Source organism: Salvelinus namaycush, chromosome 8 (genome assembly GCF_016432855.1).
Source record: "Salvelinus namaycush isolate Seneca chromosome 8, SaNama_1.0, whole genome shotgun sequence".
Taxonomy (NCBI): Eukaryota; Metazoa; Chordata; class Actinopteri; order Salmoniformes; family Salmonidae; genus Salvelinus; species Salvelinus namaycush.
This window is the reverse complement of record NC_052314.1, coordinates 21,534,883-21,604,519: the sequence shown is the minus strand read 5'-3', so window position 1 is coordinate 21,604,519 and position 69,637 is coordinate 21,534,883. Positions and strand designations below refer to the sequence as shown.

Below are 69,637 nucleotides of genomic sequence, written 5' to 3'. Positions count from 1 at the left end.
GGAGGTGGGGTGCTGAAGTTCAGACAAGAACAGGCCCTGGGGGCTGCGTGAGGCTGGGCCTGGGGATGGGGAGTGTCAGCACTACGACGGGAGAGGACAGCGGAGACTTCATGTAGAGCAAAAATTGGGGTCAGACAGGTTGAAGGAACCAGCCATGTCGCTTTTACGCGCCAGTGATCTGGCCTATGGAGCGTGCAAATCATCAACAAAGACCTTTAAGCTTTGCAACCCCCATCCCGCTCTAAAAAACAAATTCATGACAAATAAATAATTACCTGGACCCCAAATTAACCCAACCTTGTCCGATCTGCTGCTGAGACTATTGTAGCCACCAGAATTGAAATCTTAACCTTTCTAGTAGCATGGACCTTTATCACAGCATAGAGGGCCTCAGAGAGGGAGCTTCTCACAGTGCTGGATGGGAAATTGTTCAATCTCACAGATGTGTCCTTCCTTTCCTTCCCCTGTGTATGGTAACCCAGGTCTTAAAGACTCATTATATTGGATGAGCAAGCTGTGAATGTTCCCCGCCAGAGCAGTTGGAATATTTCCTGTCGTTTAATGATTTAGCACCACCTGTAATCTCACACAAAATGGAGAGAAATTATGTTTCTTGCTGAGAATTCACTGTGGCATTTGCTTTGTTCTTATATTGGGAAGATTCCATAGAGGTTTCTTTGGACTGGTGTCCCTCTGAGTCTAAAGTCTCTGTGTTTGTCTGTTATGGCTCTTCATGGATGGGTATGGGCAACATTATGAGGAGATGAGCACTCATCCAGATGAAGGTACAGTACCAGTCTCTTGCTCAAAGACTTTGTTGTGGAACTGTTTTCTATAGATAAATTAAAAGGTTTTTTCTTAAAAAGTGATGTGGTACTTTAAGTATGTGTATTATCTCTGAAGCAGGACAGAGCATGCACATTTGGTTTACCCTTGTGTCGAGGTTATTCTATTTTGTCTTTTAGGTTATTGTGTGGGTTTTCAGGTTATTCTATTTTCTCCATCAAACATATTTTGTTTATGTTATGTTGTATACACACTGTAATGTCAGAGCATCATTAATAGAGAGACCAGCAAGTGTGAAGGTTGAGAGAATCTGGGACCTTATTCAAAACCCAGCTTGACGCTTTGACTGAGAGAGCGAGTACTCTGTGACTTTCAAATCTTCCCACTTTTTGGTATTTTATAAAACTTTACGCAATGCCTTCCATTTCCTCAAAGTAAGATGGTGAGGGCTGATTGGACGATGAACTCCAGCACTAGCTGTGTCATGTGACCAGACATGCCAGTGGTGAGAGGCATCTACGCGTTGCCCTTTTTACTTTGACAAGTTAACAAGTCCAGCGCTGGACTTTAATCCACTGAAGAGAGACTGCTCCATGTTCCGGGTGTGTGCCATTTCCCCCTGTCCTTTAGGCTCTAGACGGCTCCTGAAATACCCATTATCCCTGGGTCTCACAGTAAAAGTCTCACTCAAGCACGGCCATGTTGTCAAACCCTTAGTTTGATATTTCTGCCTCACTTAAGTTGTGCTGGCTTCCGTACACATAAATTGATACAGCACTAGGAGCACAATGTGGAACCGGACAGCTCGGTGGTTCCTCCTGGCTTCAACATCAATCACCAGCCCACTGGTTCCCTGCCTGAAGACCGCACGGCCTGACAGCTAACTGCAGTCTAGGAGATCATTCTGACAACAGTATGACATTGGTACGCACAAAGCATGGGAACTAGATTCACATTTGAATACCAAACTTGCCAATTGAACATTTCAGTATTCACTGATTGTTAGACATAATTGATGGACAGTGACAAGTATGCAAATGATGGATATCAGGCAAATATGCTCCCACAGTTGCAATTTTTTTTCCATTGTTGTCTTCCTTTCTCTCTTTCCCCCCCCATTAAATCACACAGTATCGGCTTACTTTTATCCTCAAACAAATTCAATTATTCATCAAAACCCTATTAGTTGTCTTACATGACAGTACACATGGAGACTTGAGACTTGTGACGCAGGTTCATTAAATTGTATTTCCATCACCATCCCTAGTGGCTTTTAGACAGACAGATTAAATAGCCAGCTAGAGCTTTATGGCGTGAGATGGACATCATTGTGTACGTACTTACCAATCTAGCCACTGGCCAATTATGCTGCCTGCCTACCCTCTGCTCCTCTTAAGCAGCGGACACTGGACAGACCCCAGACCTGCAGCACTCAGGGCTATTCCATATCACGGCTGTCATTCCCGATTAGGAATCTGCTGAAGATGGGCCCCTATCTGGTGTGTGTGTGTGTGTGTGCTTCCGTGTGTGTGTGTGTGTGTGTGTGTGTGTGTGCTTCCATGTGTGTGTTTTTGCATGCGTGTGTGTGCTTCCATGTGTGTGTGTTTGCATGCGTGTGCATGACCCTGCACATGTGTGCATGTCTTTGGTACTGCATGGATGCCTGTGTTTTGTGTCTGGATGTCTGTAAGGGGGAGCCATAAGTCTATAGGGGGAACAGGTGTTGGATGTCAAATGAATGAAGCTTTACACATTAGCTACAAAGTTTACTACCTGGTTGTGTCCTCTTGTTGGAGATGGATGTTTTGTTGCTTTTGTCCTATATGAAAATGACACAAGGTCTTTGAGCATAGTTGAGCTGCGGGGGGAAAAATATGCTCCCTTTGTCCACCGCTGTTTACTGTTTTAATTAGCATTGTTAATTGGCTCTTTGTGACACCCTGGTGACAGGCCTGTCACTTGAAGGTATTGATGGTGCTGATGTCCCTAATTTGTTTTCTTGTTAGGAATGGTCTGCTGTGGACGCTGATGTCTTGTTCCTTGTCATTGGGGAATCATTGTACGTCTGTCTGTTTCTTTAGACTGGGCGCATGACACTGAAAGCAGATAAACAGCCTGGTAAACAAATCATCTGTCGTAGCTAATGTGTAGTGTCCATTTCCCTGTTGTCTCGTCACCTCATCAGCCCCATGTTGGCTCGTCCTTGAGTCACAACATAGGCCTTTATCGATCCTACAAGGATGGATAGAAGAGATATTAAACCTCCTCACGATCCAATGAGAGAGAGAGAGGCTGCTTCCTTCCAACGCTGCAGCAGCATCCTCTCTGCTCCACTGTAGATCCAGCACAACTCTCCCCTTCTCATTGACCTGACATTCCAATGTACTAAAAGGTGAGTTCCCATCACCTTAACCAGCAAGCTACACACACACAGAATTCGTCTATGAGATCGACTGTAGTCTACTTCCCCTGTTCTGTTTTCCATCTGATAACGCGATGAAGCACTCACCTAAATTACCACCCAATTTCTTGCCTTGTTTCCTAAGGACATCCTGTATTCTCTGGCCTGTCCTCTCTGTGAATTACAGTACAATGGACTGCTAATGAGTTCAGAGCCAGCTGTCTAGTGTCCAGTCTTTTTTCCTTATGTCCTGCGTTTATCTCCAGGGAGGGAGATTTAGTATAGAAATTAGCCTAAGAGGAAGATATTGTCCATCTTGGCAGGGAAAGTCCTTCAGGGAAGGCATATTATTTTAGCCAGTGGACCTACTTATATTGGGCAGCCTTGTTTTCTATGGAGACAAGGAATTGGAAGAATCTTTGATAGTAAAAGAGAAATTCTGAATTGTGTCTTCATTCTGAAAGGGAAAATGTACTGTCTATGTGTTCTAAGTGGAATATGTCTTTTTGTGTCAGTGAAAGACTTACATATTGTCAACTGCATATATTTTTTTCTTTATGCACTGTTGTAAGAAGGGATGCCAAACTTCCACACCCCTTGATTATGCAGCACCTTTTCTTCCTGCCTGGTGTGTAGAGTTAATATTTTGGAAATTTCCGCCCTCCTCCGTGGGCGGCCCTCAAACTGTGCTTTGGCACAGTCCCACTTCCTGCCGCTAGCAGCCCATCCCGACCGCTCTAGTTGCCTTTGACAACGGGCCAGCAGCCAATCAGGGTGCTGGAGTGTCCCGCATGTAGCTGTGATGCAGATGAAGTCCTCTCCTTCCGAAATGTCCGTCCATCACCAACTTCCTGTGATAGATGTGAGATGTGACATCACAAGCTGAGAGGCCATCTGCACTCCACGGGATCCTGGGCCATTTCTGTCGTTGCTCAGAGTATGCGTTTGCGCTGGCGCCGTTTCTGTTGACCAAGGGGTAACACAAAACTTTCCCGAGGTCAAAATGAAGATGTCAAGGATACATGACAGATGGTGGTCTCCCAGTGGCTGGTGAGCATGACCTCTTAGGATAACCTCCTGTAGAGCAGGTTAAAATAGATATGTATATACTGAACAAAAATATAAACGGAACATGTTAAGTGTTGGTCCCATGTTTAATTAGCTGAAATAAAAGATCCCAAAAATGTTCCATACGCACAGAAAGCCTATTACTCTCACATTTTGTTCACAAATGTGTTTACATCCGGGTTAGTGAGCATTTCTCCTTTGCCAAGATAATCTATCCACCTGACAGGTGTGGCATATCAAGGAGCTGATTAAACAGCATGATCATTACACAGGTGCACCTTGTGCTGCGGACAATAAAGCGCCCCTCTAAAATGTGCAGTTTTGTCACACAACACAATGCTACAGATGTCTCAAGTTTTGAGGGAGCGTGCAATTGGCATGCTGACTGCAGGAATGTACACCAGAGCTGTTGCCAGATAATTTAATGTTAATTTCTCTACCCATAAGCCACCTCCAACATCATTTTAGAGAACTTGTGTGCTCGTCGTACTCACCAGGGTCCTGACCTGACTGCAGTTCGGCGTCGTAACCGACTTCAGTGGGCAAATGCTCACCTTCGATGTCCACTGCCACGCTGGAGAAGTGTTCTCTTCACGGATGAATCCCGGTTTCAACTGACAGACGGCGTTTATGGCGTTGTGTGGGCGTGCGGTTTGCTGATGTCAATGTTGTGAACAGAGTGCCCAATGGTGGCGGTTCGGGTGTGGGCAGCCATAAGCTTTGGACAAATGGTGGTCACAACAGATACTGACTGGTTTTCTGATCCACGCCCCTACTTTTTTTTGGAGCGAAGCTCCCCATCCATCCTTACAGAGCTTGAGAGGATCTGCAGAGAAGAATGGGAGAAACTCGCCAAATACAGGTGTGCCAAGCATTTAGCGTCCTACCCAAGAAGAATCAATGCTGTTATCGCTGCCAAAGGTGCTTCAACAAAGTATTGGTCCAAATACTCATGTAAATATGATATGTCAGATTTTTATTTTTAATACATTTGCAAAAATGTCTAAACCTGTTTTTGCTTTGTCATTATTGGATATTGTCTATAGATTGATTAGGGGAAAAATTATTAAATCCATTTCACAATAAGGCTGTAACGTAACCACATTTTGAAAAAGTCAAAGAGTCTGAATACTTTCTGAATTAACTGCAAGAGTGGCTTTGGGACAAGTGTCTGAATGTCCTTGAGTGGCCCAGCCCGGACTTGAACCCGATCGAACATCTTTGGAGAGACCTGAAAATAGCTGTGCAGCAACGCTCCCCATTTCAACCTGACAGAGCATGAGAGGATCTGCAGAGAAGAATGGGAGAAACTCCCCAAATACAGGTGTGTCAAGCTTGTAGCGTCATACCCAAGAAGACTCAAGGCTGTAATCGCTGCCAAAGGTATTTCAACAAAGTACTGAGTAAAGGGTCTAAAGACTTATGTAAATGTGATATTTCAGTTTTTTGCACAAATTTCAAAAAACTGTTTTTGCTTTTCATTATTGGGTATTGTGTCAAAAATCATGTCAACCCCTATTATTTCACACACAATGAGTCCATGTAGCTTTTTATGTGATTTATTAAGACAAATTTTACTCCTGAACTAATTTAGGATTGCCTAAACAAAGTGGCTGAATACTTATGCAATGACTATATATTTTTCAAGACATTTTAATCTTCCACTTTGACATTACTCAATATTTTGTGTAGATTGTTGACCAAAATATGACAATTGAATCCATTTTAATCCCACTTTGTAAAACAATAAAATGTTAAGAAAGCCAAAGGTTCTGAACACTTTTGCGACTCTATTTTTATAGCCAACGGTTTACTCACAGTTAGTCAGCAACTCTACTAACTTTTTGGGTGTGTGCCAGCTCATGCTTTTCACCGAAGATATCAACTATCTCAGTAGGGTACATGTCAAATTATTAAGGGAATACCAGATACATGCACAAATATTCCCATAATATAGGTCAAGTTTAAAACATTCTCACACTTCTTTTAAACGTATCAGATTACTCAAACTCCTTTCTAAAAGTAAGAAGAAAAATTACAATAAAAAAGCTTATTCAGATTCAGAAGAGTTCTATGCCGAATCGTTCTTACCCTCCAAAGAATCCTTCTTGCCTTCCAAACAATCACCAAAGAACCCTTTCTTCCAAAAACGGTTCTTAGGATGAAAACGGTTCTTGGTAGAACCCTATCCCTCTGCAAAGAACCCTTTTGGAACCTAAAATTGTGTGTGTGTGTGTGTGTGTGTGTGTGTGTGTGTGGTGTGTGTGTGTGTGTGTGTGTGTGTGTGTGTGTGTGTGTGTGTGTGTGTGTGTGTGTGTGTGTGTGTGTGTGTGTGTGTGTGTGTGTGTGTGTGTGTGTGTGTGTGTGTGCGCAGGTGCATATGTGTTCACTTACAAGAAAGGCATGGACCTCCACCCAGAGACTCCATTCAGCCCAAGGATGGATTTTTGTTATGAGTTAACTGCTTTGGGTAATAGAATTTCACCTATAGGGCCTACGATGTATGTTTAATGGGTAAATTCTGACCATTGACAGAAATTGAAAAAAAGACAAACGACTGAATCACTTTCTTTCTTTCTTTTTTCACGGGCACTTGTTTCAATCACAGAGGTGTGACAGACAAGTCAAATCTGAACATCAACAAGGAAATGACAAGAAGAGGTGAACGATTATGTCTCTGTGTGACATTTCATCATTTGTCTGTCTGGTAAAGAACACATTCGTAATAACAAAGCACCTGAACTGGGGAACCGCCGTGTTCATCTCTGATAGTCTATAGATTTATTGTAGTTTTTTCATGAGCTCTGGCCCTATGAATTATAATTGTACATGAGGAAATGTTTCTCTTATTGTTTTCCGTATTGGCATAATATTGTTTATGTCTGTACGGCTGATTCATCCAGATTGACCACAGTGTTTGTTTACTGTTTTTTCCTCAATCTAAATCATCTTGTTATTATTTGTGTTTGCTGTCTAATCCAGCCCAGCGTCATGGCAACTGCACGCAGAATGTCCACACAGTTTTATGATGGAGTGTCTCAAGTTATTGATGTCCTCCATAATGTGGTTGGCGAAGACGGCTAGACTTATTAATTTAAATAAAGCCTAGGTGGTAAGTAATTGCCGCTATGTGATGCCTTCCCCCTTCGTGTTTTTGGCTGACCAGACTGAAATGCAGTTGATTTACCCTCACTTAGTGTGGAACACAGTGTGTTGTATACTGGTCATTTATGTACCACATTTCTCTACTGGTTATTGCTTAGTTATTTACTGCAAATGGTTCTATTCGTTCTGTGAGGGAGAAACTAGGGCTTTATTTTTTTTGAATTAATAGTAGAGTGTCGGAGGCAGGATTTAGAGGTTTTGTAACTCCCGTAAAGGCCTCCCAGCCAGGGAGAAATGGCCTTATTGTTGACTAAACTAAAGACCAACAGCGCCATATGTTCATGTTATAGAAAATAACCTTAACACGGTCCCCTCAGACATGAATTTGGGAAGAAATGTTGCCCGCACTTTCCTCGACTACTCCAGGCACAACAACTTCATCGATGACAACAAACCGCAAACCACAAATCACATCAACAGGTAATGTTTTTAATGACACATTTCTATAACTTGTCAGTTTACATCCTTTTTGTTTAAATTGATAATATTCACTATTGTTTGTGTTTTTGTGTACTCAGTACATAGGTATTGTCCCAGGGTCGACAGGGGAATGGAATTGGGAACTAGAAGACCTTGGGGGTGAGAGAGGAGCAGAGAGGAAGAACCTGGGACTTAAAGATTAGACTACTAGACACCAGGAAGCGCCACAACATACTGGAAACACCAGTCCCGTCTGACTACTGTATAGGGGCTCCGGACTCACAGGCCTATACTACATCCACACAGCCCTCATGAAAATTAGATGCACCAGCCTGAGATAAAGGACTCCTTTTCACAAAGGATCACGTTTGGATAGCATGTTAATTGAAGGACATTTACCCATGGGACTTCGTTAGAGCAAGTTTCTCTGACTTTGTATGAAATGTATGGGACCGATCAAGCTAACACATATACATCTCATGCTCCATTTGAGGACTTCATATGTCATTCTTACATATTACCACAGTGTGCTTTTTCCATTTTAGGTGTTGCTTTTTATTCAAATGTATTTATGTATGTCATTGTAAATAAGTGCATGTGTTTTCTCTTGTATGTAACTTATTGTGTGTTTATCTTGCCTCTCTCTATCATACATGATTTGGAATGGGAGGGGTAACTCATTTTTGTTTAGTCACTACCTTATCAGTATCTAAGTATTGTGTTGATAAAAACTATAAAATATAACACACATTTGTAAGTTTGTCAAATTAATGTTCAGTCACTGTTAGTGTATTAGTTTACACAGGTGTTTGTGATTAAAAGAAACAGACTTGGGTTCAATTTCATGTAAACTGAAGTAATTTCATGGATAATACAATTAAATGAATGCATTTTAAATCCCTATAGAAAGTGGTGGTCATCTCAAGTATGAATTTAATGCGTCAAATTCACTGATACCCATTCACTTCCCTTTCTTACTGCAATATAAACATCTATTTAACCTATCTGTTCAGAGCACTGAGTGCTTTTTCACTGCATTTTGTAAAACACCATCCATGGGATTTGCTCAATACAAAGGCATAAGTAGAAGAGCGAGAGAGAATGATATATTAGTCAAGTGAAGCGTGAAGAACATGTATTTTTTCAGACCAGTCATTTGGAAGAAGTGAGGCAATCACTCAGCATAACAGCATAAACAAATTACTTTTACATGGTTGACGAGAAGATGGAGAGGCTGAATGAGAATGACGAAAGACATTTGTATTTTGATGCTTTTACTGTCAGACTTTGCCCTGGCCAACACTGTAGCGCATGTTAGCACATCGTTCTCTCTTTCACACACACAGACACAGACACACACAGACATACACAGGAAAATGCTTCATTCTATTCAAAGAGCATAGTCCCCACTGTGCTGCTATCATTTTAAGCTGTATCTAGATTCTAGAGCCATTATTCTCTGTCGCTTGCTCCACTAGACTGGGCATATTCCTTTCTAATTATTTGTAAACAGCTATGCATGCATAATTGTTAATACATTTTCTCTTCAATAGTCAAAAATATATATTTAATATTAGCCTTCCTTACATTTGTAATGATATGGTTAGCCTCTTACCAAATCCCAGAGGCTCTTGTTAATCTAAGAAGATGGTTAATTGCACATCAAACAATATGTCTGTTTAAAGCCCTGCTTTGGTAAGTCCTGTATAAAAAAAGCCACAAAACCAGGAGAGGTTGGTGTGTATAATTACTCATCAAAGGATGATCATAAATGTAAGACTAAAGTGGGGTCAAGGAATGGAGGTTTCCTTTTCAAAATAACTCCAAATACTTCTGTCCAAGCATTACAAAAATAATATACATGCGTGATGGGATATAAAATCCTCTTATTTTATCGTTCTGCGGGCCTTGGTGTATTGTTTGTCAGCACATCGTAAATTAGAAAATTCTATTGATTCTCAATCTGCCCAATAAATGGTGTTTTGTTGCATCCACTGAGCACAGTCTATGGAATGCAGATTTGATTGAGTTCCAGTTATCTTTTCCCTCAAGAGTCAAATGACCACCAAGATCACTGCTTCCTGTTAGTAAAATGGGTGGTTGACGCCTCAAAATAAGCTTTCCTCCTCCAAAATGTCTCAGAAAGCCCTGAAATGCACGGTGCAAATGGAAATCCAAGCTGTAGGTAGTTTTAAGTTTCGAGTTTTAATGTCACATGCACAAGTACAGTGAAATGCCTTTCTTGCTAGCTCTAAACCCATCAATGCAGTAATCAATAACAATGTAATACTACAAATAACACAAGGTAAAATGAAAACACAAGAGAAATAAAAATAAGAACACAAGAAAATAAGTAAGCATACTATATAAGTCCAACCTGATATGTTATTTATTCTCAATACGTTTTTACTTCATCCATAATGCCAATAATAACCCACTCAATAATATTTGACACTCAGCTACCTAGTTAACGTTAGCTAGCAAATGTTAGCTTGCTATCTATCTTCCAACCATCAATATACACAATTACACACTCTGTGAACAAAAGTAAACTCCCAAGCAAAATAGTTAGCTTGCCAGCCCATTGGGTTTGTTTCATGGACTGTAAAAAAAAAAAAATGGACAAAGCCGTTGATGACGTCACCCCATTTATTCCTATGAGAATGCTCAGTGACACATTTGAAGATCAGGAAGTGTCATTTCAGCATGTCACCATCTTGCTACATGGAGGAGTTTTTAAAGACATCCTATGCGCAGTTTGAACTACTCTAGGAAGTGACGTTGCAGGCTAGCTCAGTGCTGCCTCCTCTCATTGAGTCTATCAAATTGAAGGCTGACTAAGGTACTGCAGGATTCCTTTAGCAACTAAATTATCATTTTAACTTTGTCAGTGTGTGATTTTAAAGTAATCGGTTCAAGGAAGAACATCTTGTGAACTATAAGCAATTATTGGTACCATGATTGCGTTTGTTATTTTTTTAATATCCACAAATGCTGACCACGAAGATTTCCCCATTCACTATAATGGGGGATCCTGTTATCTGGAAACAATGCCTGCAGTACCGCGGTTCTCTTCTGGTTTGTCTCTAACTAGCTAATACATAGTAATGCCGTCTTTTTGTAGGCACTAATTCCGCCATGGTACGTTGAGCAAAGCCTATGAGGAAAATGAATGGCGGTTTTTAGTGGGGTTTTGGATAAATGCTGAAAATAAGGTCTGTGGTAAACACAGGCTGAGGAGATCTTATACATTTTGTTCTATGAGATAATCTTCATCAGCTAACATCACTATTTGTGCATTTTGAAGAGTTTATGCAATAATAAAAAACACATAAATTAAATAATTCATAAAGGTCATGTTATCTGACTGCTATTATGTAAAAGGTCTCCGAAGACGTAAAAGGTCTCATATTCTTTCCCCATTCATTTTTCCCATAGGGATGGCTGAACGAACCAGAGGTAACTTCTTTCTGGCTTTTAGAACTACAAGCTTGCAAGCTCTGTAACTCCTACCAAAGCAACTTATTGCACAAAGTAAGCAATAGCTATGTAGCTAACATTAGCCTTGTAACGTTAGCTATCTACAGTTGATTTGTTTGATTACAGATTACTTGTCCAGGTTGTATTACCCAATCAGGAAGACATATGCCTCAGTGTCTGCATCATGGGACAGTTCAAGAAGACTCTCTGTCTGCCTCCTGTATTTCCTCTTTAATTCCATGAGAAGATGGTCTTTGTGAATGTAAGAAAGATAGAAACCGTACTCTTAACCCCGAACCACAACGTTGCTTAGAGGAAAACAAAACAACCTCATTGTCATCCTCAAATTGACTTTGTTCTTTATCTCTCTCTGAAGATGTTCACAGGAGCTGCTGACCCAGTTCCCATTGCAGACCTAGAAGGTAGTGGTACCTTTTGCATCATTTCTCATTTTGAGCCTTTCTGTGATATCACTCCATAATATTCAACATCGTATGTCTCTGTGCTATTATTCCCTTAGCTGACACAACGTCCTTTGAACTGATTCAGCTTGGCCCCGATACCGACCCGAGTTAAGTGCTGTAAATGGAACATTACATAGCCGTGGGAAGTAGGGGTGCTGAGGGCATTAAAGCACCCTCTGAAAAATCTGAATTAAATTTTGTTTTTAATCAAATAAATTAACTAAATATTTTTTCCCAAAGTAATGCACTGGAACTTTACTAGTCCTATATTAGCAGACCGATATCGCTGTCTGTAGTGCGGGCCCAAAATAAATAAGATGTAACCAACAAATGTTCGCTTAGGTTTTTTTTGCCAAACTAACAATGTCTTGCTGTATTTAAATTATTTTATTTGATTTCAACTAACTTACGTTTTAATTCCCTAAAAGTACTTTATTTTTTTCTGATAGAAATAACAGCATTCTCCATGCACTGGAATTTACTGTCACGAATCCCGCTTCCTGAGTCTGGGTTTGCCTGTGTGTCTGTCCTGGAGTGTGTTTCAGGTGTCCTGGAACGCACCCTGTCTGGTTGCCGGGCGAATTAGCTCATTGGGAGATTGATTTCAACCGCACCTGTTTCCCGTCAGTAATCTGCACACCTGTCCTGATCATCATCTCTACCCTTCAAAAGCTCTGACCTGACTTCCATTCCCTGCCGGATCGTTAGCCATGAACAGTATGTTGTGCCTGAGTACCAGACTCCAGTTGGATAGAATTTGTTTTGTTGTTTTCATTTACGTATTGCTTGCCTTGAACTTACCTCCGTTTGTTTTGTCTTCAGTTACTCACCTGGATCATTCACTCCATTCCCGCCTGGTTGACAGAGGATTCTGCTACTACATTGGATTCACCTATTTCCTCTCATCTACTCACCACCGCTGCCCGCTACGCCATCTGGATATATCTACCTTTTCACATTTCACTGTAAATAAATACTCACCTTCTTCCTACGCTCCTTGTCCTGGTCTGCTTCTGGGTTCGATCTTGAAAGATCGTGACAGAACGATCCGGCCAGTAATGAACCCAGCGGACCTGGACTCCGTTTGCCATGCCATTACCCTGCAGGAGAAGAAATTGGGACAACACAATACGGCGCTACAGGAGATAGCGAGTTCGATCCAGAATTTATCTGCTAGCTTGACACAAGTCCAGGATCAGCTCAGTTTGCAGGTGATTCATTCACCACCGGTTTCACCCATCTCACCTGCCGTGTCTGAAGCGGTTCCATTTCGTGAACCCAAGGTACCGACGCCTGATAAATATGAAGGGGATTTGGGAAAATGCCGTTCGTTTCTTATGCAGTGTGGGTTAGTGTTTGATCTACAGCCCCATTCTTACGCCACTGACAAGGCTAGGATAGCCTTGGTTATTGAACTGTTGCGTGGAAGAGCTCTGGAATGGGCTTCAGCCGTTTGGGAACGACAGGGAACCTGCACGGCTTCATATCAGGAGTTCACGGGAGAGATGAGGAAGCTTTTTGATCATCCAGTCCGAGGTAAGGACGCAGCTAAACGTTTGTTCTCTCTTCGCCAAGGAGATCGCAGTGTGGCAGATTTTATGATTGAGTTCAGGACATTGGCTGTGGAGAGTGGTTGGAATGAGGAGTCACTACAAGCGGTTTTTTACAAGGGGTTGTCAGATGAACTTAAGGATGAGCTGATTTCTTATCCAGAGCCTAGTGACTTAGACAGCTTGGTCGCTTTATCTATTCGGGTTGATAATAGAGTCCGAGAGAGAAGGAGGGAGAAGCAGTGGGGTCTATCCAATCAATCTGTAACTCGGTTACCATTCGGTTCAGGAGGTGAACCAGGACGTATTGATCGTTATTTTCCACACGGGATTAGTGGAGGAGTCTTGCCACCAGATTCTGAACCAATGCAAGTGGGGCGACACGGGCTAACTAAGGAGGAGCGCCAACGTAGAGGTGAGACCAATAGCTCTTTCTACTGTGGTAGATCGGGACATTACAACTCCGCTTGTCCACAGCGCCCGTTAAACTGCCCGGCTCGCTAAATTTGGGAGGAATTTTAGCGAGCCAGTTTCAATCTCTCAAGGATCTTGTCAGACCCCGTTTTCCTGCGACCCTTATGAATAAGGATCAGAGTTTTGACCTGAACGCTTTTATCGATTCAGGTGCCGATGGCAACTTTATGGATGCCGACTTGGTGGAACAGCTGGGGCTTTCCAAGGAGCAATTGCCGGAAGCCATTGAAGCAACCACTCTGAACGGCAGTAGTCTGGCACGGATCACTATGAGGACTGAACCGGTTAAGATGTTGGTGTCGGGAAATCATTCAGAGTTTATCTTTTTCTTCATTTTGTCCTCGCCCCATGTTCCTCTGGTTCTTGGTTACCCCTGGCTGAAGGAACACAATCCCTCGTTTGATTGGGTGACAGGGAAGGTAACTAGTTGGAACATTGAGTGTCATGCTAACTGCCTTAGGACTGCCTGTTCTCCTGCTGTTTCCAGTCAGGTCAGTGACTCTGCTCCTCCTGATTTGTCCCTGGTTCCAGAAACATATCACGAGTTGGGTGAGGTATTCAGTAAACAGAAGGCTCTGTCTCTTCCTCCCCACCGACCTTATGATTGTGCGATTAATCTGTTTCCTGGATCTGCCTTTCCCAAGGGACGGTTATACAGTATCTCTCGACCGGAACGTGAGGCCTTGGAGACCTACATCAAGGAGTCTCTAGCTACAGGTCTCATTCGGCCATCGTCATCACCTTTGGGAGCAGGATTTTTTTTTGTGAGCAAGAAGGATGGTTTTCTTCGACCGTGTATTGATTATCGGGGTTTGAATGAGATTACGGTTAAGAACAAGTATCCCCTGCCCTTGATGAGCTCGGCTTTCGATTCCTTACAGGGTGCTACGGTTTTTACGAAGCTTGATTTACGTAATGCTTATCATTTGGTTCGGATCAAGGAGGGGGACGAGTGGTTGACTGGGTTCAATACTCCGATGGGACATTTTGAGTACCAGGTGATGCCGTTTGGACTGACCAACGCTCCGGCGGTGTTCCAAAGTATGGTGAATGACGTTTTGAGAGATATGATTGGTATTTTTGTGTTCGTTTACCTGGATGATATCCTCATCTTCTCAAAGGAGCTTTCTAGCCACGTTCTGCATGTCAAGCAGGTCCTGCAGCGGTTATTGGAGAACCGTCTGTTCGTGAAGGCGGAGAAGTGTGATTTTCACGCCCATACAACGTCCTTCCTCGGGTACATCATATCCAGGGGAGAGATCAAGATGGACCAAGAGAAGGTTCGGGCGGTTCGGGATTGGGTCCAGCCCGGTACAAGATTGCAGCTCCAGAGATTCCTGGGGTTTGCGAATTTTTATCGGAGGTTTATCCGTGACTACAGCCGGGTGGCTGCACCTTTAACTGCCCTGACGTCTTGCACCAGAAAGTTCTGTTGGACTCCTGAGGCAGACCGAGCATTTCTGGACTTGAAGAGCCAATTCACCAACGCCCCGATTCTCTCTCAACCTGACACTTCCCGTCAGTTCGTTGTGGAAGTGGATGCTTCTGATGTGGGTGTGGGCGCCATCCTGTCCCAGCGTAGCTCCACTGACGGTAAACTCCATCCCTGCGCTTTCTACTCTGGTCGTCTTTCTCCAGCTGAAAGAAACTACGATGTGGGTAACCGGGAGCTTCTCGCTGTGAAGCTTGCCTTGGAGGAGTGGCGGCACTGGTTGGAGGGAGCGGAGCAACCGTTTGTGGTCTGGACTGACCACAAGAATCTGGCTTACGTACAATCGGCTAAACGTCTCAACGCCCGTCAGGCTAGGTGGGCCTTGTTTTTTGGACGTTTCAATTTTTCCCTGACGTTCCGACCTGGGTCTAAGAACGGGAAGGCGGACGCCCTGTCCCGGATGTTCTCTAAGACGGAGGAGAGTGGGGTCAAGACTGAGACGATTCTTCCCCAGAATGTTGTCGTGGGAGCCGTTACATGGAGGATAGAGGAGGATGTGATGGCGGCCCTTCGGACGCAGCCCGGCCCCGGTAACGGTCCACCCGGTCGGTTGTTCGTACCCGAGTCGGTCCGTTCTGCTGTCCTTCAGTGGTCCCACGCCAGCAAGATAGCTTGTCACCCTGGCGTTGCTCGGACTATGGCACTACTGCGCAGACGTTTTTGGTGGCCTGCCATGGGAGAAGATACCCGGAGGTTTGTTGCCGCATGTCCTGTTTGTGCCCAGAACAAGAGTACCAATCGGCCCAGCTCTGGGCTTCTTCACCCCCTACCTATTCCTCGGCGACCTTGGTCGCATCTGGCCCTGGAGTTTGTCACGGGATTGCCCCCTTCTGTTGGGAACACGGTCATTCTGACCATTGTGGACAGATTCAGCAAGTTTGCTCATTTTGTTCTTCTCTCCAAGCTTCCATCGGCTACGGAGACGTCCGAGATCCTGGTCAGGGAGGTTTTCAGGGTTCACGGATTGCCCAGTGACATTGTGTCTGACCGTGGTCCTCAGTTTACCTCTGCTGTCTGGAAATCCTTCTGTTTGGCCATTGGAGCTACAGTCAGTCTCACTTCTGGATTTCACCCACAATCTAATGGTCAAGCGGAGAGAGCCAACCAGAAGATGGAGTCCACGCTGCGTTGTCTTGTCTCCTCTGATCCCACCTCTTGGTCATCTCAATTACCCTGGGTTGAGTATGCCCATAATACCCTTCCTTCATCTGCCACTGGGATGTCCCCCTTCCAATGCCTTTACGGATACCAACCTCCTTTGTTTCCTTCTCAGGAGAGGGATCTCTCGGTTCCCTCTGTCCAGACCCATATTCGTCGTTGCCACCGGACCTGGCATCGGGCCAGGAAGGCTCTCCTTAGAGTTTCTGACCGGTATCAGATACAGGCGAACCGTCGCCGTATTCCTGCCCCAGCTTATACGGTTGGAGATAAGGTTTGGTTGGCTACACGGGATCTTCCTCTACGGACGGAGTCAAGGAAGTTGTCACCTAAGTTCATTGGTCCGTTTGTAGTGGAGAGAATCATAAATCCTGTGGTGGTTCGACTCAAGTTGCCTGCAACACTTAGAGTGCATCCCACTTTTCATGTCTCCTGTCTCAAGCCGGTTCACCTCAGTCCTCTGTTGCCTCCTCCTCCTCGTCCTCCTCCTCCTCGGATGATCGGAGGTGGTCCTGTCTACACGGTGCGCCGCATCATGGACTCCAGACGGCGGGGTCGAGGGTACCAGTTTCTAGTGGACTGGGAAGGATATGGTCCAGAGGAGAGGAGTTGGATTCCTCGGCGACAGATTCTGGATGACGACCTGATTCGTGACTTCTACCGCCTCCATCCTGGCGCTCCAGGTAGTCCGCCCGGTGGCGTTCGTCGGAGGGGGGGTACTGTCACGAATCCCGCTTCCTGAGTCTGGGTTTGCCTGTGTGTCTGTCCTGGAGTGTGTTTCAGGTGTCCTGGAACGCACCCTGTCTGGTTGCCGGGCGAATTAGCTCATTGGGAGATTGATTTCAACCGCACCTGTTTCCCGTCAGTAATCTGCACACCTGTCCTGATCATCATCTCTACCCTTCAAAAGCTCTGACCTGACTTCCATTCCCTGCCGGATCGTTAGCCATGAACAGTATGTTGTGCCTGAGTACCAGACTCCAGTTGGATAGAATTTGTTTTGTTGTTTTCATTTACGTATTGCTTGCCTTGAACTTACCTCCGTTTGTTTTGTCTTCAGTTACTCACCTGGATCATTCACTCCATTCCCGCCTGGTTGACAGAGGATTCTGCTACTACATTGGATTCACCTATTTCCTCTCATCTACTCACCACCGCTGCCCGCTACGCCATCTGGATATATCTACCTTTTCACATTTCACTGTAAATAAATACTCACCTTCTTCCTACGCTCCTTGTCCTGGTCTGCTTCTGGGTTCGATCTTGAAAGATCGTGACATTTACAACTTGATAAGAGCGATTGATAAGAGCTAGGTAAATTAGTCATCTGTTTGGATAAGGGAATTGAAAATATAAATGACACTTGTTTTAGATCTATTTTACCTTATAATCGCTGACAAATGTGAAACCAGTTATATGGCAGCAAACTGAAGTATATCAACTTTCCCACAGTAAATGTTATTATATTGTCACGCCCTGACCTTAGAGCCTCTATCTGGTTTGGTCAGGGTGTGATTTGGGGTGAGCATTCTATGTTTTGTTTTCTATGTTTCTTTATTTCTATGTTTTGGCCAGGTATGGTTCTATCGTTGTCTCTGATTGGGAACCATACTTAGGTAGCCCTTTTTCCCTCTTTCCGGGTGGGTAGTTAACTTTGTTAGAGGCTTCATAGCCCTGTTAAGCTTCACGGTCGTTTTGCATTGTTTATTGTTTTGTTGGCGACATTCAAATAAAAAGGAATATGTACGCTCACCACGCTGCACCTTGGTCTTCTTCCAGCATCGGCCGTGACAGAACTACCCACCACAAAAGGACCAAGCAGCGTTGTAAAAAGGAGGACTGGACATGGGATGACATCCTGGACGGCAAAGGATCCTGGACATGGGAGGAGATCCTGGCCGGAAGGGATCGCCTTCCATGGGAACAGGTGGAAGCAGCCAGGAAGGCGGAGGCAGCTGGTAAAGGGGCCCATCGTTACGAGGGAACACGGCTAGCAAGGAAGCCCGAGAGGCATGGGGAGATTGGCGGAGTCGGGTTATAGACCTGAGCCAACTCCCTGTGCTTACCGTGGCGAGCGTCGTACTGGTCAGGCACCGTGTTATGCGGTGGAGCGCACGGTGTCTCCAGTGCCGGTTCACAGCCCGGTGCGCTCCCCGACTCGGCCGGGCTAGAGTGGGCATCCAGCCAGGTCGGAGGGTACCGGCTCAGCGCATCTGGCCGCCAGTACGTCTCTACGGCCCAGGATATCCTGCGCCGGCTCTGCGCACTGTGTCTCCGGTGCGTCTGCACAGCCCAGTGCGTTCTGTGCCTGCGCTCCGCACGTCCCGGGCCAAAGTAACCATCCAGCCAGGACGGGTTGTGCAGGCTCTACGCTCGAGACCTCCACTGTGCCTCCACGGCCCAGTGTATCCTGTGGCTGCTCCCAGAACCAGGCCTCCTGTATGTCTTCCCAGCCTGGTGAGTCCTGTGCCTGCTCCCAGAGCCAGGCCTCCTGTGTATCCCTCCAGTCCGAAGCCTCCAGTGATGATCCATGGCAAGAAGCCTCCAGTGATGATCCATGGCACGAAGCCTCCAGTGATGATCCATGGCACGAAGCCTCCAGTGATGATCCATGGCAAGAAGCCTCCAGGGAGGATCCATGGCACGAAGCCTCCAGTGATGATCCATGGCAAGAAGCCTCCAGTGTTGATCCATGGCATGAAGCCTCCAGTGTTGATCCATGGCACGAAGCCTCCAGTGAGGAGTCAAGGAACGAAGCCTCCAGCGACGGCCTCCAGTCTGGAGTCTCAAGCGACGGTCGCCAGTCCGGAGCCTCCGGCGACGGTCCCCAGTCCGGAGCCTCCGGCGACGTTCTCCAGTCCGGAGCCTCCGGCGACGTTCTCCAGTCCGGAGCCTCCGGCGACGTTCTCCAGTCCGGAGCCTCCGGCGACGTTCTCCAGTCCGGAGCCTCCGGCGACGTTCTCCAGTCCGGAGCCTCCGGCGACGTTCTCCAGTCCGGAGCCTCTGGCGACGGTCCCCAGTCCGGAGTCTCCGGCGACGGTCCCCAGTCCGGAGTCTCCGGCGACGGTCCCCAGTCCGGAGTCTCCGGCGACGGTCCCCAGTCCGGAGTCTCCGGCGACGGTCCCCAGTCCGGAGTCCCCGGCGAGGGTGCCCAGTCCGGGGTCCGCGGCGAGGGTGCCCAGTCCGGGGCCCGCGACGAGGGTGCCCAGTCCGGGGCCTGCGACGAGGGTCCCCAGTCCAGGGTCGGTGACGAGGGTCCCCGCACCAAAGGTGCCACCAAAGTGGGGTGAGCCAAAGGTGGAGCGGGGTCTGCGTCACGCACCTGAGCCGCCACCGCGGATAGATGCCCACCCAGACCCTCCCCTATAGGTTCAGGTTTTGCGGCCAGAGTCCGCACCTTTGGGGGAGGGGGGGGGGGTACTGTCACGCCCTGACCTTAGAGCCTTTTTATGTCTCTATTTGGTTTGGTCAGGGTGTGATTTGGGGTGGGCATTTTATGTTTTGTTTTCTATGTTTCTTTATTTCTATGTTTTGGCCAGGTATGGTTCTCAATCAGGGACAGCTGTCTATCATTGTCTCTGATTGGGAACCATACTTAGGTAGCCCTTTTTCCCTCCTTTCGGGGTGGGTAGTTAACTTTGTTAGAGGCTTCATAGCCCTGTTAAGCTTCACGTTCGTTTTGTATTGTTTATTGTTTTGTTGGCGACATTCAAATAAAAAGGACTATGTACGTTCACCACGCTGTACCTTGGTCTTCTTCCAGCATCAGCCGTGACATATATTCTGTGCCAATATGCCGAATTTTAATTGTACTTAATTGTACAGCCTTTAAACTTACAGGGATGAGCACTCTTGAATGTATTAATTATAGGCTACCCCGACTTTATCTGTTTCCTATTTCTATCATGTTCAAATATTAGCCACTATCAGTATCGACCTTCAGTAGGCCTAATAACAACACATATTCAACTGCCAATTTACTGTTAGTTCCCTTCAGTTGGTATAGCCTACATTATCATTCTATTTAATTACATAGTTTTGTTAACCTTCATTTGCTTCCTCTGCAAATGCCATTACGGCCATGTGGTTGTTGCTGGGGAACATTAGTAATAATTGATAATATAAAAAAAAAGACATGTAGGCTAATTAAATCGTTATGGAGCAGAGGGCGTTCTCCAGTCCGGAGCCTCTGGCGACGGTCCCCAGTCCGGAGTCTCCGGCGACGGTCCCCAGTCCGGAGTCTCCGGCGACGGTCCCCAGTCCGGAGTCCCCGGCGAGGGTGCCCAGTCCGGGGTCCGCGGCGAGGGTGCCCAGTCCGGGGCCCGCGACGAGGGTGCCCAGTCCGGGGCCTGCGACGAGGGTCCCCAGTCCAGGGTCGGTGACGAGGGTCCCCGCACCAAAGGTGCCACCAAAGTGGGGTGAGCCAAAGGTGGAGCGGGGTCTGCGTCACGCACCTGAGCCGCCACCGCGGATAGATGCCCACCCAGACCCTCCCCTATAGGTTCAGGTTTTGCGGCCAGAGTCCGCACCTTTGGGGGAGGGGGGGGGGGTACTGTCACGCCCTGACCTTAGAGCCTTTTTATGTCTCTATTTGGTTTGGTCAGGGTGTGATTTGGGGTGGGCATTTTATGTTTTGTTTTCTATGTTTCTTTATTTCTATGTTTTGGCCAGGTATGGTTCTCAATCAGGGACAGCTGTCTATCATTGTCTCTGATTGGGAACCATACTTAGGTAGCCCTTTTTCCCTCCTTTCGGGGTGGGTAGTTAACTTTGTTAGAGGCTTCATAGCCCTGTTAAGCTTCACGTTCGTTTTGTATTGTTTATTGTTTTGTTGGCGACATTCAAATAAAAAGGACTATGTACGTTCACCACGCTGTACCTTGGTCTTCTTCCAGCATCAGCCGTGACATATATTCTGTGCCAATATGCCGAATTTTAATTGTACTTAATTGTACAGCCTTTAAACTTACAGGGATGAGCACTCTTGAATGTATTAATTATAGGCTACCCCGACTTTATCTGTTTCCTATTTCTATCATGTTCAAATATTAGCCACTATCAGTATCGACCTTCAGTAGGCCTAATAACAACACATATTCAACTGCCAATTTACTGTTAGTTCCCTTCAGTTGGTATAGCCTACATTATCATTCTATTTAATTACATAGTTTTGTTAACCTTCATTTGCTTCCTCTGCAAATGCCATTACGGCCATGTGGTTGTTGCTGGGGAACATTAGTAATAATTGATAATATAAAAAAAAAGACATGTAGGCTAATTAAATCGTTATGGAGCAGAGGGCAGACCAAGCCGTAAAAGTTTGAACCCGACGCATGGCGCAATACTTGTCTGTGTCATCACATGGTTAGTGCAGGCAATAGAGGAGGGTATAGCTTACTATTGTACACTATTGTTCCTATTAAACTTCTATGTACACTAATCTTCCAACATTACTGTTGGTTAAAAAACCTAATGTGGCAATTTTCAGAATTCGTCACTAAAGGCTCTCCAAAACAGTTTTTTTAGGATTCATACATACTTTCCTAAACCTAAAATGTGCGTAATAATCTACAAAATCTGAATATTTTGTAATCTACCACTTGGTGTTGAAACAGAGACTAATATACATATGTTTAGATGGCTTTCATTCATTGATCCCTATTTTCTAAACCGTTCTCTCGATGTATTGTAGTCTGTCGACAAAATTCTTATTAAAGGTACACCGTAATAAATGTAAGATAAAAGATTATTAAAGATAAATGTACTGAAAACCCTATTGAATAAAAACTCCACAAGAAAATCTGTTGGCCAGCAAGTGGGAGGGTTTTCAGCGGTTGAATTACATGTATTCTGCGAGCGCAAGGGAACCAAGCCTGCAAAGCCCATTATTACATACTTTCATAAGGTAAGTCAGAATACCAACTACTGAGAAGTGCATAGGAAAGTCATGTGTAAATTCCAATATCGAGATCGGTCCCCTTGTGCCTCCAGGTATGACTTTCCAGACAACTTGTAAATGTCCAGCAGTTCATGGTTTTTAATCATAATAGGGACATGGATTTCATCATTTCTAAAAGTAACCTGTCTAGGATCCTCTCTTGGCTTTTCTCTGTTGTTAATGAGCAGTGGTGATTTTAGCATGTCAATCTTGGTGGGGCAAAAAAAGAAATTGGGATGCATGTATGTGTACAAACTATGGCATAAGGGGACAACAAGTGCATAAGAGGCAATCCGTAATTTTGATTAAGACATTAATGAGCGAGCTAGGACGGATGTAGTCAATATAACTATTTGTTCAGCACTTTCGAAATGTACAGCGACTGAATTCAGAACATGGGCCGTTCTTACAGTGTTCTCCCTGTACACCAAGTCAGAACAGTAGGATAAATAAATGGGGCATATAAACAGACAATGAAAGCTCTTACAATATTCGATGATTACATTTCTCAAAAACAGGTTATAGGCTACATGTGCACCATCAAGTCAGAATATTAGTTTAAATTAAGAGGTGAAAATAGACCAAATTATAATGGTGAGGCACATGGGCTACTAACAGCTTACTACACAACTTACACTTAGTATTACTTTCTTAGTTACAGTATACATATCTCCCTGGCATATTACATAATTTATGCAGCAGCATACAAGACATGTTTGGACTCACCTTGTTGTGCTGTGATCACTTAAACAGGAAGGTGGAGAGGCGGGCCATTGTGGGCAAATTTTGGCATCTAACTTTGTCATCAAAGACTGGCATTCTCTGGCTTTATGGTGCTTTCAAGACAACTGGGAACTCCAAAAAAAAAGTTTGAATCATGATGACGTCAGTAATCTTCAGGTCGTAGCTCTAGAAAGAGGCCCGAGTTCCTGATTTACAAATCTGAGTTGGATGAAAGTTCAAAACGTATTTTCCGATGAGCACCGATACGTTTTATTTATAATTTCTCTTCATTATTTCATTTTTTCTTGGCTCCCGAGTGGTGCAGGCACTGCATCTCAGTGCAAGAGGCGTCACTACAGTCCCTGGTTCGAATCCAGGCTGTATCACATCCGGCCGTGATTGGGAGTCCCATAAGGCGGCGCACAATTGGCCCAGCATCGTCCTGGTTTGGCTGAGGTAGGCCTTCATTGTAAATAAGAAGTTGTTCTTAACTGACTTGCCTAGTTAAATAAAGATTAAATAAAAAAATAAAAAATGAATATGACAAGGATTATAAAGGATTTGCCAGTAGATTATCAACTTGATTCATGATGATGACTGCTAGCTAAGATTTTACGTTATATCTACTGTAGATATAACGTGATTTGACAACATTTTGGGGTGGCAGGTAGCCTAGTGGTTAGAGCATTGGACTAGTAACCAAAAGTTTGCAAGTTCAAATCCCTGAGCTGACAAGGTAAAGATCTGTTGTTCTGCCCCTGAACAAGGCAGTTAACCCACTGTTCCTAGGCCATCATTGAAAATAAGGAATTGTTTTTAATTGACTTTCCTAGTAAAATTAAAGAAATGTTTTATCTGTGACCAATGACCTTGAGCCTTCTTGGACGGGCACTTCTAATGTAACTCTATGGCAGCACCCAAGGGGCCAGAATTTTAGAGCTCTACCCTTAGGCTTGGCGGTGATGTAGTGTCCCCATGAGTGACAGAACACTGAGCCAATCACAGTGCAATGCTCCATATTTTCTGCTGCCTTGCCCCACCACCACACGCCTGCATTTTGGAGCTGCCTTACTTAAGAAAACAAAAAAGAGGCCATGTTTGTATGCAGCTTTATTAACTTAATAACATATTTAAAAAAATTACATTGTTTGCAAACTGATATGTGACACGTATTAATGCCAAAATAACACGTAAAACAGGCAAGCCCAAGAAACAAAAACATAAAATGTTTTGCTAAAAATGTGGATGCTCTGCCCCACCTGCCCTGAATGACAGGTCACCACTGTTAATGAGCATAGCTATACATAGAAAAGCATTGTTATCTGAAGTCACCTTTCTGGTTCGGTTTGCATCACCTTGTTAAAGGCTTTTGTTTTCTACTGTCCCCTCAGGGAATCTCTCCCAAAGTGGAGTTTGCAAGCACATCCGTCCTTAAGGAATGTGATGGGAAAGATAGCCAGCCTCAACCTGCCTCCAATGTGTGTGTCCTCTCCTCTCTGTCCTCATCACAACTAGTGTTCCTGTATTCAAAAATAAGTTTGTTCAGCTGTGAGACATTTGAATAATTCCTAGACAGCCATGGTTAAGAGGAAAGAGATGAGGCTTTCTCTTTGCCACACAAGACAGTGATCCAAATGTCTCTTTGGTTTTATAGCATGTCTTACACAATATTTCCCAATATCTTTGCTCTTGTGTTCTTTTGAATTGATGCTCCCGTTTCACTATAGGCTTACTTAATGGTGGGAGCATATTACATATATTTTGTATAGTCAGTTTATGTTTGCAGCCTGTATTTAAGAGACAATTTGTTTTTAGTTTTTATTTCACCTTTATTTAACCAGGTAGGCTAGTTGAGAACAAGTTCTCATTTGCAACTGCGACCTGGCCAAGATAAAGATAAAGCATAGCAGTGTGAACAGACAACAACACAGAGTTACACATGGAGTAAACAATAAACAAGTCAATAACATGGTAGAAAAAAAGAGAATCTATATACAATGTGTGCAAAAGGTATGAGGAGGTAGGCAATAAATCGAATAATTACAATTTAGCAGATTAACACTGGAGTGATAAATCATCAGATGATCATGTGCAAGTAGAGATACTGGTGTGCAAAAGAGCAGAAAAGTAAATAAATAAAAGCAGTATGGGGGGTGAGGTAGGTAAATTGGGTGGGCTATATACCGATGGACTATGTATAGCTGCAGCGATCGGTTAGCTGCTCGGATAGCAGTCCCAGTCATTCGTACAATGCCCGAGAAGCCGGTGTTTGGAGGACATATTGGCACCGGTGTTGTTAGGCCCGAGACGAAGTCCTCCAAACACTGGCTTCGAGGGCATTATCACTTTTATATAACGGGTTACCAACATATCCAAAAAATGAAAGACATATTTTCATTATTTTGATTAATTTATTCATACTTTTTCATCCTTCCACAAGATATAGTCCTGAAACAAGTCTAGGGTTGCTACCCAAGCCGGCGAGTCGTTTGATCTATTGGTTCGGTTGCCAGAGACGTGACCAGTTGTTTAGTCTTTTTGTTCTGTATCTATGGGCGCGACCCAGTCATTCGTACTAAATGTTCTATTGCCCTACTGGCTGGCAACATTCTTATCCCTTGCTTGCTAGCTTGCCAACTACAGCTAACTTACAGTCACGTCAAACAGTGCAGACAGAATAACAGCAGTAACAGCGTTTGTTTAAGCTGTTTTCTAGTGACATTTATTTGGATACATCCATAACAATGAGCTTAGGAGGCACGATTTCGCCTGGCATAGAAAATGTGCTCTCTTGTTAGGAAACTGTTGTTCAGAGGAGCTAGCCAACAACACAGCTAACACAATAACATCAAACTGAAGCTGGGAAAACTGCAAACTAGCTGCACTTCGTTTAGTTTTACCTTCTTTCAAATTACATTTCTTTGTGTATATCCATAAAAATTATGCCAGTTGATTAATGATTTCCACTGGCTGAGAAACGATGCCTGCCTCTCTCTCTCTCGTTCACTACTATGGGACAGTTGGAGATCGAATTTGAATATTGAAACAATGTTGCAAATGTCGGAGAGACAGTAAGGTTTATACACCGGGCTCTGGCTAGGCCACTCAAGGACATTCAGAGATTTTTCCCGAAGCCACTCCTGCGTTGTCTTGGCTGTGTGCTTAGGGTCGTTATCCTGTTGGAAGATGAACCTTCTCTCCAGTCTGAGGTTCTGGGCGCTCTGGAGCAGGTTTTCATGAAGTATCTCTCTATACTTTGCTCCGTTCATCTTTGCCTCGATCCTGACTAGTCTCCCAGTCCCTGCCGCTGAGAAACATCCCCACAGCATGATGCTGCCACCACCATGCTTCACCGTAAGGATGGTGCCAGGTTTCCTCCAGACGTGACCCTTGGCATTCAGGCCAAAGAGTTCAATCTTGGTTTCATCAGAATCTTGTTTCTCATGGTCTGAGAAGCCTTTAGGTGCCTTTTGGCAAACTCCAAGCAGGATGTCATGTGCCTTTTACTGAGGAGTGGCTTCTTTCTGGCCACTCTACCATAAAGGCCTGATTGGTGGAGTGCTGCAGAGATGGTTGTCCTTCTGAAAGGTTCTCCCATCTCCAAAGAGGAACTCTGGAGCTTTGTCAGAGTGACCATCGAGTTATTGGTCACCTCCCTGACCAAGGCCCTTCTCCCCCGATTGCTCAGTTTGGCCGTGAGGCCAGCTCTAGGAAGAGTCTTGGTGGTTCCAAACTTATTCCATTTAGGAATGATGGTGGCCACTATGTTCTTGGGGACCTTCAAGGCTGCAGAATGTTTTTGGTACCCTTCCCCAGATCTGTGCCTAGACACAATCCTGTCTCGGAGCTATACGGACAATTCCTTCGACCTCGTTTGCTCTGACATGCACTGTCAACTGTGGGACCTAATATAAACAGGTGTGGGCCTTTCCAAATCATGTCCAATCAATTGAATCTACCACAGGTGGACTCCAACCAAGTTGTAGAAATATCTCAAGGATGATCAATGGAAACAGGATGCACCTAAACTCAATATCGAGTCTCATAGTAAAGGGTCTGAATACTTATGTAAATAAAGTATTTCCATTTTTTTATTTTAATAAATTTTCAAAAATATCTAAAAACCTGTTTTCACTTTGTATTTTGGGGTATTGTGTGTAGATTGATGAGGGAATTTAAAAAATATATATTTCAGAATAAGGCTGTAACGTAACAAAATGTGTAAAAAGTCAAGGGGTCGGAATACTTTCCGAGTGCACTGTATATTATTTTTTATTTTATTTCACCTTTATTTAACCAGGTAGGCTAGTTGAGAACAAGTTCTCATTTGCAACTGCGACCTGGCCAAGATAAGGCATAGCAATTCGACACATACAACAACACAGAGTTACACATGGAATAAACAAAACATACAGTCAATAATACAGTAGAAAAATAAGTCTATATACAATGTGAGCAAATGAGGTGAGATAAGGGAGGTAAAGGCAAAAAAAGGCCATGGTGGCGAAGTAAATACAATATAGCAAGTAAAACACTGGAATGGTAGATTTGCAGTGGAAGAATGTGCAAAGTAAAAATAGAAATAATGGGGTGCAAAGGAGCAGAATAAATAAATAAATACAGTAGGGGAAGAGGTAGTTGTTTGGGCTAAATTATAGATGGGCTATGTACAGGTGCAGTAATCTGTGAGCTGCTCTGACAGCTGGTGCTTAAAGCTAGTGAGGGAGATAAGTGTTTCCAGCTTCAGAGATTTTTGCAGTTCGTTCCAGTCATAGGCAGCAGAGAACTGGAAGGAAAGACAACCAAAGGAGAAATTGGCTTTGGGGGTGACCAGTGAGATATACCTGCTGGAGCGCGTGCTACGAGTGGGTGCTGCTATGGTGACCAGTGAGCTGAGATAAGGCGGGGCTTTACCTAGCAGAGACTTGTAGATAACCTGTAGCCAGTGGGTTTGGCGAGTACGAAGCGAGGGCCAACCAACGAGAGCGTACAGGTCGCAATGGTGGGTAGTGTATGGGGCTTTGGTGACAAAACGGATGGCACTGTGATAGACTGCATCCAGTTTGTTGAGTAGAGTGTTGGAGGCTATTTTATAGATGACATCACTGAAGTCGAGGATCAGTAGGATGGTCAGTTTTACGAGGGTATGTTTGGCAGCATGAGTGAAGAATGCTTTGTTGCGATATACGAAGCCGATTCTAGATTTAATTTTGGATTGGAGATGCTTAATAATGTGAGTCTGGAAGGAGAGTTTACAGTCTAACCAGACACCAAGGTATTTGTAGTTGTCCACGTATTCTAAGTCAGAGCCGTCCAGAGTAGTGATGCTGGACGGGCGAGCAGGTGCGGGCAGTGATCGGTTGAATAGCATGCATTTAGTTTTACTTGCATTTAAGAGCAGTTGGAGGCCACGGAAGGAGAGTTGTATGGCATTGAAGCTCGTCTGGAGGTTAGTTAACACAGTGTCCAAAGAGGGGCCAGAAGTATACAGAATGGTGTCGTCTGCGTAGAGGTGTATCAGAGAATCACCAGCAGCAAGAGCAACATCAATGATGTATACAGAGAAGAGAGTCGGCCCGAGGATTGAACCCTGTGGCACCCCCATAGAGACTGCCAGAGGTCCGGACAACAGGCCCTCCGATTTGACACACTGAACTCTATCAGAGAAGTAGTTGGTAAACCAGGCGAGGCAATCATTTGAGAAACCAAGGCTGTCGAGTCTGCCAATAAGAATGTGGTGATTGACAGAGTCGAAAGCCTTGCCCAGGTCGATAAATACGGCTGCGCAGTAATGTCTCTTATCGATGGCGGCTATGATGTCGTTTAGGACCTTGAGCGTGGCTGAGGTGCAGCCATGACCAGCTCTGAAACCAGATTGCATAGCGGAGAAGGTACGGTGGGATTCGAAATGGTCGGCAATCTGTTTGTTAACTTGGCTTTCGAAGACCTTAGAAAGACAGGGTAGGATAGATATAGGTCTGTAGCAGTTTGGGTCTAGAGTGTCACCCCCTTTGAAGAGGGGATTGACCGCGGCAGCTTTCCAATCTTTGGGAATCTCAGACGATACGAAAGAGAGGTTGAACAGGCTAGTAATAGGGGTTGCAACAATTTTGGCAGATAATTTTAGAAAGAGAGGGTCCAGATTGCCTAGCCCGGCTGATTTGTATGGGTTCAGATTTTGCAGCTCTTTCAGAACATCAGCTATCTGGATTTGGGTGAAGGAGAAATGCTGGGGGCTTTGGCGGGTTGCTGTGGAGGGTGCCGGGCAGTTGACCGGGGTAGGGGTAGCCAGGTGGAAAGCATGGCCAGCTGTAGAGAAATGCTTATTGAAATTCTCAATTATAGTGGATTTATCGGTGGTGACAGTGTTTCCTAGCCTCAGAGCAGTGGGCAGCTGGGAGGAGGTGCTCTTATTCTCCATGGACTTTACAGTGTCCCAGAACTTTTTTGAGTTAGTACTACAGGATGCAAATTTCTGTTTGAAAAAGCTAGCCTTAGCTTTTGCATATCACGGGGGCTATTCGATGCTAATGCAGAACACCACAGGATGTTTTTGTGCTGGTCAAGGGCAGACAGGTCTGGAGTGAACCAAGGACTATATCTATTCCTAGTTCTACATTTTTTGTATGGGGCATGCTTTTAAAGAATAGCCAGGGATCATCTACTGACGGGATGAGGTCAATGTCATTCCAGGATACCCCCGGCCAGGTCGATTAGAAAGGCCTGCTCGCAGGAGCGTTTGACAGTGATGAGGGGTGGTTGTTTGGTCGCAGACCCATTACGGATGCAGGCAATGAGGCAGTGATCGCTGAGATCTTGATTGAAAACAGCAGAGGTGTATTTGGAGGGCGAGTTAGTTAGGAGGATATCTATGAGGGTGCCCGTGTTTACGGATTTGGAGTTGTACCTGGTAGGTTCATTGATAATTTGTGTGAGATTGAGGGCATCAAGCTTAGATTGTAGGATGGCCGGGGTGTTAAGCATGTCCCAGTTTAGGTCACCTAGTAGCACGAGCTCAGAAGATAGATGGGGGGCGATCAATTCACATATGGTATCGAGGGCACAGCTGGGGGCAGAGGGGGGTCTATAATAGCAAGCGGCAACAGTGAGAGACTTGTTTCTGGAAAGGTGAGTTTTTAGAAGTAGAAGCTCGAATTGTTTGGGTACAGACTTGGATAGTAATACAGAACTCTGCAGGCTATCTTTGCAGTAGATTGCAACACCACCCCCTTTGGCAGTTCTATCTTGTTAAACCAGGCCTCCGAGAAACATAGGATATTACAGTTCTTCAGGTCCCCTTAATAGGATACTCAAACAGAACTCGTCCAGTTTGTTCTCTGGAGACAGTCGAGACATGATATTTAAATTGATTTACTTGTTATCATTCCTATCACAGTTTTTACCTCCTTGATAATATTCGGAGTTGAAAAATACAAAAACAGGCTGATATAATGCTAGCATATCAACATTGGTACCCTCAACAGTTAAAATGCACTGACATTAATTACATTGATTTCCTTTCTGTTCAAAATGAGGCAGAGGTTGATCCTGCCACAGATAAGAGCCCAGTGACCCCCGTAGTTAGACATTGAATAATTATTTCTGGACTTCTACAGAATGGCATTGTCTATCAGTCCAGTCGCATTCCATCATATACCTCTTTTGTTGCCATGGCTACTGACATCCCAGTAGTTTAGCAGCACATTTAACGGTATCCTCTCCTTGTGAATGTAATTATATAGAAGCGGATCAGTGGAATTGATATCCAGGTCTGGTTCCTGGTGTCTTTATGTGCTTTGTTTAAAGGAACAGGCAGTCAATCAGAGTTCATATCCCTTGTTCTCACGTGGCTTCTCACCGTGTCCTTTGGAGTTGAAGGGCAACTTGTGCTCAGTTGCATAACATGTCCATTTACTTTTCAAACCGAAAATGTTTAGCTCCTTTCAGGATTTATGTTTTATAACGAGTTCTATCAATTTTGCCAGTGAAATCCGCTCTATGATGGCTATGCTTAAAAGGGTAGGCCTTTATGGCAGACAGACAGCAGGACAGTGAGAACAGGGTAGTCATCCATTTTCCCTGAGAATTTAAAAGCCCCTGCAGTCAGTCCAAAAAAGTATTTGTTATTGTTCCAAACCTCACAGTCCTTTCAAAAAAGTATTATTTATCATCAAGTAAGTGTTGTGAAATGTAGGCCCATTCTCCAGGGGTTGTTACCAGAGCCATATATTTTAAAGGGAATTATTGACAAAATGGTAAGGTTCCACGTGACCCCCAAGGAGATGTGGATCAGAGAAAGTTATAGGGAGAAGAATCACTGCTGCTGCCTTTGGCCTTTCTTCATACAATGCTAATGGATACTCAGGATTCTCATACCCTGACAGGTTGAGGAAAGCACGGAGGCTCCTCTTTACAACCCTTTCAAAATGTCCTGACCTGTGATGGAGAATTTAGTCATTCTCTTCTCCCTCTCTTATTTCTAGTCTCTCAGACAGCTGTGTTGTCCATTTCCACTGTTGTCACTCCTATTTTGTCTGTGTTTGTGTGCATGTCCCTCTTTGTAAAGTCTTATGGTGTGGACTTGACATGGTCTTTTTTTAATGGGTTTTCTCGACATGATTTGCATACGTTTGAACAGGTCTCGTTTCTCGTTTAATAAGCTACTTGTGGTTCAGGCTTTGTTGTTTCAAGGACACCCAGCTTTATCACCCGTTACCAATACCACCAGGCCCACTAATCATATCAGACAAGCACGACTCATGGTGGAAAATGGCCGCTTTGTGTTCACTGCAAAAAAAGAGGAAGAGGGGAAAAGAATAGGGGGAAAACTACTTAGTTTAATTTCATTAAATCGGTCTGCTCCAAATGGCAATCTCAATTAGGATTTATTTATTCAATTTCCTAAAAATGAGTTTATATGCCAGGATGTCCCAATTAGCATTTAAATTATATTTATTCTACAACCCATGTAATGCTATTATCATATTAGTCTGAAGCTGGCCATCAAATGCAATTTTTAAAAAATTAAACGTATTTTTCTGGGCATCGCCCGCAGGAACTAAGATATTGCTTCTCAGAATTATGTTAGTGACCACTAGAATTATTGAAGTCATTTAGCAACAAAGGTGATATCCAAGTACAGAAGTGTAACATTTTACACTGCATGGTTTTAATGAAGGAAATCCCATATTTGTAGTGGAGCTATTTTGTTCATAGCCAGCTTAGTTATTTCCTGATAAACCAACACAGATGTCCATATAACTGGTTAGATATGTGGCTTGTGCTTTGAATCAACATAAGCTCCTATGTTTATTCAAAATGAAAAAATCAACAACATTGAAATGTCAAAAGGTAGCTTAGTTGTGCAATTGCAGTATATAGTAGCAGCTGTGGTACTATAATTTTTTTGCACTCCGACCTGTTTCCTCTCTCTGCAGCCTTGCTCTAGTCCCTCCCCAGCCAAACAGTCCCCAGCCAGACGAAGACTGCTGTAGTCCCTCCCCAGCCAAACAGACCCAAGCCAGACAAAGACCGGACCAAGGGGCTGTGGGGAGCCCTGGACGGATGCTGAATGGGAAGAAGCTGCCTCTGAATGGTCCATCCAGTGGATATGAGCAGCCCAATTTGGCCTCCCAGACCCATGCTCCCTCTCCCTACAACCACCGCACAGCTGTCTGAAGTCAGGCAGCGACTCAGCCACCTCCATCTAGGGCACTACAGGTTCAAGAAGGCAACAGAGCCACAGATCCCATTTGTGGTTGGTGTTTTTCTTGCTGTCTGAAAAACAGTTTGTCTGACTGTGTTTGTTGGGCTAGGCTACATCTAGAATATTCCTTAGTATTGCCATGGCAGCAGGTAGCCTAGTGGTCAGCGCATTGGGCCAGAATGGTTGCTGGTTTGAATACCCAAACAGACAAGGTAAAAACATCTGTTGATGTGCCCTTGAGTAAGGCACTTAACCCTAATTTCCCCAAGGTGCGCCGCACTACTATGGCTGACCCTGTAAAACAACGCATTTCACAATACAATATATATGTTTATTCCACCAGCACTTCTTTCACTCTCTTTCTTTAAGCCTCTTTATATGCATTGTCAGTATAATAGTTTGCCCTTGTTTACTACAAACATTGTAAATGTATCATGATTGAAGGATTTGCGTGTCTTAGATAGGGTACTGCTATGATCAAGTTCAGTAAATCCCAAGCCCCTGGGAGTGTATTGAGAACAACTGGAAGTCCTTTCACTGGCTCCTCATGTTTCTGTTTGATTGTTAATTTAAAGAACATCCAGTCCTTAGGTGTAAATGTCAAAGCTGTAATGTCATTAAAGTAAAGATTGGAATTAAGCCGTGATATCAGTGAGGCATCTTATGGAATACAGCTTTTAAAAAGGAAGCATTTTACAGAAGACATCCCGGGTCTACAATTAACCTTGGTAATTAAGTGTCAAAGCATGATTAACAAATAGTTACCTATTGAAGTAGCTTAGCCCTGCATTGAATGCATTATCAATTTGTGTTTAAAGCCTGCACGCAGTTGTTTATGTAGAAGCAAATAGCTAATTTCTTCAGTGAGGGTGGCAATATTCATGTTTAATTGAAGTACCTTTTGGTTTAACCTTTTTATCTAATTGGTTTAAGCTTTTTATCTCTTTGGTTTAACCTTTTTATCTCGTTGGTTTAACCTTTTTTATAGTCTTTATATGAAGGGATAAAGTCTTGAATATAAAATATATAGCAGAAGAAATGAGGCCCCTGTGTGTCGTTACATGTTGCCCCTCTACTACTCTTATAATGACCGACTTTAGCTGATCGTTTGATCATTTATCTGCTACAGGTCTCCAGCACTCTGAGTGCCTCCATGATTGAGACTCCATCTTCTCATCTCCCATCCACCAAAAGAAGCCTTCCCCACAGCAGGTCCACCAGCTTTGCTGCAGACGGGAGGTGAGATTATATGTAGTAATATCTGTCTAGGTGGATTTAAACACATTCTACTTTCTGAAATACTTGACTAACTAACCGCTTTTGCACTGTATGGTACAGTACTGTCATTCTCATTTTTCTCTCCATAGATTCCTCCCTCCGTGTCATCATGAATTTTCAACATGGATCTTTACTGTCATTCAATCAATTATAAGTAAGATTTGGATTATCCAAGGCCGATTTCTTAAGTTCTTATAACTCAGAAATCATATTCAATCACTTCAACAGAATCTGGATGAACCTAAGACATTTAGCATAGACAAAATACTGAAAGAAGCTGCTACGCCAAAGAAGTTGATGCCAAGTTATATAAAGGGTTGATTGAAACTCTACCCGATGGTTCAGAACCTATAAGGAAAAACTGGGAAACGGATCTAAAGGAAGAAATTGAAGAGAACCATTGGTCACAGATATGATCGTGGACTTCAGGAAACAGCAGAGGGAGCACCCCCAGATCCACATCGACGGGACACCAGTGGAGAAGGTGGAAAGTTTTAAGTTCCTCGGCGTACATACTGTATCACCGACAAACTGAAATGGTCCACCCACACAAACAGTGTGGTGAAGAAGGTGCAACACCTCTTCAACCTCTTCAACCTCAGGAGGCTGAAGAAATTTGTCTTGTCACCTAAAACCCTCACAAACTTTTATATATGCACAATTGAGAACATCCTGTCGGGCTGTATCACCGCCTGGTACGGCAACTGCACCGCCCACAACCGCAGGGCTCTCCAGAGGGTGGAGTGGTCTGCACAACGCATCACCGGAGGAAAACTACCTGCCCTCCATTGCACCTACAGCACCCGATGTCACAGGAAGGCCAAAAAGATCATCAAGGACAACAACCACCCGAGCCACTGCTTGTTCACCCCGAGGTCAGTACAGGTGGATCAAAGCTGGGACAGAGAGACTGAAAAACAGCTTCTACCTCAAGGCCATCAGACTGTTAAATAGCACCGAGAGGCTGCAGCCTACATACACAGACTTGAAATCATTGGCCACTTTTATAAATGGAACACTAGTCACTTTAATAATGTAACTTTAATAATGTTTACATATCTTGCATTACTCATCTCATATGTATATACTGCATTCTATACTAGCTACTGTATCTTAGTCTATGCCGCTCTGACGTTGCTCGTCCATATATTTATATATTCTTAATTCCATTCCTTGACTTAGATTTGTGTGTATTAGGTATTTGTTGTGAAATTGTTAGATATTTCTTGTTAGATATTGCTGCACTGTCGGGAACTAGAAGCACAAACATTTCGCAACACCCGTAATAACATCTGCTAAACACGTTGGATTGGATTGGATATGTGAAAATGCTCATACCTGCTCCTATAACTAAGTCATACAGTAAACTACTGCAATTTAAGATAATCATTTGGGATAATGTATGTGCTATCATTTCATTGTGTCTAGGAATTTATATCCATCTCCACGATTATGTCTGTTGGGAAATGTAAATATTGGTGATCAATATCAGAGAAGGTTTGTAATCTAGGTCTAATTGCTGCAAAATCATTCATAGCCATCAATTGGAAAGCCTCATATTCACCCTCAATAACAAACTGGAGGACTGAACTATCTAGCTACATACCGATTTTGTATATTATAAAATTAAACAAAACCGGAAGTGGAAACCATGATCACCAGAAGTGGAAACCATGATCACCTTGGGGAATGTGTTGTCTAGTGGGCGTTTTGCTTTTGTGTTGTTTGTTGGTTGTTGTGAAAAAGGGACAAAAAATAAACATTCCTCCCTCCTTGGCACCTGCTACAGACCAAAACCTGTTAAAGTACTGTAGGTCCTTATATTGAAAATATGTAACACATGAAAAACAGCCCATTCATTATCTGTTGCTTGTAAAGAATGGAAAAACGACATTTATTCATGTGATTTAGATAACTAATGCAGTGCATTCAATAGTGCTGACCATAGGGCTTCTGGTCTCTCTCAAGGTAGGGACTGGCTGTCTGAAGACTCAGAAATCCCTAGGGAAGTCTTCCAGACAGGACTGTTACAGAACCCTAGTCAGGGTGGCCTGGTCAACCCTGGCTGCCCAGTCCTCCGCCCCAGTATTTGGCCAGAGGAGTCTACTGCTCAGTCGCTCCTCCCTCAGAAAGGTAACAACACACACACCCGGTACTGGAACACAGTTCAAAATTCACATATGTTAATGTCCTGGCCTCCTGTGGGTTTTCTGCTATGTTAGTTTCCCACACAGCCGTCCCCCTGAGATAAAGTCTGATAATAAGGAGCATAATTAAAGTCCCTGCTAATGACTTGGTGTTTTGGCCCTAAGCAGTTTGTGCAGATGTTCACCAATGACAAGATCTAAAGCTGTGTGTCATTAGTTATCTTCTCTAGTTTGAAAACTGTTTTTCTTCCAGTTGAGTAAAAAGGGTAAGAAAAAAGTTTTGGGTATAATTTGCCTAGACTTCGTCATGCTCCGAGCAAAACTCTTTGTGTTTGCTCAAAAGCTGTTGAAAGGATAGCGGGCAAACCACCTCTCCCATATGAATTTCCAATGATGTGGTATTGACAAAATGTGGACCTCATGAGAGTCTGGCCAGATACAACAGGCTGTGTACGTCTAAGCTTTCTCTTGATCACACTCGACAGCCAAGATGAATATCCCCCTCTCTCAAATTACGGGATCTGATGTCTTGTCATGTTTGTTCATTACTTAAAAGAAAAAAAAGGATCCTGAGAAAATAAGGGAAAAGGGTATTGAGTGTGGTTCAACGAGACCGAATGCATTTGACCAGACGCACACTTTAATAAATTCTGAGAGACCCTGTCATTGATCTGGACAGGTGCGAACTAAACCAACAAATGTTTGTTTGTTTGTTCCCCCCACCTCCCTGCTTCAGTTCTTAAGTAAACATTAAAATCAATATACAATTTTAAACTGGAAAGTAAATTGTAGGAAATGAATGATACTTCTCTCAATTGAAAACGCGACAGAAGTCACAGAGCTGGAGATTAAGCTGGGCTTTGTAGATTCCAACAACGGGAGAAGGAGCACGTCTTCTGGAAGTCTTTAATGGAAAAGCCAATGATAGATGCTCACATCAACTCTGCCATCCACCCTCAGTCTATTCATGTTCTAATGATTTATCCTTTATGAGTATCTATCTGAAGCAGTGACTACATTTAGCAACACCAAACGGCAAGACTAACCAATCAGATGTGGATAGGAAGTAATTCAGGACTTAGAAGTATTTACTTTGTATGTCTTTGTAAGCTTCCTTTTATTTTATATGGCCATTCTGGCCATTAACGGACAGCAAAACTTTTATGTTGTACTTAAAAATAATAAAATAAGTCTGTGTCCCTAGACTAATACAGTATTTTCTGTTGAAAGTACACTGCTTAGGATCAGAACGGAGATCCAAATCACATTTTTAGAAGAGTTTAAACATTCAAAGCCTCAATAATATAGAGTAGTTAGCTACATGCTACAGTGGGTACATTTTGTATTTTTTCATGTGGTATATCTTTTGTTGACATGTTTAATGCCTGTGTTATATCCACTCATATTTGTATCCCAGGTCTTACCTTGGAATACAGCACAGTTTAGTGGAGAAAAGGAGTAATGTCAGAATACAAAATTATTGGCACCCATGATAAAGATGAGCAAAAAAGAATGTATACAATAAATAATACAAATATTGGCCTATATTGTATGATAAAAAAAAGAACATTTTATTATTTTATACTAATACAGTTGCTCAGAGAAATATATTTTGTTTAACAAGTAATACTTTTTTTCTAAAAAAGATAAGGGTCAAAATTATTGGCACCCCTGTAACTCATTAACTTTCAATAACTCACCTTGTGAGAATAACAGCACAGAGCCTTTTTCTAAATGTTTTATGAGATTGGAGAACATATTGGGAGGGATCTCAGACCATTCCCCCATACAGAATCTTTCCAGGTCCTTCATATCCTTTGTACGTGCTTATGGACTGCCCTCTTCAATTCAAACCGCAGGTTTTTAATTGGGTTGAAAATAGAGCACTTCGGCCACCCACACAAGTGGTGGGTTTTGCATCAAAAGAAATATGCAAATGCAGAAAATAACCCCATACCTACTGTAAAATATGGTGTTGGATCAAATTTTTGGGGGCTATTTGCTACCACTGGTCCGAGGGCCCTTGTTAAGATCAATGGCGTCATAAACTTTACCCAGTACCAGGATATTTTAGCCTAGGTGCCTCTGCTAGGAGGCTGAAACTTGGCCGCAAGTGGATTTTCCAGCAAGATAATAACCTCAAGCACACATCAAAATCAGCAAAGAAATGGTTAATTGACCGCAAAATCAACATTTTTCAATGTCCATCTCAGTCTCCGGACTTGACCAGCATTGAAAACCTGTGGTTTGAATTGAAGAGGGTAGTCCATGAGCATATACAAAGGATATCAAGGACCTGGAAAGATTCTGTATGGAGGAATGGTCTAAGATCGTTCCTAATATGTTCTCCAATCTCATAAAACATTTTAGAAAACAACTCCGTGCCATTATCCTCGCTAGGTGAGGTATTGAAATGTTGTATTACTTGTTAAACAAGATCTCTTTCTCTGAGGAATTGTATTAGTATAAAATAATATACATTTCACAAAAATATACATACAATATAGCTGTTTTTGTATTCTTTATTTTATACTCTCTTTTTTGCTCATCTTTATCAAGGGTGCCAGTCATTTTGGACCTGACTGTACATAGAATCGTTTATTTTCTGAGTGAAGGGAGCAATATTGCAGATACATTTGATTGTTTCTCCTGTTTACAATCAATCAATCAATCAAATGTATTTATGAAGCCCTTCTTACATCAGCTGATGTCACAAAGTGCTGTACAGAAACCCAGCCTAAAACCCCAAACAGCAAGCAATGCAGGTGTAGAAGCACAGTGACTAGGAAAAACTCCCTAGAAAGGCCAGAACCTAGGAAGAAACATAGAGAGAAACCAGGCTATGAGGGGTGGCCAGTCCTCTTCTGGCTGTGCCGGGTGGACATTATAACAGAACATGGCCAAGATGTTCAAATGTTCATAGATGACCAGCATGGTCAAATAATAATAATCACAGTGGTTGTCGATGGTGCAACAGGTCAGCACCTCAGGAGTAAATGTCAGTTGGCTTTTCATAGCCAATCATTCAGAGTATCTCTACCGCTCATGCTGTCTCTAGAGAGTTGAAAACAGCAGGTCTGGGACAGGTAGCACGTCCGGTGAACAGGTCAGGGTTCCATAGCCGAAGGCAGAACAGTTGAAACTGGAGCAGCAGCACGGCCAGGTGGACTGGGGACAGCAATGAGTCATCAGGCCAGGTAGTCCTGAGGCATGGTCCTAGGGCTCAGGTCCTACGAGAGAGAAAAAGAAAGAAAGGAAGAGAGGAAGAAAGAGAGAAAAAGAGAGAAAGTGAGAGAGAATTAGAGAGAGCATACTTAAATTCAGACAGGACACCGGATAAGAAAAGAGAAATACTCCATATATAACAGACTGACCCTAGCCCCCCGACACATAAACGACTGCAGCATAAATACTGGAGGCTGAGACAGGAGGGGTCGGGAGACACTGTGGCCCTGTCCGACGATACCCCCGGACAGGGCCAAACAGGCAGGATATAACCCCACCCACTTTGCCAAGCACAGTCCCCACACCACTAGAGAGATATCTTTAACCACCAACTTACCATCCTGAGACAAGGCTGAGTATAGCCCACAAAGATCTCCGCCACGGCACAACCCACAATAATGTTACATACTTTGTTGTATGAAGCTAATGTGATGTGACTCACTGATGTCATTATTCTAGGTTCCATAGTAGTACTTTGAGTCCAGAAAATTCTCAACACCCATGCTACTGACAGGAAACTACACTTTGTGAGTAACTTATGACCTTTTAGGATAGACAAAACACTGATATTGACTGATACTGATCAATGTCTAAGACACATTTATAATATGGAGCTAGGCAATCTTGTTGGCTATGAAGCTTAATATGCATGTTCTGGGACATTAGTTCTGCACTACATATTTTTCTAGTCACACTTTGATTTGACCTATTTAGTGAGCTGAACTTCCTCTCACCTCTGTGTTAATTTTGTTCCACATTTCATTTTCATTTTAAGCCCCGAAATACCTGTTCGGATTGGTTTGCCTCAAATGGAAAAAGCTGGCGAGTTGGCAGGTGTGTTAAAAAACTTTTCACCTCCCACCCTTTGCTGTTTGAAATACCTTGATGGCAAAACCAAAGTGAAATATGTTTAATTACTCTAAAGCTATCTGAAATCCGCTCTGAAATAAAAGAGAGACAGGGTTTTGTGGGTGGGAGATCTTCAGGCAGTAAGCTGCTGTTAAGGGCTCATCTTCCCCAGCATAAAAAGAGAGACGGTACCAAGGAGCCTCAGCATGGTGCCAACAGGTACATGGCTGAAGAAGAGCTTCAAGACGAAGAATGGCCTAATCCACACATAATTAAAAGCAAAGACAGAGGGGGATTTGATTAAAGAGAATTAAATCAAACAACTGAAAGAGCTTGACTTTAAAGCTGGAATTCTTAATGGTGAAACAGCCTCGTCCGTTTGCAATATTTTTGCTAGCGCTGTCTTTAAAAAATAATAATAATAATAAAATGGTCCAATTAATTAATTTGCTAATATTCAATCCGTATCGCAGAAATTCAGTGTTAGAGTGATTTAAATTTAAAGGCAATGTTCCCTTGTTAACGGAGACTGAATTCCCTGTAAACACTGCAGATTTCATTTCAATAGGAAATTACCTGAAAATTTCTCGCTTCGAAGATACAGATTTAAATGTGCCTTTGGTGTGTATAATCTGTTCATCTTTTCAGTGATGCTCAATAATAGTAACATTAAACAACATGTTTGCATACTTTCAGGACGAGGATGGGTGTTTGTCATAATACATTTAAACACTTCGTCACTGACATCTTCATTTTATAACAACCTGAAAGACAATGGGCTCTATTCAATCAGATCCACTTCAGTCAAAATCATAGCAGTTGTTTTGGTGGTGTCAGAGGTGGAACTGTATTAGAGTTGTCAAATCCACAAGTGGCTCCTGACATTATACCTAAAGCAGACATTGCCATTGGTTGAATGGAGTCGCATTAATAGAAATTCCACAGCCTAGTATCTACACCTCAATTAAGATGCTAGAAATCATCATTTCATTTTTCAATTTGAAGCCTCCCCCTTTCTCCTCCAAACATAATGATGGTCATTATGGCCAAAAAGTTATATTTTTGTTTCATCAGACCAGAGGACATTTCTCCAAAAAGTACCCTCTTTGTCCCCATGTGCAGTTGCAAACCAGTCTGGCATTTTTATGGCAGTTTTGGAGCAGTGGCTTCTTCCTTGCTGAGCAGCCTTTCAGGTTATGTCGATATAGGACTCGTTTTACTGTGGATATAGATACTTTTGTACCTGTTTCCTCCAGCATATTCACAAGGTCCTTTGCTGTTGTTCTGGGATTGATTTGCACCTTTTGCACCAAAGTACGTTCATCTCTAGGAGACAGAACGCATCTCCTTTCTGAGCGGTATGACGGCTGTGTCGTCCCATGGTGTTTATACTTGCGTACTATTGTTTGTACAGATGAACGTGCTACCTTCAGGCATTTGGAAATTGCTCCCAAGGATGAACCTGACTTGTGGTCTACAATTTTTTTTCTGAGGTCTTGGCTGACTTCTTTTGATTTTCCCATGATGTCAAGCAAAGAGGTACTGAGTTTGAAGGTAGGCCTTGAAATGCATGTATGTAAACTTCTGACCCACTGGAATAGGGATATAGTGAATTATAAGTGAAAAGTGTCTGTAAACAATTGTTGGAAAAATTACTTGTGTCATGCACAAAGTAGATGTCCTAACCAAATTGCCAAAACTATAGTTTAACAAGAAATGTGTGGAGTGGTTGAAAAACAAGTTTTAATGACTCCAACCTAAGTGTATGTAAACCTCCGACTTCAACTGTATATACACAGTATATATAGACACACAGTATATAAACGAGAATCTGACCATCACCCCTGGAGAGACAAAACCGCAACTCGTCAGTGAAGAGCACTTTTTGCCAGTCCTGTCTGGTCCAGCGACGGTGGGTTTGTGCCCACAGGCGACATTGTTGCCAGTGATGTCTGGTGAGGACCTGCCTTACAACAGGCCTATAAGCCCTCAGTCCAGCCTCTCTCAGCCTATTGCAGACAGTCTGAGCACTGATGGAGGGATTGTGTGTTCCTGGTGTAACTCGGGCAGTTTTTGTTGCCATCCTGTACCTGTCCCGCAGGTGTGATATTCGGTTGTTCCGATCCTGTGCAGGTGGTTACACGTGGTCTGCCACTGCGAGGACGATCAGCTGTCCATCCTGTCTCCCTATAGCGCTGTCAGGCGTCTCACAGTACGGACATTGCAATTTATTGCCCTGGCCACATCTGCAGTCCTCATGCCTCCTTGCAGCATGCCTAAGGCACGTTCACGCAGATGAGCAGGGACCCTGGGCATCTTTCTTTTGGTGTTTTTCAGTCAGTAGAAAGGCCTATTTAGTGTCCTAAGTTTTCATAACTGTGACCTTAATTGCCTACCGTCTGTAAGATGTTAGTGTCTTAACGACCGTTCCACAGGTGCATGTTCATTAATTGTTTATGGTTCATTGAACAAGCATGGGAAACAGTGTTTAAGCCCTTTACAATGAAGATCTGTGAAGTTATTAGGATTTTACGAATTATCTTACAAAGACAGGGTCCTGAAAAAGGGACGTTTCTTTTTTTGCTGAGTTTATATACAGTAGATACATACATACACACACAGTCAACCGGTCACAAGTTTTTGAAGACCTATTAATTCAAGGGGTTTTCATTATTTGTACTATTTTATACATTGTAGAATAATAATGAAGACAATAAAACTATGAAATAACACATATGGAATCATGAGGTAACACAAAAGTTTTAAACAAATCAAAATACATTTAATATTGGAGATTCTTCAAATAGCCACCCTTTGCCTTGATGACAGCTGTGCACACTCTTTGTTAAACACTTTTTTGGATACTACATAATTTCATGTGTTATTTAATAGTTTTGATGTCCTCATTGTTATTCTGCAACGTAGAAAATTGTAAATGAAAAACCCTTGAATGAGTAGGTGTGTCGATACTTTTGACTGGTATTGTACGTATGTATGCATACACACACATACACACTGAACAAAAATATAAACATAACATGCAAGATTTTCAAAGATTTTACTGAGTTACAGCTCAAATAAGGAAATCAGTCAATTTAAATAAATAAATGCCCTAATCTATGGATTTCACGACTGGGAATAAGATAACAAAACGACAATGGGCCCTCAAGATCTCATATTTCTGTGCCATCGATAAAATGCAATCTTGTTCGTAGCATATGCCTGCCCATAACCACACCACCACCCTGGGGCACTCTGTTCACATTAGCAAACTGCTCACCCACATGACACCATCACGTGGTCTGCGGTTGTGAAGCAGGTTGGACGTTCTGCCAAATTCTCTAATATGACTTATGGTAGATAAATGAACGTTCAATTCTCTGGCACTAGCTCTGGTGGACATTCCTGCAGTAAGCATGCCAGTTACATGCTCTCTCAAAACTTTAGACATCTGTGACAACTGGATATTTTAGAGTGGTATTGTATTGTCCCCAGCACAAGGTGCACCTGTGTAATGATCATGCAGTTTAATCAGCTTCTTGATATGCCACACCTGTTAAGTGGAAGGATTATCTTGGCAAAGGAGAAATGCTCACGAGCAGGGATGTAAAGCTTTTTGTGCATATGGAACATCTCTGGGATCTTTTATTTCCATAAAACTAACACTTTATATGTGTTTATATATACACAATCTGTGTGCCCAAACAATTACAGTATTTAAAACAAACTAAAGACAGGCATTATGTTTTACTCTGTAAACTGATAACTGTACTTTGAAGGAGACCGATTAAATATTTGTCTTGAATTAGAACCGTCTTTCCGGTCCTATTTGTGGATTCGGTTAACTCCGGCTATCTTCAATTACTGATAACTTGTTGGATATATATTAACCTAAGATATGCTACTGAAAAAAAATAGTTGGTCTTGAAGTTCACCCTTCTGTTACTGATGGCAGCAACGTGGTTCCTGACTGTTCTTTTGGGTAGTCTGTTGATGGGGATTCGCTCCAGTGAGTCCACCACCTGTGGTTTAGACAGAGAATGGGCCACCTGGACAGAAGACTTGACAGTGCAGTTCTCAAGTGTCTAAAATGTTTTCTCCCTGTGATCTGTCAGGCGTCCAATAGCGCTCTGGAGCTGCTGGCCACAAACACACTGAGCCAACAGGAGGCTGGCAAGCAGGGGCAAGATTTTTCTGGGTAGAAACTGGGTGAGCAGATGTTAATTCATTTGATCTCTTTGTATGCGGATTTGCATCGGCAGAGACAAGAAAATCTGTTTGATGTTCCAGCAAATATACAGATAAATGGGAAGGGTTACAGACAACAGAGCTATTGTAAAACAGTCCCTTTAGGCACAATGCAGCCAGTTCAGCCAACTCAATTGGCTTCTCAGGATGGAGCCAAAGAAAGTCCACCAACGGTTCAAACTGGTTTTGATTTATTAAAACAATGAAAGTTGAGTTAGCACAGACATTTTCTCAACAATATTAGTGCTTGGGCTGCCAAGTGGCGCAGCGGTCTAAGGCACTGCATCTCAGTGCAAGAGGCTTCACTACAGTCCCTGGTTCAATTCCAGGCTGTATCACATCCAGCCGTGATTGGGATTCCCATAGGGTGGCGCACAATTGGCCCAGCGTCATCCGGATTTGGCCGTCATTGTAAATAATTTATTCTTAACTCACTTGCCTAGTTAAAAAAAGGTTCAATCTAACTTTCTTTAAAAATAGACGTATCCTGTAGTATTTTAGTAATTTGACTTCTAAAACAAATCTCAATCCATATCAGATATTTGTCAGGGAAAATATGTTTGAAAAATTAATTCTGAACCTTGTTGGCTTAGCCAGTATAGCATAGGCTTATTGTGGGTATGCATACATACTGTATAAATCTAAATGTTTTTTGTTAATAGCTACTAATGTGAACCTCTAAATTACAAAGTAAAAATATGTTGATACAGATTGTTCATGTTACGTGACAAATTTATAAAGAGCTTTAGCTCCATGCAGCCACTAAATTGTATGTTTAATTAATAGGCTTTGATTAAGACATTAACATATTATGGGTCTCAATACAGTCATATGATTGCTTTGTGTATTACATCACTCAAAGTCACTGTTACTTTCTGAACTTATTACTCTTCCTATTCTTCTTGCCAGCACCAATGGCTGCTTTTTCTGTCATGATCTGTCGGTATTTCTTCTTGTTGTTGCTGTTGAAGTTAAAGGGAAAGTATTAGCGCTTGACAATTCAAGCAGTTCATATCAGGTATTCAATGTCAATTCAATTGTTCTGCATACCCACATTTTCAGGAACACACAAGCTTTGAAATTAAATACCGTACATGACACAGAAACTGAAACTTACTGTCTGAACTCTGCATCAGCAAGCAACTCCTCCACCATGGTTCTCTTCCGGTCTTTCTTCGGGACACGGGAATGGTAGAAGTCCACAGGGTTATCTACTACTGTAGCAACCTGCGACAGAAAAACAAACAAATACAACGTTTGGGGGGAAAGATGGGCTTTTATGGAATTTCTTGTGGAAGAATGGTGTCGCATCCCTCCAATACAGTTCCAGACACTTGTAGAATCTAGCATTTACCTGTATAACATGGACCACTGAGAAAACCGAGCACAGTTGAGGGTTAGATGCTTACTGACCTGGAAGTACTTGGGGAATCCATCTCTATCATTCTTCTTATAAAACCGCTTGGGGTCCATTGCTCCACGCATTTTCAGTGCTTTGAGGTCACCCTTTAATTCCTCTGTCATTTCTGGAGCCCTCATGTTAAACCAGCCGGCTCCAGTGGTCTTGTCCCTCTCCTCCTGAGCATGGCAAGACAAGGAAACATGTCAGTCAGCACAGTCAATGAGTGAACAAACTGATCAAAAATAGCTAAAATGTAGTCAAACTATAACGACTACTTGTCCTTGCATCATGCTGTTTGCTACTTTCTCTTCTAAATTAATAAACAAGGGCATACGGACTTGTACTCACTTTGCGCTTCAGTTTCGCAGCCTGTTTGGACTCCCTGTATGGAGGCACAGCATCTCTCTTCTCAAACTCTGGGCCAATAACACTCTTCTTCATCAACTGCCAACAGAGAAAATAAATCAATGTAGGAGAAAATTTAAAAAAAAAACACAGATCCATTAAAGTCAAAAGGTTTGAAATTGCATGAAATACTTCCTCATTGAATTACCCAGCCTTGCATAACTACACAATTTATTACCAATTATACACCATATATCACCTTCAAAACAAAATCAATTAGTCATTTACCTCATCTTGGCTCTTCTGTTCCTTCAGGGAGTTAGAGACTGTCTTTGATTTGCTGCCATCGAAATTGATGTATAATCCCCCAAGCTCCTTCACTTTCAGGCCCGGGTCAATACGGCTGGACAACTCTTTCCTATAACGGATTGTAACAAATAATTACCCAGGAGGCGCAGCATTGTCCATTCTCCAACTGGTTCAATCTTGATATGTTAATTAATGAAAATGAATGTGAAAATTCTTTATACGTGCTTGGCATTGCAATTCAATAAAATAGCTCCACTGCATTACATAAAAACAAACCCTGCTATACTTTCAGAAGATGGCATAGTGGTGCTGGAGCCACAACTGTCAAATTAAATAGACATTTTTAAAGCACAGATGACAACTGACATTTGCATGACCAAAACAGATACTTACAAATGTGGATTTCTGCTTGTGAAGAGGACTTGTTCATCTTCGTCATCATCATCATCTCCCTCTTCATCAACAAATTCTTCCTCATCTTGCGCTTCTTCAATGGCCTCCGTGTCTCCCTCTTCCTTCTCATCCACGTAGTAACTTTCATCTGACTGAAGGCCAGGCCGGGTGTCTATGACAAACAGGCCATCAGCTGAGGACTGAGCAGCAGCTTGGGGTCTGGATGGGCCCGCCACCTCCTCTATACAGACAGCTTCCTCGTCACCATCAGAATCCTTTCTTTTCCTCTCATCCCCTTCCCCAGAATGCTGACTGATGCCGTCGTCATCCTCTTCATTGTCACTGCTCTCCAGCAGACTGATCACGCCAGATTTCTGTATGATGACACAGTCTCTGGACTCCTCTAGCTTGTCGGCATCAGATACACTGACCTTCAGGCTCAGTCTGGAGGTCACCTTAATGGGCTCTGTGGTGTGAGGGGCTTCATCTTTGTCAGCCGTTTTATTCTCAGTTACTAGTGTGCTGCTGACATCCATAGCCTCCTCACTAGGCACTGCCTTACATTCCTGGTTCTTTACCTCCAATGGAGGATCTGTGTGGGTGTTTACATCCACGGTCTTTTCCTCCTCTTCCTCAGACACGACTATAACAGGGGACATTACATTTTCACACGCTGCTACTTTTACTGTTTGCTTAAGAGAGACTTGTGAATCGGCTGGCGTCATCGTCTCCTGTTCAATTATCACTGGGGCGTCCGCATCGGCTGCATCCTCAGTGGACAGCTCCCTCTGCTGGTCTTCTGCTTCCACTGCAGGCTCACAGACTGCCTCAGCCATCTCTGTATCAGCACTCTCACAGATGGTCACCTTCTCCTGTATGTTTTCCTGAACAGGGACATCCACCATAGAGGTATTATTCTCTGGGTCTTCCCTGGCGGTTGTCTCGGCTGAATCCTGTTGTACACTAGTGACCTCTGGCATCTCTGCATCCTCAGAGACTGTCACACTCCCTGTATGCTCCCGAGCAGGTGCTGCATCTTGGATGGGCGCTGCTGGTTCACCCATCACTACATCCTCAAGGGTTAGAGTCTTATCTTCTTCCCCCACTTCTTCTATCATGGAGCAGTCTGGATCAGCATCGACTGTGTCCTCCAACACTACACTTTCTTCAGCAACCTCAGATGCTCTCACCTTATCTGACTCGCATAGGGCTTTCTCAACTAGTATATCCAGGGCCTTGGCTGTCAGCCGGGTAACTGGTGCTGCCCTGGAACTGCTGTTGGATCCAGTGCGACTACTGCAGGGAGTGCCCCTACCTCTCACTGACCTAGGGCTCCCCAGAGGGGTATACACATCAGTCAGGTCAGACTCAGAGTCTGAAACAGTGGTGCCTGTTTTTTTCAGCCCAGACAGCCTGCGAGTGGACCTCCTGGGAGTCATGCTTGGCCCAGACTCAAAGCTCTCTGAGTCCTGGGGACTCTGGGGGTCACAGGGACATCCTTTACCTCTGCTTCTCCTGCGGGGTAGAGGAGAGTTGGAGCCATCAGTGGTTTCCTCCAAATGCATGGGGATAGCTTCAACAAACCTTCCTTTCCTGCTTCTGGTAACTCTGCGCACTGTGGAGGTCTGATCACCAGAGACACAGGACTCAGGATCAGAAAGCTCTGTGTCCTCAGTGTGACACTTTGAAGAAGCCCGGCTGCTGGACACGGCAGTCCTCCTGGTCACTCTGGTCTGCGAGCCAGGCACCTTGGACTCAGACACCACAGAGCTGCAGGACTCGGCCTCTGAAACATCATTGTCCTTTTTGGCAGAGTCCGTGAGAACAGCCTTCCTCAGACTCCTGGTGGCTCTGCGAGTGTTTGGTCTTCTGGAGACAGACAATGAACAAGAGTCTACCTCAGACACGTCCTCCTCCTTCGTAGAGTCAGGCTGGTCCCCACCTGCAGCTCTCCTTTGGCCCCTGCGAGCTGGCTGTGTGTCGGGGATAGCCTCCATATCTGATATAGCAGAACAGCAGGACTCTGACTCGGACACGTCAGCTTCATGAGTGGAGTCTACCTGGTTAGCAGAGACAGTTTCACGTTTAGACACCCTGGTCTTCCTCTTCCCGGTGGTGCTCTGGGCCTTGGAGCGAACATCTCGCTGGGAGTCACTGGTCACCTCAGACTGGGTTGCAGTCTCCCCTTTATCAGCTGTCCTCCTGGTTCTCCGAGTGGACGCTGGAGTGGCCTGTGGAGAAATATTATTTGTCAATACCGGTACTTCTGAACTTAGAGGTCACAGAGAGACAAATTACTTTATAGCATTTTTTACAAATGCAGTAGTTATTAAATCAAATCAATCTCTGGCATGATGAATCTATTGATAAGCGTTGGGTGTTTCGGGAATGGACAACCATCAAATAGACAGGTATGTTTGACAGCGGAGCAGCGCTCAAACGACTAATGAACTCATCAAGACATTGACCACGTTTACATGCACACAATATATCCTGCGTAAGGTCTTATTCCGGATAAGCTACATGCACCTTTGATATCCCGCTCACAAGTATCCCTGCATCCATAAATAAACAGAATATTCCTCATTTAAGTTCATATGGGTTAAATGGAATAGTAACAAATATGGACACTGACTGTAGACCTATAACCTCTCACATGCCAACGGCTCAGCATGTGAGAACTCCTTCAAGACTGTTGGAAGATCATTCCAGGGGACCACCTCATGAAGTTGGTTGAGAGAATGCCAAGCGTGTGCAAAGCTGTCATCAAGGCAACGGGTGGCTACTTTGAAGAATTTCGAGTACATTTATATTTGTTAAACACTTTTTTGGGTACTACATGATTCCATGCGTGTTATTTCATAGTTTTGATGTCTTCACTATTATTGTACAACGTAGAAAATAGCCACAATAAAGAAAAACACTGGAGTAGGTGTCCAAACCTTTGATTGGTACTGTATGGATTTTTTTAACTGATCAAAATCTATCAATCCAAACTGTGCAGCAGCCATTTGATGAATGGAAAGAGACGTGTGACAAAACACCTAAAAGTTTAATGACATTGGGAAATTGCCATGCCTTCGATACTGGGTAAGGCTACAGGGTAGGGAGTAGGAATGTCCCCAAATAAAACAAACCTTGGGCGACCAAGAGGTCTCTTCTTTCGACTAATCACATTTTTTAACGTTTATTTTTCCATATATAAAAACACCCTGTGTGTTTTAATAAAGTCAACTATATACACTGAGCTTGTCTGATTCTTTAGGCACACTGTTTGTTGAAATGAGACACACAAATGACTCCATAGGGAGCCCGACTCCAGTTGATTTGGGCCGGACTTGCCACGCTGTGTTAAAAAAGACAGCTAGTGCCTGTGTGACTGGCGCACGCTGTCGCTCTTTTATCTCCCTGCTGCAGCAACCATACATAGAACAGTAAGTGTTCATCGCGCTGTTGGTGGGGCTGAAGCTGCAACATAATTAGACATTTCTAGTTTCTTACTTGAAAAGTTGTGTAACCAAAATCCCTCTTTTGTTTAGGAAAAACATTCCTATTCCCTCAACCCTTGCTCTCTTTACGTGACATGTACACATCACATGCACATAACCAATAGAGCCTGACCTATAGCATTTCATAATGACATCAATAAATTGGTTATAACAAACTCCAACACAGCAGCAAAATGGATGCAAAGGACGTGACAAATAAACATGAAAATGGGGTATGTTTACAGGTTGCTCAGGAGGGAAAGGGGAAGTCCAATGTGTGGAAGACATTTGAGAGTTCTTTCAGCTCATCACTTACACCTAAATCAAATAGCTAGCTAACGTTAATCAATGACCACGTTTACATCAAATCACATTTTGTCACGTGCAGAATACAACAGGTGTAGGTAGACCTTACCGTAACCAAAAATTCAGTTAACTTCTCTAGGGTAGGGGGCAGCATTGGGAAGTTTGGATGAAAAGCGTGCCCAAATTAAACTGCCTGCTACTCAGCCATAAAAGCTAGAATATGCATATAATTAGTAGATTTGGATAGAAAACACTGAAGTTTCTAAAACTGTTTGAATGATGTCTGTGAGTATGGCAGGCAAAAACCTGAGAAAAAATCCAACCAGGAAGTGGGAAATCTGAGGTTTGTAGTTTTTCAACTCTTTGCCTATCGAAAACACCGTGTCTATGGGGTCATATTGCACTTCCTAAGGCTTCCACTAGATGTCAACAGTCTTTAGAACCTTGTTTCAGGCTTCTACTGTGAAGTGGGAGCGAATGAGAGGGGATTGAGACAGAGGTCTGCCAGAGAGCCACGAGCTGACCATGCGCGTTCCCGTGATAGTTAGCTTGCGTTCCATTGCATTTCTGAAGACAATGGAATTCTCCGGTTGGAACATTGAAAATTTATGTTAAAAACATCCTAAAGATTGATTCTATACATCGTTTGACATGTTTCTATGGACAGTAACGGAACTTTTTGACTTTGTCTGCACCTAGTGATCGCACCTCATGAATTTTGATTACTGGGCTAAACGCGCGAACAAAAAAAATAGGTATTTGGACATAAATGATGGACATTATCGAACAAAACATACATTTATTGTGGAACTGGGATTCCTGGGAGTGCATTCTGATGAAGATCATCAAAGGTAAGTGAATATTTATAATGCTATTTCTGACTTCTGTTGACTACACAACATGGCGGATATCTGTTTGGGCTCTGAACGCTGTCCTCAGATTATTGCATGGTGTGCCTTTTCCGTAAAGTTTTTTTGAAATCTGACACAGCGGTTGCATTAAGGAGAAGTGGATCTAAAATTACATGCATAACAGTTGTATCTTTTAGCAATGTTTATTATGAGTATTTCTGTAAATTGATGTGGCTCTCTGCAAAATCACCGGATGTTTTGGAACTACTGAACATAACGCGCCAATGTAAACTGAGATTTTTGGATATAAATATGAACTTTACCGAACAAAACATACATGTATTGTGTAACATAAAGTCCTATGAGTCATCTGATGAAGATCAAAGGTTAGTGACTCATTTTATCTCCATTTCTGCTTTTTGTGACTCCTCTCTTTGGCTGGGAAAATGGCTGTGTTTTTCTGTGACTTGGCTCTGACCTAACAATCATTTGGTGTGCTTTCATCGTAAAGCCTTTTTGAAATCGGACACTGTGGCTGGATTTACAACAAGTATGTTTAAAATGGTGTAAAATACTTGTGTTTGAGGAATTTTTATTATGAGATTTCAGTTGTTTTGAATTTGGCGCCCTGCAGTTTCACCGGCTGTTGACAAGATGGGAAGCTACCGTCCCACATAACTCTATTTTCTTAACCTCACTAGGGTAAGAAAATATTTACTAAATACACAAGTTTTTTTTTTTTTTTTTTTTTTTTTTTTTTTTTTTTTTTTAAATATGCATTTCCTTGCGTTTATATATACAGTATATATATATATAAATTTCCTTGCTTTTAGGACCAATAATGCAATTCTTAAGAAAATGGGCGTGGCTTCACAATTTTATATTAGAAGAAAATGGTGGAAAATGTGCAGCCGAAGTCTGACGAGAGAGGATACAAATTCATTGCTTTAACAAATTATGACAAATTTAAGAAAATGTTGAGCAATGTAATAAAGTAATGCCTTTTCAAACAAGTTACGTTACACAGTGTTGGCTAACAATTTGTTAGATACGCTAACCTTAAGAACCGCATAGCATATCATTACAGCAGTTGTGTGTACCAATATGTTAGCTAGCTACATAATGTTACTTGGCTACAAATACATCGAACATGCCAGTATATTAACTATATGCTGTCGAACTAACTACCCAACATGTTTTGACTTGATCATTCAATTCTTTCTTAGCTAAGTGCTATAGTCGTTGTGCGTTCTCAGTGGACATTGTTAATGGAGTCGTACTATGTCTAGTTAGTAATTTTTTTATGCTAGCTAGCAAGAAGTTGAATAGACACAGCATCAACTTCCGGTAGACAGGCAAAGCGCTTGTACGCTCAACTGAAAGGATACCATATGTTTACAGTATAGTAAAATGAACTATTAGTATGTAGTGTGTGTATATACTCATTAAGTATGTGTAGTATACAGTATGTTAGTATGGGTATTTGAACACAGCTCAAGACATGGCCTACATAAATTGTATTATAAGAACAATGGTGCAACTAGGGTTGCGAAATTACTGGAATTTTAAATAAATTCAACTGGGATTTTGGGAAACCCAGGGGATGTGTGCCGGAATCAGGGTGGAATAAACAGGAAATCCGGATTCCTCCAACAACGAGTTATGGAAAACTAGCCTATTAATTGAAAATTACTGGAATTTTGCAACACTATTAAAAATAATATTATTTTGTGACAAATGGGCTTTCACCAGCATTGCTGTCTGCGGTTCTGAAACAACAGCCTAATCTTCGGCGCGCAGTTGAATTGGTGCCTTCCCTGACGCTATCCCTGATGCATGTGAAAAGAATTACAAAAGTTAAGTACGCTTTATGTGGATGCATTTAGCCTAAACAATAAATTAACTGCAACATGTCTGCAATTGCATTCATTCAACTTTAATCTTTGCAGTAATAAAGGCCTTTACACATTTTTTTGTTAGAAGAGACTCTCTGGTACACTTATTTAGTGTCGTTTGTAAGCTTCCACACACAGTATGTTAGTATGGGTATATATATATATATATATATATTTTTTTTTTACTTTCGTGTATTTGGTAAATATTTTCTTAACTGAATTGTTGGTTACGGTAAGGTCTACTACACTTGTTGTATTCCGCACATGTGACAAAATGTGATCTGATGTAAACGTGGTCATTGATTAACGTTAGCTAACGTTAACTATTTGATTCAGGTGTAAGTGATGAGCTGAAAGAAAACTAACTAGTTAACAACAACAAGCTCTCCAGGACTAATTTGTGAGTGTGTAACTTAAGTGTAAATGGCAATATTGTACTCTTGTATACAACGGATTGCCTCCTAAAAGCAATAGTGAAAAAATGTTTTTATGCTAGCAAAACAAATGAGGGACTCAAGCTAGGCTAGCTAGCTTGTTGCCACGTGAATATGAATGGTCAAGTATTACACACTGAAAACGACCTGTATGTACGAAATGCGCTGAACTGTATCTATATCATACAAATATCTACCCATAATCACGCAATTAAAACCTACCGTAACTCCAGAGGATTCATCGGAGTTTGTTTTAGTTGGGGAGCATACGCGTACTCCTCTTCTGGTGGCCACCATCTTGCTTCTTTCTCACTTCTGCCACATGTGTTCCCAACGTCAGCCAGACTTCACCAATCTTCTTCGATTAGGTTTAACGGCGGTTGGCATCCAATAAATGTTGCATTACCGCCACCTACTAGACTGGAGTACAACTCCATTATACTTTGCTTGAAAAATAAAATTAACACATACCACTACTTTCCCCCAACGCTACACATTCCTTTGTCTCATGCCCTTCTGCATAGTCTTACATCTAGGAACCTTCCTCCTACACACTGCTGCCACATGCCCATAAGCTTGACACCTGTAACAAGGTAACATATTTGGCACAAAAGCTCACACAGGAAAACGTATATATCACAACATCAAAACTCAAAAGAACAGGCAATGATTCTCGTTTCACCACTCACACCACCCTGACTGCGTGGCAACAAACAAGCATCATAAACACCAGGAATCTTCCCCTTCAGTTGGTCAACTTTTACATTTAATGCTACCCAAGTAATCACTCCTTTCAATGGCACCCTTTTCTCTAGAGCAAAACAATTCACATTTCTTGCCCCCATTAGTTTAATGCGGATTCACCCTCTGACCAGCAGAAACAAACAATTATCACAAGACCACTTCTGGTTACCCTCACCAATTCCACAGCACCCAGCTGTTTTCACCACAAATGGATCAGCCAACAGGCAAAGGGTCCACTGTTTCCAAAAACTTCACTCCTACTGTCACAGACTCATCTTCATCCTGACCCTTGGTGCAAGCCTCGGGCTCCGAGACCTTCACCACACCTACCACCTCCAATTCTTCGACCTCATTCACTTCCAGTTTGCCTCCTGTCTTCAGCTCACTTTTCTTACACTTTCTACCATTCCTATTTAACAAACCATCTCCCTTTTTTACACAATTTTTCACCAACTCAAGCTCATCCTCTCTCCCTGACCTCCTCTGCCTCTTTTTCCCCTCCATTCCTCCTCCCCTGTATTCCAAGTATATATCTCCTTATAATACTGTACTTCTCCTGACATACATCTTATTCTTGTCTTCTCAAGGGACACCATTTAACCGGCTGTCACAATCTCTGTACAATCAGCACGAACCACTCGGGCTGTAGTGCTCAACAGTGCATCCCACCTATAAAGCAGCTACTTCATCTTGATGTTCTTCTTTATCAAAAGCTACCACAAAGCGTTTCCATTTCAAGCAAGCTCTTCCAACCACCATCTCGCTTCATCGATCGAAACCCGAAGAATCGAATCGCGATGCATGCATGCTAAGGAACACAAACACATTTTTTGTGTGGATGACAGTACTCCGATGAGACTATAGTCTAGTAAAGTTTATCATTCGAGGAGGATTTATGTTATAGAACCCCCCTGTTTTATGTGATCTGAAAGAAATGGATAGTGATCATGTGCACCCATCTCTTCCAATGAACACAAAGCACTTCAAAAGTGTTTAATCATTTAATAAACCCAATAGAACAATACAGGAAATGGTAACATTAAATATATTAATTATTACAGTACAATAGAGAACTCAAACTTATTAGGATTGTGGACAACGCCTGGAAGAAATGCCATGATTAATAAATAACACATCCACCCAGACACTTTAGAGCTTATAATTCATTTTCCATGCCAATCTGGAATATTCCAGTACTATCACATACACAATAAAGGTGTCAAGCCTACTATGAATGTAAACCTAATTTGGGGATATTTCTCATATTACCACTTAGATGGGGACACATTTTCTAATAAGAAAATCTTATGAGCAGTTAGGGGTATAGGACAAATCATATCCTGGTATACCCGGTCAGTAGCACTGGGCTTAAAAGAAAAAGAATATACAAAGATTTGCCAAGACAATACTTTAACATCCATAAAGTTGTTTCTCAAAATCAAATAACTACTGTACACTAAATCAAGAGAAGTTTATGAACTAACCATACATTTTTTTCACCCATCAGAAATCTATTGGAATTAGGCTTTTGTCCCCACTATACAGGGTGCCAGTATTATACAGTAGAAAACAGAAGGAGCTGTTCATACACATCAGAGCGCACTAGGACTTTACATCTCTCTCTGTGGCTTTAACAACCGATCCAAAGTGCTCACCTCTACTTCATTTTCTCATCAATTTAGAATGTAAAAATATCATGGGACATTTCCGTAGTGGGTTAGAGGCTGTTTAACCTTTAAACTGCTTTGCAATAATTCTAACATTGTACTAAAACAAGGTGATCCATCTATACAATGAATTATTTCTGTGGTTCCAATTCAGTTTTGTAGCCATGTTTGTTAAAAGTTTAGCTACCTATATCCCTGTCTTAAATGCATTGGACATGAGTAACATCTGAATAACAGATTTTCAGAGGACATGCTACAGGTTGTTTCTCTTTGAGTGAACAAGGTAGCCTTTTGCTTTGATGATCCCCCTGCTTTTGACAATGATGGAGTAGCGCAAAACCCACTCCAACCTCCAGTCTGCTACCTTCAGGTCCTGAGTGCTCTCCTGCACTGCCTCCTGGAAGCTGGCAGCAGTAATCAGTTCTACAGGAAAATACAATGTGTTAATTCAGTGCCCCTCAGAGCACACACAGCCTTTCCTTAACATGTATTATCTGATTATACAGTGAAAAGATTACAAATTGAAATGATCACAATCTTCACCTTTTGGGTCATTATGAGTCAGTAGCTGAATGTCAAACTCCTTTGCAAAAGCAGTCAGGTCAGGGGGCATCACACAGCAGGAGGCCAGATTCACCTGGTTACTACTGGGTTTCACCTAGACCAGGAGAAAATAAAACAATTCAAAACCCCAAATACACCAACGCTAACCTACAACAATCTGACGGTCTCGTCAGCATCACCACTCACCTGGGCCCAGTTGTAGAGCTGCTCCAGGAGCTCCTTGTCCAGGTCGGAGGTTCCGATGGCAGCGATCTTGTGGCTCTGCACCAAGCCCTCCAGCTCCGTCCAGGCAGGCTGCAGGTTCTCCAGGGTCTGGCTCTCCCCCTCAGGCAGAACAGGGGGTGCAATGATCACCGAGTCCAGCTGGGACACAGCCAGGGCCTGACAAGCTGTCACAAACAGTCTTATGAGCATGAAACTAGTATACAGTCAGTGCATACTTCTTAAAGCTGAAATCTGTAAAAGGGGAAACAGTGCCTTTGTTTTGCTTAGATGAAACAGAGAAGAGGAGCTTCCAGGAGCGTGGTAAAAAAATATATACAGCTCAGTACATATTCTGGTGTTCTACCGCACATTCAATAATGTCGGGGGGGAAAAAGTTTGTTGTTTGAAGTGATCAACATCTTTGTTGTTGTAATGTCCCAAACAGACGTGATAGCTTCTGCCTGTACGTATTTCATCTTTCAAATACAACAAATTGAGATAAGGAAAGGAGTTGGCATGCCAACAAAAGCATTTCACTGATACTAAAGTCTGTTGCATTTTTATTTGATATGGTCAGGTCTACAGACCTGTGCCAAATGACTTTTCCGTACAGTCACCGAGTCAGTGGTCCTTTGCTGTTTTGTAAATGTAATACTCACACTTATCGACTGCATCTTTGATTGAAGAGAGGTCTGCCTCGCAAATAAATAGTTTCACTGTAAAGCAAGAATATGGACATGTTAATAAAAACGCAAACAATCAGTAAGGCACCAGGAATGGTATTTTTGTGAAATTCACATACTGGGCTCATAATTCCTCATGCCAATGCCACACCAAACTCTATGGTATCAAAGCAGGGGTTCCCAAACTTTCAGGCCAAGGACCCCTTTCTGATAGCAAATTCATCAGGGACCCCCCTCAATCAGAACACAACTCGAGTGAGATAAAAATAGCATACAAAGAGTTCTACTATGACTTTGGCAATGCATGGCCCAACGAAACAAGTCTCCATCCCTGGGAAGGAACATTTTAAAAACCCATTTCTTGGCACGGAGAGAACATTTGGGAGTGTTCAAGCACATTTCCTTCAATTCTACAGATATTGTCATGGGGCAGAGAGATTTTTTGTTGTTGAAGCTAATATCCTGCAATTCTTCACATTTTGCTATGAGGCAGAGAGAAAACTTAGCAGTTTTAAAGCTTAAATTACAGTGCATTTATGTAAAAAATATATATAAAAAAAAGAATTGTGGAGTACTGTAGATACCAATATCCCTGTAAGCCTCCCAGGCCCATGCTGCCCAGGGTTAAGAATATAACATTTTAGACTAATAATTACATTGTATTACACCCTCTAAACTTACTCCAGGGATGCCTTGGCCATTTAAAAAAATATATATATGTTAGTAATATTAATTTAAGAAATAATTATGTAAAAAAGTGGGGTCCATGGACCACTGAGAACCCCCTGTCATAGAATACCAGAAACTCACCAGAGACCTTCAGCTCCTCCCTCTCTTCAGGTGTGATTGCTTCTGTAGCTTGAGGGATGGAGCAGTCAATGGTGTCTGGTAGGTCCTAAATTTACAACAAACGTGTTAGTCAAAGAAAAAGAGTATCTTAAAAATACAAAGAAAAAAAGCAACATCAATATTGCCTTAACTTTGTCCAAATACAAACACATGTTTTCAATTTCACAATCTTGTTGTGGGATATCATTGCAGGGAACATAAGCTTTGACTTTGTGTATGTAAGACCCCCCCGCTGTACTCACTGAGCGTGCGGAAGCAGATTAGCTGACCCCAGCAGAAAAGCAACAGGGCAAAGCCACTCGAACTTCACAACAGAAGCACATGTAGAACCTTTCACAGCCAACTTTGCATGAATGATTACTATGACAGTTCCCTTTCATCAGTCTGATAAATTCATTGCGGTCAATCAACAGGCAGCTATTTTGTTTTCCCAGCAGGAGAACGCAATTGCATAGTAGTATCGTAACATTGTGACTACTGTGAGCTCCGAAAGTATTGGGACATTGACTTTTTTCCTGTTGTTTTGGATGTTTACTCCAGCACTTTGTATTTTAAATTATACATCAACTGGGGGTTATAGTGCAGACTATCAGCTTTATTTTTAGGTTCTTTTCATACATATCGGGTAAACCGTTTGGAAATTACAGTACTTTTTGCACATAGTCCCCACATTTTAGGGGACCAAAAGTATTGGGACAAATTCACTTATGCGCATTAAAAGTAGTCAACAGTTTAGTATTTGGTCTCATATTTCTAGCACGCGATGACTACATCAAGCTTGTGACTCTACAAACTTGTTGGATGCATTTGCAGTTTGTTTTGGTTGTGCTTCAGATTATTTTGTGCCCAATATAAATTAATGTTAAATAATGTACTGTCATTTTGGATTCACTTTCATTGTAAATAAGAATGTTTCTAAACAATTCAACATTAACATAGATGCTACCATAACAGATTATCATGAATGAATCGTGAATAATGATGAGTGAGAAAGTTAGACGCACTATGTACAAAACGTGCTGTAATTTCTAAAACGGTTCACCCGATATGGATGAAAATACCCCCAAATTAAAGCTGACAATCTGCACCTTAACATACACATAGTCATTGTATCATTTAAAATCCAAAGTGCTGGAGTACAGAGCCAAAACAACAAACAATGTGTCACTGTCCCAATACTTTGAGCTCCCTGTATAACTCCTGTTCCCTGAAGGAGGGAAATGAGTTACAACATACTATGGAGAGTCGCACTCTCCTGACTTCAGTTTAAAGATCTACAATCACGCCTCGCAGGGCCAATGAACTCTATGCCTCGCTGGAAGCCCCGCCTTCCACAGTTGATAAGCGTGAGGCTCGGATTCATTCCTTCAATTTAATACCACTCTTCACGAGCCCAGGGACGGGTGGCCAAACAGGTGTTGTGCCTCGTTGCCCTCCTTCAGGGATCAGTTGTTATAGTCATAACGTTACGCTCCCTTTCAGTCAGTTAACTTCGGTACAACAAACTACGGGGAAATAATATTCACTGCCCAAGCTGACCCCAGTGGTTACTAAATGAAGTGGCTCATGGCAGAGCACCCAGACCTGACCCAGCCAGATGCGGCAGTCTGGGTATTGCAAACACAGTGCGCTGCCTAGTGACTTTCCCCTGTCCGTAAGCACACTGAGGGGCTACACGGAGAGCAGTGACTAACGATAAAACCTCAAGAAAAAAAAAAGGTGTGGCGATGCCCAACTGTCCGCAGCGCAAATAACTCCTACAGTCAATCCTTTAAACAACAGCCAAGACACTGCCAGACCCCTGGTGGGGTAGCGAATACACCGCTAGGGAACACTTGCTGCGATGTGCCAGGGAGATAGCCTCTACAATCCAGTGGGAGATACGCTCCTTAAAAGAGTGTCCTGACATGAGCTGGATTAGCAAAACAGACAAAACGCTGGTCATATAACCAGCTGGGTCCATTCAGTGCATGTGCATAAAGCTCACACAGGACACAGGCCATATAACCTTTGTTGTTCTTCAGAAGCAAAAGGAGGAGATGAAAAGGGAAATAGCTCAAAGCTAAGGAGCTGTAGGACATTGCTATGACTTCCGGGGCTAAGGCCGCATTTGGAAACAATGTCACCTTAGTCACCCGGGGCAAACGAAGTACAGGAAGGGTGTACGGATAACACGTGGAGGTCTCCAACATATTTAGCTGAGGCCAAAGTCATGACCAGGGAGGTTTTGTAGAAGGATCTTCAGCTCCACCGACTCCAGAGACTCAAAAGGGGACACACAGTGCCCCAAAAACCAGCGGCAAGTCCCATGTGGGCCCAATAGGTTTAGAGACTGTGTACCCCTTTCAGGAACTGCACAACGTCCACGGTGTGGCTCCGTCAATTCCCACACGACACGCCCACATAGCAATCATGTACACTTTTAAAGTAGAGAAAGCCCGTCCCTGCTCGAATAGCTCCTGTAGGAACATATGGATACACCTCAGAGCACTGAAAAGGAACCAGCACTCCATCTTATCAACAGAGCTCAAACACTTTCCACAAATGCATAAGGTCCTCTCGTGGAGGCGCACTTGTGGACTGAATGGTAGCAATAACATTCGGAGGTAATCCTCTAGCCATCAGATTAGCCCACTCAGGGGCCAGGCAGAAAATAACCAAATCCTTGCACGCCAAGCCTGCGTGTGCACCTGGCACAACAGGTCCCCGCCTAAAAAGGTGAATGATCTCCACGAACCGAGGCTGCTTGGGCCAACGGGGAGCCACAAGAATCAATGATAAGCTCCCCTGGCGCACCCCCTCCAACATGGGTTGAATCAGATCCACTGGTGGAAACGCTTAGAGGGTCCGAAGCCACTGGTGCGCCAGAGCGTCAGTTCCCAATGGTGCACTCTGTTCTCGCATCAAGAAAAATAGACGACAATGGTGTTTGAGTTATGCGTAAAGACCTATGTCGGCATTGCATAATCTCCCATATCTGGGTGACCACCCAGGGGTGCAGTCTCCACTTCTGCTATCCGGGGGGGCACCCCCCAGAGTTGAGGCAACCGGGAACATGCATCACTCGAAGTAAGAGCAAATGCAAACTGCTCCACATGTTCTATTTCAGTCATTTATCCAGAGAAACTTACAGTAGCGTGTGCATACATTTTCATACTGGTCCCCAATGGGAATAGAACCCACCACCCTGGTATTGCAAGCGCCATGCTCTACCAATTGAGACACACAGGACCTCCACAGCAACAGGGTGTGAGCCTAGGTGAGGCGGGGAGGGACCGTGTCCCCCCCGCCTTATGATGTATGCCACCGTCATCATGACGGCTCTGACCAGCACATGCCGGCCGATAAACGAGGGAAGCAGCGCCAGAGCGCTACGTACAGTGTCAGAAGTTCCAGGTAACTGATATGCCAGGCACTCTGACACCGTCCATACTCCCCGAATTGAGTAACCCTTGCACAGCTCGCCCCACCCTTGGGGGGGACGCGTCTGTCGTGACCATATTGCGGAACACCCGGACCATGAGAAACCCTTATGACAGTAGCCAGCGATCCCGCCACTGGGCCAGTGCCCTGAAGGCATGTCAAGGACACCTGAATTGAGAGGTTTAGGTGGCGATATGTATCCAAGCACGTGGCTAGCAACCAGCACTGGAACAGTCACAACAATAGTCCCAGGGGAATGACCACTATCATAGAAGCCATCAATCTCAGTAGGCGCAGAAACTGGTGAAAAAGTACTGTGTGCCCCAACCTAAACTGGGCCAAGCAGAGCTGAAACCCGGACAACCTCTCTGGGGTTAGAAAAGCGCAATTTCCAATCCCCTTGTGGACAAAGCGAATCACCCAACTTATTACTCTCACCATGGGGAGTAATGTTATACTCCTTGAACCCTGTGAACACCATGGAACGCGGGTTAACAGAGGAGCTTTAAACATGGACAAAATTCCAAACTAAATTGTGCTTCCGTGAGACTATAGCCTGGATGAAGCCCAGTGCCCCCACGTTTGGCCGTAACCAAACGTGGGGGCACTGACATCACAGTAATGTTTTTGTTTAGGGGCTCACCGGTTGCCCAGACCCCTCACTCCAGGGGTTACCCATGCCCAGTGCTCGGAGGCAGCTTCATCATTGAAGGTGCCCGCAAGCCCCGCTTCCTCCACTCTAGGAATGTGATTGCCTTAACGCCGGAGGAAAACTAGTAAGCTTAATTTGCCGGAAGTTATGCATGCTAGCCGACGTTAGCCATGAGGCTTTTAGACTAAGCTAGCTAGCCTCTGATCACAGCACGGTCCATTTAGACTAACCAAGCGACTTAATGCTAGGTACGTATACTAAACCGGAGCTACCCAAGCAATTCCACCGTTAGGAAGGCGGAATAGCTAGCAGTAACTAGCTAGCACGCTATGCATCGCTTTAGGGAAACACCAAGCTCCCTAAAGAATGCTCCACGATTGTCAAGAGAACCTGAGCCACAAACGAGTAAGGGAACAGTGACAGCTGTCTCCTTGTCTCGCACATGAACTGATTTGAGTGAGGGCAGCCTAAGCATGCACCGAGCCAAATCATACAAGACAACAAACTTGAAGAACTAATTGTATGGGATTAGGAAATTTATGACAACCATACAAACCTCAGCACACAACGTCCAGGGGCTGAGCACGCTTAGTTGGCGCAATGTAAGACAGTCTCATGTTCTAATTGTTTGTTTTAGTAGCGCAAATCATTCCTGTTCACACCGTGAAGAGCAGAATAATTTAAGGAATGAATCTGAGCCTTATCACCCAGTGATGTGCATAAACCCTGGATGACTAACAGCGTGCGCTGTACTGAAGCCTTCGCGAGGCCATCTTGGTACTCCTCCCCACTGTCATTTTTTTAGGAAAAATGCTTTTATTAATGTCTATTCTATTAGATACTTTTAAATTACATGATCTAAACCAAACAAAGTATACACACAAAGAACAAAAATTAATACAAGCAACAATTTGACTAAATTACAGTTAACTTCTTATGGCTGCAAGGGGCAGTATTGAGTAGCCAGTTAAATCGTGCCCATTTCAAACGGCCTCGTACTCAATTCTTGCTCGTACAATATGCATATTATTATTACTATTGGATAGAAAACACTCTCTAGTTTCTAAAACCGTTTGAATTATTTCTCTGAGTGAAACAGAACTCATTCTGCAGCACATTTCCTGACCAGGAAGTGGAATGTCAGAAATCGATGCTCTGTTCAACTTCCTGCCTATACATGGGCATGATACGTAAGAGTCTACGTACACTTCATACACCTTCCCCTGGTTGTCAAGAGGCGGTGAGAGAAGAAATTTCGTGTTTATCTTGGTCTGAGGTGGAATTAAAGCTCTTTGTATGACGTGACCGTCCATTTCCTGTTTCTGGAGCGCGCGAAAGGGGACATGGATTTGCCTTCTGTTTAGCTGTCGTTATGGACGACTAACATCTCCGGTTTAGATTTTATTTGATACATGTGACCATATCATCGTAAAGTATGTTTTTTCAATATAGTTTAATCAGATTATTGAAATTTTTTCGGGAGTTTTGCCGTGTTCCGTTCTCTGACTTTGTTGACGTTGGAGAGATCCGTGCCACTTGGCAAGTGCCCATGCTAAATCAAGAGGGAAATTTGCCGTTCCAGATCCAAACAACGACTGTTCTGGACAAAGGACACCTTGTCCAACATTCTGACGGAAGATCACCAAAAGTAAGAAACATTTTATGATGCTATTTCTAATATCTGTCGTGCATGTGAACTGGTCGTCGGCGCCCAAGTGTTTCTGGCTATTGTGGCTACGCTAATATAACGCTATATTGTGTTTTCGCTGTAAAACACTTGATAAATCGGAAATATTGTCTGGAATCACAAGATGCCTGTCTTTCAATTGCTGTACACTATGTATTTTTCAGAAATGTTTTATGATGAGTATTTAGTTATTTGGCGTTGGTGTCTGTAATTTCTGTCTGCCTTCGGTGCAATTTCTGACTGTAGCTGCAATGTAAACTATGATTTATACCTGAAATATGCACATTTTTCTAACAAAACATATGCTATACAATAAATATGTTATCAGACTGTCATCTGATGAAGTTGTTTCTTGGTTAGTGGCTATTTATATCTTTATTTGGTCGAATTTGTGAAAGCTACTGATGGAGTAAAAAACTGATGGAGTAAGAAAAGTGGTGTCTTTTGCTAACGTGGTTAGCTAATAGATTTATATATTGTGTCTTCCCTGTAAAACATTTTAAAAATCGGACATGTTGGCTTGATTCACAAGATGTGTACCTTTCATATGCTGTATTGGACTTGTTAATGTGTGAAAGTTAAATATTTAAAAAATATATATTTTGAATTTCGCGCCCTGCACTTGAAGTGGCTGTTGTCATAAGTGTACCGGTGTCGGGCTGCACCCCAAACAGGTTAATAGGGAAATCAGTCATTAAATTAATTAAGCCCTTATCTATGGATTTCACACGACTGGGCTGGAGTGCAGCCATGGTTGGGCCTTGTAGGGCATAGGCCCACCCACTCGGGAGCCAGGCCCAGCCAATCAGAATTCGTTAAACTGACTTATTACTGACTGAAATACTCAGTTTCATCAGCTGTCCAGGTGGCTGTCTCAGACAATCCCGCAGTTAAAGAAGCCAGATTTGGAGATCCTGTGCTGACGTGGTTACACGTGGTTGTGAGGCCGGTTGGATGTATTGCCAAATAGTTATGGTGGACATTCCTGTAATCAGCATGCCATTTGCACGCTCCCTCTACTTGAGACATCTGTGGCATTGTGTTGTGTGACAAAACTGCACATTTTAGAGAGTGGCCTTTGATTGTCTCTAGCACAAGGTACACCTGTTTAATCCACTTCTTGATATGCCACACCTGTCAGGCGGATGGATTATCTTGGCAAAGGAGAAATGCTCACTAACAGAGATGTAAACAAATTTGGGCACAACATTTGAGAAATAAGCCTATGGAACATTTCTGGGATCTTTTATTTCAGCTCATGAAACCAACACTTTACATGTTGCGTTTATATATATTTTAAAAAACATTCCTTAAAGTATTATTTTTTAAAGACTACTAATGTTACTGGCCCCACTACAACAAAAATACATGTCATTTTGTTCTTGAAACATTTAATTGAAATACTATAGAATTCTGTTCATTCCTATGGAGGACTACTCCAACTGGGGAGTGCCAATATGGCCAACCAGTGCTTCAAAGCCTCTCAATGGCCAATACGTAACATCAGCAATCCAGGATTAATATACGTTATTATCACCTGTGGAAGGCGATGCTTCCAGCGAGACACGATTTCATTGGCCTTGTCAGGTGTGATTGTAGATCCTTTAAAACCTCTTCTGGCTGCAAGCCCGAGGCCGGCCACAATATGACAACAGCCACTTCAAGTGCAGGGCGCGAAATTCAAAATATATTTTTTAGAAATATTTAACTTTCACACATTAACAAGTCCAATACAGCAAATGAAAGGTACACATCTTGTGAATCCAGCCAACATGTCCGATTTTTTAAATGTTTTACACACGAAAACAGCACGTATATTTATGTTAGCTCACCACCAAATACAAAAAAGGACAGACATTTTTCACAGCACAGGTAGCATGCACAAAGCCAACCTAACTAACCAAGAACCAACCAAACAACTTCATCAGATGACAGTCTTATAACATGTTATTCAATAAATCTATGTTTTGTTCAAAAAATGTGCATATTTCAGGTATAAATCATAGTTTACATTGCAGCTACAATCAGAAATTGCACCGAAAGCAGCCAGAATAATTACAGACACCAACGTCAAATACCTAAATACTCATCATAAAACATTTCTGAAAAATACATAGTGTACAGCAAATGAAAGACAGGCATCTTGTGATTCCAGCCAATATTTCCGATTTCTTAAGTGTTTTACAGCGAAAACACAATATAGCGTTATATTAGCTTACCACAATAGCCAGAAACACAAGCCATTCCCCAGTAGCAAAAGTTAGCGATCGTAACAAACCAGCAAAAGATATAATTTTTGACTAACCTTGATAAGCTTCATCAGATGACAGTCCTATAACATCAGGTTATACATACACTTATGTTTTGTTCGAAAATGTGCATATTTAGAGCTGAAATCAGTGGTTATACATTGTGCTAACGTAGCATCTTTTTCCCACAACGTCCGGATATTTTTCTGACACTTTTTCTGACACACATATTCTGACCAAATAACTATTCATAAACATAACTAAAAAATACATGTTGTATAGGAAATGATAGATACACTAGTTCTTAATGCAATCGCCGTGTTAGAATTCTAAAAATAACTTCATTACGACATCGACTAGCTTCATTACGCAAACGACTAGCACAACATGTTCGACAGATATATGAAATAGCATCATAAAATGGGTCCTACTTTTGCTGATCTTTCATCAGAATGTTGTACAAGGGGTCCTTTGTCGGGAACAATCGTTGTTTGGATTTAGAACGGCCTTTTTCCCTCTCGATTTAGCAAGCACACTTGCCAAGTGGCACGAATCTCTCCATCGTCAACAAAGTCAGAGAACGGAACACGGCAAAACTGCCGAAAAAATTTCAATAATCTGATTAAACTATATTGAAAAAACATACTTTACGATGATATTGTCACATGTATCAAATAAAATCAAAGCCGGCGATATTAGTCGTCCATAACGACAGCTTATCAGAAGGCAAATCCAGGTCCCTTGACGCGCTCTCCAGAAAACAGGAAACTGGTGACACGTCATACAAAGAGCATTTATTCGAGCCAAGATCAAGTTACACACTCCATTTCTTCTCTCACTGCTTGTCGACATCTAGTGGAAGACGTATGAAGTGCATCTAAACGAATAAATATCAAGGACTTTAATAGGCAGGCCCTAGAAGAGAGCATCGATTTCAGATTTTCCACTTCCTGTCAGGAAGTTTGCTGCAAAAGGAGTTCTGTTTTACTCACAGATATAATTCAAATGGTTTTAGAAACTAGAGAGTGTTTTCAAGAATTGAGTACGAGGCCGTTTGAAATGGGCACCTTTTATCCGGCTACTCAATACTGCCCCTGCAGCCCAAACAGGTTAACTCTAGTCGCGAGAGTGTGACTCCCCATAAGTATGTTGTACCAAACTTGACTGACTGAAAGGGAACTGGTATTGTAGACACTTGGTCACTATGGGAACTTGGTAAACAGGGATTATGGACACTTGATACTGTTTGGATGTTGGTGAATAGCTGTTATGTAGCTATGTGTGTAATCAAATATGCATGGGAAATACAACTGTGGTATTGAATAGTGAGTGGGTGGACGGAGTGATGTCTCACCATTGGTGTTGTTGGTGGTATGGTGGCAAACCACTCATTAAGAGTGGCTCGAACACAGTCTTGAATCTGTAATGCAAAAAAAACAGGGTTGCTATAAACACTTGTGGTAACTAGGTAGGGCTTTCATGGACACCTACAGATCATGCAATGATGCTAAATTATCTAACATTACTTTGAAAGATTGTCATATGGAAAGTATATGATTATTTTGTACACTGCTGGGCACAATGGGTGATTTGCACAGTATGAAAATGTGTGGCCAGAGCTATGGCATGTTATACAACAACTATGAAATGCTGCAGGGAGAGTCTGTTACACTTATGAGAGTCAGGTGGTGCACAGCTTCAATGAAATAGTTATGATTGTTCATGCTAAATAAAGGCTGGCCTTTTAGAACATACACATGACAAGTCCTTGTTCTCAAATTTATCTTGCATTCTTGAATCTCATCAGGTGAATCCTGGCCCAGATACCTTTAAAAAATAAAGGTAATTTAGGAGCCTGGATCAGAAAAGTATCTGTGACCAACAGGTATCTGTATTCCGTCATGTGAAATCCATAGATTAGGGCCTAATTTATTTCTTTCAATGGACTGATTTCCTTATATGAACTGTAACTCAGTAAAATATGTAAAGTTTATTTTTGTTCAATATAGTTAGCTATTTAACGTCGAGGCTATGGTTTTTCAAGCTAACTAGTTAACGTCATCTAGCCAGGGGTGTATTCATTCTGCCGATTCTGTTGCAAAACGTTTCTTGAACGGGACCTACCTGAACTTGTCCGTTTTTGGACCATGGCGATTAATGATTACACTCCAGCTAACTGACCAATGTTGCACTTTTTAAAAATGTCTTACTTCAGCTAGCCAGTCAGTTATGACAGAGTCCAATGGTCAGTCTTACCTCTTCGCTAGGTGAAGACGGACATTTTTTCTTGAGACGGCTTCGGTTTACTAAATTCCCCGTGTGAAGATACAAATTCGTAGCATGGTTGAGGAGCACCTTAGCACTGGTGTGATTTTCCATCTGGTGTCCTTGGTAGTCGATAAATGTATCGTGGTAGAAGGACTTTATGAACTATTCAGCAACTTCAGTTACTTTATTCTAACAGGAGTGACCTCGTTTCCAAACGGTAGCTACCGCTGAATTAGAATGACTTGCATTTGTAGATTATTTAGCTGGCGGTAGAAACTAGTTATGAGGACGCCCACATTGTAACCGGGTGTTGTGTGCAAAATCTGGCATGGCGTTCTGGACTCTTTTAACCAAGAGATTGTTACAGCTCAGCAATGGTGTTATGACTCACTGTACATTGGAATGTACACTGTAATCATGACACAGCTTGTTTCAAGAGACCATATGTTCCATTTTTAATTCAACATTCATCCCTTGACCCTAATCAGAGGGCACACACCCACACAGAAGACAGTTTTGGCCAAAAAAATTTAAAGACAGTCAATTTAGTGTATGTAAACTTCTGACCCACTGGAACTGTGATACAGTGAAATAATCTGTAAACAATTGTTGGAAAAAGTACTCGTGTCATGCACAAAGTAGATATCCTAAC

At 42.8% G+C, this 69,637-nt stretch overlaps 2 protein-coding genes across 3 annotated transcripts; both read right to left on the bottom strand.

Annotated features, from left to right (window-relative positions):
- Positions 1-39,431: 39,431 nt before the first annotated feature.
- On the bottom strand, positions 39,432-54,302 carry LOC120052511 (deoxynucleotidyltransferase terminal-interacting protein 2-like). Of its 2 annotated transcripts, none has more exons than XM_038999463.1 (7): positions 54,218-54,302; positions 47,022-49,252; positions 46,608-46,737; positions 46,323-46,418; positions 45,986-46,150; positions 45,690-45,799; positions 39,432-39,480 (listed from the first exon to the last, which is right to left on the bottom strand). In XM_038999463.1, the coding sequence occupies exons 1-7, from the start codon at positions 54,290-54,292 to the stop codon at positions 39,474-39,476; spliced, it is 2,814 nt and encodes a 937-aa protein (XP_038855391.1). In that variant the 5' UTR covers positions 54,293-54,302; the 3' UTR covers positions 39,432-39,473. The 2 variants fall into 2 exon arrangements, with proteins under 2 accessions (XP_038855391.1, XP_038855390.1); XM_038999462.1 differs by lacking the exon at positions 39,432-39,480 and adding an exon at positions 44,928-45,534.
- A 1,424-nt stretch (positions 54,303-55,726) lies between these two features.
- LOC120052510 (glutamate--cysteine ligase regulatory subunit-like) lies at positions 55,727-69,278 on the bottom strand. Its single transcript, XM_038999461.1, has 7 exons — positions 68,974-69,278; positions 68,072-68,137; positions 58,668-58,752; positions 57,834-57,890; positions 57,157-57,359; positions 56,950-57,064; positions 55,727-56,829 (listed from the first exon to the last, which is right to left on the bottom strand). The coding sequence occupies exons 1-7, from the start codon at positions 69,094-69,096 to the stop codon at positions 56,660-56,662; spliced, it is 819 nt and encodes a 272-aa protein (XP_038855389.1). The 5' UTR covers positions 69,097-69,278; the 3' UTR covers positions 55,727-56,659.
- Positions 69,279-69,637: the final 359 nt, after the last annotated feature.

Excerpts from the sequence above, each read along its gene's own strand:
- LOC120052511 (XM_038999462.1), bottom strand. The coding sequence starts at position 54,292 with ATGGTGGCCACCAGAAGAGGAGTACGCGTATGCTCCCCAACTAAAACA. Across the intron at positions 46,738-47,021 it reads ACAAGCAGAAATCCACATTT|GAAAGAGTTGTCCAGCCGTA; the intron begins GTAAGTATCTGT and ends AATCCGTTATAG. Across the intron at positions 45,800-45,985 it reads GATTCCCCAAGTACTTCCAG|GTTGCTACAGTAGTAGATAA; the intron begins GTCAGTAAGCAT and ends TTTCTGTCGCAG.
- LOC120052510 (XM_038999461.1), bottom strand. The coding sequence starts at position 69,096 with ATGGAAAATCACACCAGTGCTAAGGTGCTCCTCAACCATGCTACGAAT. Across the intron at positions 58,753-68,071 it reads TACCACCAACAACACCAATG|GACCTACCAGACACCATTGA; the intron begins GTGAGACATCAC and ends TTGTAAATTTAG. Across the intron at positions 57,065-57,156 it reads AGCTCTACAACTGGGCCCAG|GTGAAACCCAGTAGTAACCA; the intron begins GTGAGTGGTGAT and ends CTCCTGGTCTAG.